Genomic DNA, 72,089 nt, shown 5'->3' on the forward strand with positions numbered 1-72,089 from the left:
ACGTCCTGTCCGTCGAGATGTTCGACAGCCTTCAAGTGACTTACGATCAGCTTCAACCTACCAAGCCCTTCTCAGGAGTGACCGACAGTTCCACCACGCCAATAGGGCAGGTCCGCCTCCCTGTCACCTTCGGACAGCGCGACAACTACCGCACCGAGCTCATCGACTTCGACGTCGCCCACATCCGTCTGCCATTCAATGCCATCCTCGGGTATCCGGCCCTGGCCAAGTTCATGGCAGTGACACACCACGGCTACAACGTCCTCAAGATGCCGGGGAGCGGCGGAATCATCACAGTCCCCTACGAAGAAAGAGATGCAGTGTGCTCCCTCGAGCGCGCCTTCCAAGCAGCATCAATCAAAGACCCCGACAGCAATGCAGTCCAGTACCCTCCTGAGGTCGCCCCAAGAAGAAGAAGAAGCAACTCCGCGCAGGGCCTCAGGAGAGCGGCGCCGCAAGTGGAGCCATGTAACACCCCGGATGTAACTTTCCATATTTGTAACTCCAACTCTTGCCATTTTCGGCTATGTGCTATGATATTCCCTCCGTGGTCGGGTTTTGTTTGTCGTTTTGCATTTTGTTCATGTCATGCATCTCATACCTTGTCATCATGTGCATTGCATTTGCATACGTGTTCGTCTCATGCATCCGAGCATTTTCCCCGTTGTCCGTTTTGCAATCCGGCGCTCCCATCTCCTCCGGTGCACCCCTCTTGTTTTCGTTTCATGAGCGGGTGTCAAACGTTCTCGGAATGGACCGAGGCTTGTCAAGTGGCCTTGGTATACTACCGGTAGACCACCGGTCAAGTTTCGTTCCATTTGGTGGTCGTTTGGTACTCTAACGGTTAACCGGGCATCCGCAAAGTCCATTTGTGTGTTGCAGCAAAAACCCCCTCTATAAACAGCCCAAAACCCACCAAACTCTCTTCCATGCTGTAGGTCGTTCGATCACAATCATGTGGGCGAAAACCGCACCTCATTTGGACTCTCCTAGCTCCCTCTACCTATATATTTGCACCCCTCCCGAGAGAATTCGCAGATGAAACCCTAAAAAATCTCCTCCGCGCCGCCGGACGCGTCTTCCTCAGCGCCGGACACGTCCGCCGCCGCCTCCTCGCCCAACCAGCCGCCGCCACGTCACCCGGGCCGCCGCCCGTACGCCCGCGTCGCCGCGGCGCGCCGAAGCCCGGGGCCGGCCCCCGCGGCCCACGGCGCCCCGCGCCTGCCTCCCCCCGCACGCGACCGCGCCGCCGCCTCCGCCCCGCGCCGCCGCCGCCCTGTTCGCCGCCGCCCCGCGCCGCGCTCGCCCCCGCCACTGGCCGCCGCCGCCGTGTCCACGTCGCCGTCGCCGGTCGCCTCCTCTCCTCCGGCCGCCGTCCTCCCCTCGTCGCCCCTCCTCCTCGTCCCCGCTGCCGTCTCCGGCGCCGCTCCGGCGAGCCGCCTCGGGAGCCCGAGCTCCTCGATCCAGATCCAGTCAAACTAGGTTGACCCCAAGACCCCGATTTTTTCCCAAGTCATTTTCGGTCACAGCTTGTGCCCATGTTCATAGCATCATAACTCTCTGCATATAGCTCCGTTTCACGCGTGTAATATGTCAAATTGTTCGTCTCATGATGCTCTACATTTTGTTCAATTGAACCATGTTCATTAGAGGCCATCTTGATGCTCAAATCTCTGGTGCAAGAGTGCTAGTTGCTGTTACCTGCTGGTTCTTAGCAGAACGTGGAGATTTGTTATTTTTGTATCATTTAATCTGTGCATCTTATGGGCATGAGCTCTACATGTGTTTTGTTGTATGCCATGCCATATTTCCAGGGGTGTATGTGATGTATTTTTGTGATCTCTGTGGTGACTAGCACAAGCATGCAAACTAGGCTCCGTAATGTTTCTGATTTCAGGGACTTAGTGATTTCTCTAAGTCCTTGTCTGCTGTTATTTTGTTGTCATGTAAACTTGATGCTACAGAGAGATCCATGCATATTTTGGAGATGTTCAGTAAGGATGTTTTGTAGCTATAGTTGTAATTGATCCATTACTGCAATTGTTGGCAATTATGGAGTGCCATAGCATGACTCAATCTTGCTCTACTTTTGCTATAAAATATTTCTGGCAGATTGTTTACGTGTTATTCAATTTTGCCAAGCTTGTTGTAGTTGATCCATACATGCTATGCTTTTGTTCTTGCCATGGATAGCTTCATAAACTTGCCATCTTCTCGCTCCCTTTTGCGTATGTTAGCCACCATATATGCTTAATGCCTGTTGCAGCTCCACCTCATTACACCATCCTTTCCTATAAGCTTAAATAGTCTTGATCTCGCGGGTGTGAGATTGCTGAGTCCTCGTGACTCACAGATTCTACCAAAACAGTTGCAGGTGCCGACGATGCCAGTGCAGATGATGGGATTGATCTCAAGTGGGAGTTCGACGAGGAACGTGGTCGTTACTATGTGTCTTTTCCTGATGATCAGTAGTGGAGCCCAGTTGGGACGATCGGGGATCTAGCATTTGGGGTTATCTTATTTTCATTTGGATCTTGACCGTAGTCGGTCTATGTGTGTATTTTGGATGATGTATGCATTATATTTATGTATTGCGTGAAGTGGCGATTGTAAGCCAACTCTTTATCCCATTCTTGTTCATTACATGGAATTGTGTGAAGATGACCCTTCTTGCGACAAAACCACAATGCGGTTATGCCTCTAAGTCGTGCCTCGACACGTAGGAGATATAGCCGCATCATGGGTGTTACAAGTTGGTATCAGAGCCATCCCCGACTTAGGAGCCCCTGCTTGATCGAATAGCTGGCGTCGTTGAGTCTAGAACAAAAATGTTTTGAGTCTTAGGATTATATATATCGGAGAGTAGGATTCTTTTTACTCCTCAGTCCCTTCGTCGCTCTGGTGAGGTCTCCTGGCGTAGAAGTTTTGACTCTTCTCTCCTCAAATTTCACTAAAAAAAAATTAGGATCACGCGGGTATCTTGGAATCGTTCCGATGGTTTTGTGAAGAGAACATTGTTCTTGGTGCCTCCTGACATTTAGGGGTTGTGGCAGTGTCCCGGGGAGTTGAGCTCCGAGGTGTTGTCGTCACAATTTTATCGTTGCAGTTCTGGAATACCTGAGTTTCGCCGACATCGAAATCTCTTTTATGCAGTTGTTGGTGAGATCACCTCGACGCCACCCAGTACTGGGGTGGGAGTTCGGGAGTATTGCCATAACTCGTATAACGGACGCTTTTCGAAGGTTGAGGTACACGATTTCCGAAGGTTTCTTGGTTATGTGTTGACGGATGGATACAGCTGGATCTAGGGATTGCTAGTTTGGGTGATATATTTTGTGTCCCCTGTATCCCTAACACCAGATTGCATAACCAGAAAGTTTCGAGAGTTTATAAGTGGGAATTCAAGTAGCCTTAGGATATCTTTCCGACAGACGCATGATATGAGATTGGGGTTCGACGTCTAGTGGTCCGCCTGTACACGATTGGTTTTACAGTGGTCTCGTAGTGTCTTAAAGAGTCCTTGGCTATGCCGACTCGGGGACGCTTCGTATGTCATGTGCACAGCCTTGTACATGATGGTGCTGTACGATCGAGCCCGTGTGGGCCCCACCACGAAAACTTCAGACGAAATCTCTATCATATGTTTGTTCCAGCTTATTCTGCAAGCCAATACTTTGTTTTGTTTTGAATTGTGGTATCCGAGTTGCTTCGAAGACATATGTTGATTCCATATCTTTTTCTAAGTGGTTTCTCAACTTATGGAAGTGTGATGATTTACTATGGAATTCATTCGTTCATCTTCGTTCGAATGTTTATTGTGAAGACTATATGTTGCAATTTCTATCCGTTGATTCTACTTATATATTTTTCTATCAAGATGCTAACGGATGTCACCCTCTTCAGGATGGCTCCGCCAACGCGTCAGAATCCGGATCGCAATGAAGGGAGTCAGGCGAACCCTCCGCCACACCTCCGCCTCCGGAGGCATGGCAAGCTATCATGGCAGCCACCAACGCCAATGCTCAGATGATTCTGCAACTCTTGCAAGAACGCACCCAAGGGCAAGGCAATCAAGGCAATCAAGGTCAAGGCAACAATCAGCCTCACTTCGCTACACTCAACCAGTTTCTCGCAAATCAGCCCAAGTCTTTCAGCTACTGTGCCGAGGCCACGGATGCCGATGATTGGCTCGTGGACATCAACAAGCATTTTGAATGTAGCAATGTCAGGCCTGAGGACTATGTCAAGTTCGCTTCTTTTCAGCTCAAGGACCAAGCTGCTGATTGGTTTCAGCAATACAAAGATTCCAGGGGAGGTCGCGTGATCACTTGGACTGACTTCTGTCGGGATTTCAAAGCGCACCACATTCCACAAAGTGTTGTTGAGAGCAAGCGTGAGGAGTTCCGCAATCTCAAGCAAGGCAACATGTCTGTGTATCAATTCAACATCCAGTTTCAGAAACTTGCTCGCTTCGCTAAACAAGACGTTCCTGATGAAAAGAGCATGATCTATCACTTCAGAGGTGGCCTTAGAGAGGATCTGCAGTTAGCTCTCGTTCTTGTTGAGCCTACTCAGTTTGATCAATTCTACAATATGGCACTGAAGCAAGAGGCTGCTCAGCTCAAGTGTGAGGCTTCTAAGAAGAGAGTCAGAGACGCAGTTCAGACTTCTTCTTCCTCACTTGTGGCTGCTAAGCAACAGAAGTTCTGGTTGCCTCCTCCTCCTTCATTTCGTCAGCCTTACCAGCAGAAGAACAAAGGTGGCCATGGTTCTTCCAACTCTTCCAACTCTGGCTATCAGAACAAGTCTCAGAATCAAGCCCCAAAGTCCAATGCTCCTTATCACCGTCCACTCTCAGAGGTGACTTGCAACAAGTGTCAGCAGAAAGGTCACTATGCTAACAAATGCTTCAACCAAAGGCGCCTTCCGCCTCCTCCTCCAGTCAGATCTTCCAGCAATGTAGTGGTCAAGCATAATTCAAAGTCTGCAAAGGTGAACATGATGAATGCAGCTCAAGCGGAGGAATCTACTGATGTGATAATGGGTAATCTTCCTGTTAATGATATTCCTGCAAAAGTTTTTTTTGATACTGGTGCATCGCTTTCTTTCATATCAAGACCTTTTATATCTAAGCATGAGTTGGTTTTTCAAGATTTGCCTAGACCGTTATCAGTTGTCTCTCCGGGTAAATTCATGAATGCAAGTTCCATGGTTCCGGATGTTTCCATCAAGATGGGAAACTATAAATTTTTGTCTTCTCCAGTTGTTCTTGGTGACTCGGATATTGATCTAATTCTCGGGATGGACTGGCTTTCTAAGCACAAGGCTCAACTTGATTGTGCTGCCAGAGAAATTCAATTGACACACTCTTCTGAGGATGTGATTATTTATGCCGCTCGTGATGAAACCATTCGGTTATTTTCTCTCAATGAGAAGGGTGAATTGGATGCCATCTCTCAAATTCCAGTCGTTTGTGAGTATCAAGATGTCTTTCCAGAAGAGCTTCCGGGTATGCCTCCTCACCGGCCAGTTGAGTTCGTTATCGATCTTGAGCCAGACACTTAACCCGTTTGCAAGAGTCCATACAAGCTTGGACCTAACGAGCTGAAGGAATTGAAGAAACAGCTAGATGAACAAGAGTGTATGGGTTTGATCAGACCGAGTTCATCTCCATGGGGTTGTGGTGTTCTTTTTGTAAAGAAGAAGGATCGCACAGATCGACTTTGTGTCGACTACCGTCAATTGAACAAGAAGACAATCAAGAACAAGTATCCACTTCCCAACATCAATGAGCTATTCGAGCAACTAAAAGGTGCTAAAGTATTCTCCAAGCTTGACCTTCGTATGGGTTATCATCAGATTCGCATTCATGAAGAAGATATTCCCAAGACAGCATTCAGAACAAGTTTTGGTTCTTATGAATATACTGTCGTGTCTTTCGGCCTTGTCAATGCTCCTCCAGTATTCTCTCGGATGATGAATTTCATCTTCAACCCCTATACCAATGAATTCGTTCTGGTGTATCTCGATGATATCTTGGTCTTCTCCAAAAATAAGAAGGATCATGCCAATCATTTGCGATTGGTGCTTGACAAGCTCAGAGAGTATCAATTCTATGCGAAGTTCTCAAAATGTGAGCTTTGGCTCGATGAAGTTCTTTTCCTTGGTCACATCATCTCTGCCAAGGGCATCGCTGTTAACCCCGAGAAGGTGTCCGCAATTGTGAATTGGGAACCTCCTCAGAATGTCAAGCAGCTCCGCAGTTTTCTTGGTGTTGCAAGTTATTGCCGAAGATTCGTTGAGAATTTCTCTAAGATTGCAAAGCCTCTTTCCAACCTCCTCCAGAAGCATGTGAAGTATGTCTGGTCTCCTGAGTGTGACGTTGCTTTCAACACTCTCAAAGAGAAACTAGTCACAGCTCCTGTCTTGACTCCTCCTGATGAATCCAAGCCATTTGAAGTTTTCTGTGATGCTTCTCTCCAAGGTCTCGGTGCTGTGTTAATGCAAGAGAAGAAAGTTGTGGCCTATACCTCTCGTCAGTTGAAGCCCAATGAGAAGAACTACCCCACTCACGATCTTGAGTTGGCGGCAGTTGTCCATGCATTAATAACGTGGAGACATCTCTTGTTGGGAAGACAAGTGGACATTTTCACCGATCACAAGAGTCTCAAATACATCTTCACTCAGCCCAACCTCAACCTCAGGCAGACTCGATGGGTCGAAATGATTCAAGAGTACAATCCGAGTATTGAATATACTCCAGGCAAAGCCAATGTCATTGCAGATGCTTTAAGCAGGAAGGCTTATTGCAACAGCCTAATTCTCAAGCCTTTCCAACTGGATTTTTGTGAAGCTTTCCGCAAGCTGAATCTCCAAGTTGTTCCTCAAGGCTTTCTTGCCGACCTCATAGTCTCTCCTACTTTGGAAGATCAAATTCGTGAGGCACAACTCCTGGATACCATGGTGAAGAAGGTGAAACGTGGTATCGACAAGGGCCTTTCCAAATACAAGTGCTATCGCATTGATGACAGAGACACTTTATTCTTTGAGGACCGGATTGTGGCTCCTAAAGGTGATCTAAGGAAAGTCATTATGAACGAAGCGCACAATTCTCTTCTTTCCATTCATCCTAGAAGTACGAAGATGTACCATGACCTCAAACAGTCGTATTGGTGGACTCGAATGAAGCGAGAAATTGCTCAGTTCGTGAATGAATGTGATGTCTGTCGAAGAGTGAAAGCAGAACACCAACGACCAGCTGATCTCCTCCAACCTCTTGCGATCCCAGAATGGAAGTTTGATCATATTGAAATGGACTTCGTGACTGGATTTCCAAAGTCCAAGCGCGGAAATGATGCTATCTTCGTTGTCATCGACAAGCTTTCTAAAGTGGCTCATTTCCTTCCAATCAAAGAACCCATCACAGCAGCTCAGTTGGCAGAGCTATACACCTCCAGAATTGTCTCCTTGCACGGCATTCCAAAATTGATTTCTTCTGATCGTGGAAGCATCTTCACCTCTAAGTTCTGGGACTCCTTCCAGAAGGCCATGGGCACAAACATTCGCTTCAGCACAGCTTTCCATCCTCAAACTAGTGGCCAAGTCGAGCGAGTCAATCAAATTCTTGAAGATATGCTCAGGGCTTGTGTCATTTCCTTTGGCATGAAATGGGAAGATTGTCTTCCATATGCCGAATTCTCCTACAACAATAGCTTCCAAGCAAGTTCGGGTAAGGCCCCATTCGAGATTCTCTATGGCAGAAAGTGTCGTACTCCTCTCAATTGGTCAGAGACTGGTGAACGCCAACTTCTTGGCAATGACTTAATCACAGAGGCTGAAGAAATGTGTAAAGTCATCCGTGATAATCTCAAAGCCGCGCAATCGCGTCAGAAGAGTTTCTATGATAGTAAGCACCGTGATGTGGCTTTCGAGATCGGAGACCATGTCTACCTCCGCGTCTCTCCAATGAAAGGCACTCGTCGCTTCGGTATCAAAGGGAAGCTTGCCCCTAGATACGTGGGCCCTTTCAAGATCATTGGCAAAAGAGGCGACCTCGCCTATCAACTTGAGCTTCCTTCCAACTTCGCGAACGTGCACGATGTGTTCCATGTGTCACAGCTCCGCAAGTGCTTCAAGACGCCTGAGCGCATTATCAACTTCGAAGAGATTGACCTCCAAGAAGATTTGTCTTATCATGAGCACCCCGTTGCTATTCTTGAAGAAACTGAGCGCAAGACTCGCAACAAGTCAATCAAATTAACTGAAAGTGAAGTGGTCGCACCATTCCGACCGGGAAGCCACCTGGGAACGCGAGGACCATCTCCGTTCCGAATATCTGGAGTTCCTTCAGTCCTAGATCTCGGGACGAGATCCTCTCGTAGTGGTGGAGTGTTGTAACACCCCGGATGTAACTTTCCATATTTGTAACTCCAACTCTTGCCATTTTCGGCTATGTGCTATGATATTCCCTCCGTGGTCGGGTTTTGTTTGTCGTTTTGCATTTTGTTCATATCATGCATCTCATACCTTGTCATCATGTGCATTGCATTTGCATACGTGTTCGTCTCATGCATCCGAGCATTTTCCCCGTTGTCCGTTTTGCAATCCGGCGCTCCCATCTCCTCCGGTGCACCCCTCTTGTTTTCATTTCGTGAGCGGGTGTCAAACGTTCTCAGAATGGACCGAGGCTTGTCAAGTGGCCTTGGTATACTACCGGTAGACCATCGGTCAAGTTTCGTTCCATTTGGAGGTCGTTTGGTACTCCAACGGTTAACCGGGCATCCGCAAAGTCCATTTGTGTGTTGCTGCAAAAACCCCCTCTCTAAACAGCCCAAAACCCATCAAACTCTCTTCCATGCTGTAGGTCGTTCGATCACGATCGTGTGGGCGAAAACCGCACCTCATTTGGACTCTCCTAGCTCCCTCTACTTATATATTTGCACCCCTCCCGAGAGAATTCGCAGATGAAACCCTAAAAAATCTCCTCCGCGCCGCCGGACGCGTCTTCCTCAGCGCCGGACACGTCCGCCGCCGCCTCCTCGGCCAACCAGCCGCCACCACGTCACCCGGGCCGCCGCCCGTACAGCCGCGCCGCCGCGGCCCGCCGAAGCCCGGGGCCGGCCCCCGCGGCCCACGGCGCCCCGCGCCTGCCTCCCCCCGCACGCGACCGCGCCGCCGCCTCCGCCCCGCGCCGCCGCCGCCCTGTTCGCCGCCGCCCCGCGCTCGCCCCCGCCACTGGCCGCCGCCGCCGCGTCCACGTCACCGTCGCCGGTCGCCTCCTCTCCTCCGGCCGCCGTCCTCCCCTCGTCGCCCCTCCTCCTCGTCCCTGCTGCCGTCTCCGGCGCCGCTCCGGCGAGCCGCCTCGGGAGCCCGAGCTCCTCGATCCAGATCCAGTCAAACTAGGTTGACCCCGAGACCCCGATTTTTTCCAGTCATTTTCTGTCACAGCTTGTGCCCATGTTCATAGCATCATAACTCTCTGCGTATAGCTCCGTTTCACGCGTGTAATATGTCAAATTGTTCGTCTCATGATGCTCTACAGTTTGTTCAATTGCACCATGTTCAGTAGAGGCCATCTTGATGCTCAAATCTCTGGTGCAAGAGTGCTAGTTGCTGTTATCTGCTGGTTCTTAGCAGAACGTGGAGATTTGTTATTTTTGTATCATTTAATCTGTGCATCTTATGGGCATGAGCTCTACATGTGTTTTGTTGTATGACATGCCATATTTTCAGGGGTGTATGCCATGTATTTTTGTGATCTCTGTGCTGACTAGCACAAGCATGCAAACTAGGCTCCGTAATGTTTCTGATTTCAGGGACATTGATTTCTCCAAGTCTTTGTCTGCTGTTATTTTGTTGCCATGTAAACTTGATGCTACAGAGAGATCCATGCATAGTTTGGTGATGTTCAGTAAGGATGTGTTGTAGATATTATTATAATTGATCCATTCCTGCCCCTGTTTGCAATTATGGTGTGCCATAGCATGACTCAATCTTGCTCTACGTTTGCTATAAAATATTTCTGGCAGATTGTTTACGTGTTATTCAATTTTGCCAAGCTTGTTGTAGTTGATCCATACATGCTATGCTTTTGTTCTTGCCATGGATAGCTTCATAAACTTGCCATCTTGCTGTAGGTATGCTTGTTTTGTCATGAATTGCTTTGTGGTGAGTGCATCAAGCTTACAAAGATTCCCTCATATTATTTTTTCTGCCATGCTCTGTTTTCTGCCAAGTCTGAAACATGTTAACGAACTTGCTATGTTTACGGGGTTGCCATCATATCTTCTAGTCCTTTTTGGCTTATGGTCAGTAAGGGACTTTTGTCATATGCTTTTAGTAGAATACTGTCATGCCTTGTTTTGCCATGTTAAGTTGCTGTAGCATGTTGATTTCGTGCTCCGAACATTGCTACCTGATGCTGTTTATGCCATGTCCAGTAATTTCACTAAGTCTGTGAACCTGTTATCTTTTGCCCTTTTGCCATGCTTGTTTGAACCTGTTATGTTGTGAACTAGCCGTAGCTCAGTGTTCATCTTTTGTCAAGCATATCCTGTAGATTACTGCTGTATGCTTGTTGCTATGTTGGAGTGCTGTAGCATTGTTACTTGTTGCATTCTAAGTGCTATCATGCTGTTAATCGCAGATTTGTGTCATTCTTGTTTTGCTTGCCATTTGCAAACCGTGCATCCGTTTCCGGTGATCTTTATATCGATTTCAACCGAAATCATCTCATCTTTCCAGTGGCATGCTTGGTTTTCCAAGTTACTGCCTTGTTCATCATTTTCCTCCCGGAGCACGCATATGCATCGCATACCATATCTTGCATATCATTCATGTTTTGCATCATGTTGCTTGTGCATTCCCCGTGATTGATTGTGGTTCCGTTGCTTGTGTTCTTGTTTTGGGTAGAGCCGGGAGACGAGTTTGTGAACGAGGAACCTGTTGAGTACGCTTACGAGGATCAAGCTTTCGACAACTCTAAGAACCTTGCAGGCAAGATGACCACCCCTCGAAATCACTTCTATCTTTGCTTTGCTAGTTGTTCGCTCTATTGACATGCTGCGCTACCTATCACACTCTTTATCATGCCTCCCATATTGCCATGTCAGCCTCTAACAATCCTTTCCTAGCAAACCGTTGTTTGGCTAAGTTACCGCTTTTGCTCAACCCTTCTTATAGCGTTGCTAGTTGCAGGTGAAGTTGAAGTTTGTTCCATGTTGGAACATGGATATGTTGGGATATCACAATATTCCTTATTTAATTAATGCATCTATATATTTTGGTAAAGGATGGAAGGCTCGGCCTTATGCCTGGTGATTTGTTCCACTCTTGCCGCCCTAGTTTCTGTCATACCGGTATTATGTTCCTTGAGTTTGCGTTCCTTACGCGGTCGGGTGATTTATGGGACCCCCTTGATAGTTCGCCTTGAATAAAACTCCTCCAGCAAGGCCCAACTTTGGTTTTACCATTTGCCACCTAAGCCTTTCCCCCCGGGTTTTCGCGAGCCCGAGGGTCATCTTTATTTAAACCCCCGGACCAGTGCTCCTTCGAGTGCTGGCCCAAACCGAGCGATGTCCGGCGCCCCCTGGGCAACCAGGGTCTATGCCAACCCGACGTCTGGCTCATCCGTTGTGCCTTGAGAACGAGATATGTGCAGCTCCTATCGGGATTTGTCGGCACATTCGGGCGGCTTTGCTGGTCTTGTTTTACCATTGTCGAAATGTCTTGTAAACCGGGATTCCGAGACTGATCGGGTTTTTTCGGGAGAAGGTTTATCCTTTGTTGACCGTGAGAGCTTATGATGGGCTAAGTTGGGACACCCCTGCAGGGTATTATCTTTCGAAAGCCGTGCCCGCGGTTATGAGGCAGATGGGAATTTGTTAATGTCCGGTTGTAGAGAACTTGTCACTTGACCCAATTAAAATACATCAACGGTGTGTGTAGCCGTGATGGTCTCTTCTCGGCGGAGTCCGGGAAGTGAACACGGTTTGAGTTATGAATGACGTAAGTAGGAGTTCAGGATCACTTCTTGTTCATTGCTAGATGACGACCGTTCCGTTGCTTCTCTTCTCGCTCCCTTTTGCGTATGTTAGCCACCATATATGCTTAATGCCTGTTGCAGCTCCACCTCATTACACCATCCTTTCCTATAAGCTTAAATAGTCTTGATCTCGCGGGTGTGAGATTGCTGAGTCCTCGTGACTCACAGATTCTACCAAAACAGTTGCAGGTGCCGACGATGCCAGTGCAGATGATGGGATCGATCTCAAGTGGGAGTTCGACGAGGAACGTGGTCGTTACTATGTGTCTTTTCCTGATGATCAGTAGTGGAGCCCAGTTGGGACGATCAGGGATCTAGCATTTGGGGTTATCTTATTTTCATTTGGATCTTGACCGTAGTCGGTCTATGTGTGTATTTTGGATGATGTATGCATTATATTTATGTATTGCGTGAAGTGGCGATTGTAAGCCAACTCTTTATCCCATTCTTGTTCATTACATGGGATTGTGTGAAGATGACCCTTCTTGCGACAAAACCACAATGTGGTTATGCCTCTAAGTCGTGCCTCGACACGTAGGAGATATAGCCGCATCGTGGGCGTTACAAGCCATGTCAGGATCGGCGCCCGCGCCTGGGGCGCCTCCCTGCCTCGCATAGGAAGGCGTGCCTGGCGCCCTCCTCGGGCGGGGCTCGGGGGCTCTCTTCTGGAGGACCTCCGACCTTGCCAACATCACGAGGGAGGCACTCGAGCACCATGCGGATGCGTGCTTCGCAACACGTTTCCCTCAGGAGGACACCGGACGAGGAGCGCCCGGCGCTCAGGAGTTCATTGCCAAGACCACTCAGGAACTGCAGGATGCAAGAGCCATGCGCGGCGACCGCCGCTCACCTGGCGCGGCTCCCCATCCAGGCGAGGATGGCGGGCTGCGTGTCTGTGCTACCTCTTGAGCACTGCGTTGGTTTTCCCTTGAAGAGGAAAGGGTGATGCAGCAAAGTAGCGTAAGTATTTCCCTCAGTTTTTGAGAACCAAGGTATCAATCCAGTAGGAGGCCACGCAGGAGTCCCTCGCACCTAAACAAACAAATAAATCCTCGCAACCAACGCGATAAGGGGTTTTCAATCCCTACACGGTCACTTACGAGAGTGAGATCTGATAGATATGATAAGATAATATTTTTGGTGTTTTTATGATAAAGATGCAAAGTAAAGAAAGTAAAATAAAAACGGCGCCAGAAATAGCTTGTTGTCGGGAGATTAATATGATGGAAAATAGACCCGGGGGCCATAGGTTTCACTAGTGGCTTCTCTCATGAGCATAAATATTACGGTGGGTGAACAAACTTACTGTTGAGCAATTGACAGAATTGAGCATAGTTATGAGAATATATAGGTATGATCATGTATATAGGCATCACGTTCGAGACAAGTAGACCGACTCCTGCCTGCATCTACTACTATTACTCCACACATCGACCGCTATCCAGCATGCATCTAGAGTATTAAGTTCATAAGAACAGAGTAACGCTTTAAGTAAGATGACATGATGTAGAGGGATAAACTCATGCAATATGATATAAACCCCATCTTGTTATCCTCGATGGCAACAATACAATACGTGCCTTGCTGCCCCTACTGTCACTGGGAAAGGACACCGCAAGATTGAACCCAAAGCTAAGCACTTTTCCCATTTCAAGAAAGATCAATCTAGTAGGCCAAACCAAACTGATAATTCGAAGAGACTTGCAAAGGTAACCAATCATACATAAAAGAATTCAGAGAAGATTCAAATATTGTTCATAGATAATCTTGATCAGAAACCCACAATTCATCGGTCTCAACAAACACACCACAAAAGAAGATTACATCGACTAGATCTCCACAAGAGAGGGGGTGAACATTGTATTGAGATCCAAAAAGAGAGAAGAAGCCATCTAGCTAATAACTATGGACCCGAAGGTCTGAGGTAAACTACTCACACATCATCGGAGAGGCTATGGTGTTGATGTAGAAGCCCTCCGTGATCGATGCCCCCTCCGGCGGAGCTCCGGAACAAGCCCCAAGATGGGATCTCACGGGTACAGAAGGTTGCAGCGGTGGAATCAGGTTTTTGGCTCCGTATCTGGTAGTGTGGGGGTACGTAGGTATATATAGGAGGAAGGAGTACGTCGGTGGAGCAATAGGGGGCCCACGAGGGTGGAGGGCGCGCCCGTTTGATATTCCCGAAGGTTTCATTCCGTTTGGACTCCGTTTGATATTCTTTTTCTGCGAAACTCTGAAATAGGCAAAAAAAAGTAATTCTGGGCTGGGCCTCTGGTTAATAGGTTAGTCCAAAAAATAACATAAAAGTGTATGATAAAGCCCAATAATGTCCAAAACAGAATATAATATAGCATGGAACAATAAAAAATTATAGATACATTGGAGACGTATCAAGCATCCCCAAGCTTAACTCCTGCTCGTCCTCGAGTAGGTAAATGATAAAAATAGAATTTTTGATGTGGAATGCTACTTGGCATAATTTCAATGTAATTCTTCTTAGTTGTGGTATGAATATTCAGATCCAAAAGATTCAAGACAAAATTTTAATATTGACATAAAAATAATAATACTTCAAGCATACTAACTAAGCAATTATGTCTTCTCAAAATAACATGGCCAAAGAAAGTTATCCCTACAAAATCATATAGTCTGGCTATGCTCTATCTTCCCCACACAAAATATTTAAATCATGCACAACCCAGATGACAAGCCAAGCAATTGTTTCATACTTTTGACGTTCTCAAACTTTTTCAATCTTCACGCAATACATGAGCGTGAGCCATGGACATAGCACTATATGTGGAATAGAATGGTGGTTGTGGAGAAGACAAAAAGGAGAAGATAGCCTCACATCAACTAGGCGTATCAACGGGCTATGGAGATGCCCATCAATAGATATCAATGTGAGTGAGTAGGGATTGCCATGCAACGGATGCACTAGAGCTATAAGTATATGAAAGCTCAACAAAAGAAACTAAGTGGGTGTGCATCCAACTCGCTTGCTCACGAAGACCTAGGGCATTTTGAGGAAGCCCATCATTGGAATATACAAGCCAAGTTCTATAATGAAAAATTCCCACTAGTATATGAAAGTGATATCATAGGAGACTCTCTATCATGAAGATAATGGTGCTACTTTGAAGCACAAGTGTGGTAAAAGGATAGTAACATTGTCCCTTCTCTCTTTTTCTCTCATTTTTTATTTGAGCCTTTTCTTTTTTTATGGCCTCTTTTTTTTCGTCCGGAGTCTCATCCCGACTTGTGGGGGAATCATAGTCTCCATCATCCTTTCCTCACTTGGGACAATGCTCTAAAAATGATGATCATCACACTTTTATTTATTTAGAACTCAACAATTACAACTCAATACTTAGAACAAAATATGACTCTACGTGAATGCCTCCGGCGGTGTACCGGGATATGCAATGAATCAAGAGTGACATGTATGAAAGAATTATGAACGGTGGCTTTGCCACAAATACGATGTCAACTACATGATCATGCAAAGCAATATGACAATGATGGAGCGTGTCATAGTAAACGGAACAGTGGTAAGTTGCATGCCAATATATCTTGGAATGGCTATGGAAATGCCATGATGGGTAGGTATGGTGGCTGTTTTGAGGAAGGTATATGGTGGGTGTATGATACCGGCGAAAAGTGCGTGGTATTAGAGAGGCTAGCAATGGTGGAAGGAAGAAAAGTGCGTATAATCCATGGACTCAACATTAGTCATAAAGAACTCATATACTTATTGCAAAAATCTACAAGTTATCAAAGCAAAGTATTACGCGCATGCTCCTAGGGGGATAGATTGGTAGGAAAAGACCATCGCTCGTCCCCGACCGCCACTCATAAGGAAGACAATCAATAAATAAATCATGCTCCTACTTCATCACATAACGGTTCACCATACGTGCATGCTACGGGAGTCACAAACTTTAACACAAGTATTTCTCAAATTCAAAACTACTCAACTAGCATGACTCTAATATCACCATCTTCATATCTCAAAACAATTATCAAGCATCAAACTTCTCATAGTATTCAACACACTCATAAGAATTTTTCTTTTTTCTTTACTAATCTTGAATGCCTATTATTGTTAAAGCAAACTACCATGCTGTTTTGTAGGACTCTCAAAATAATCTAAGTGAAGCACGAGAGAACAATAGTTTCTATAAAACAAATCCACCACCGTGCGATAAAAGATATAAGTGAAGCACTAGAGCAAAAACTATATAACTCAAGAGATATAAGTAAAGCACATGGAGTATTCTAATAATTTCCGAATCATGTGTGTCTCTCTAAAAAGGTGTGTACAGCAAAGATGATTGTGGTTAACTAAAAAGCAAAGACTCAAATCATACAAGACGCTCCAAGCAAAACACATATCATGTGGTGAATAAAAATATAGCTCGAAGTGAAGTTACCGATGGAAGTAGACGAAAGAGGGGATGCCTTCCGGGGCATCCCCAAGCTTTGGCTTTTAGGTGTCCTTAGATTATCTTGGGGTGCCATGTAAATCCCCAAGATTATGCTCTTGCCACTCCTTGTTCCATAATCCATCAAATCTTTTACCCAAAACTTGAAAACTTCACAACACAAAACGTAACAGAAAATCTCGTGAGCTGTGTTAACGAAAGAAAACAAAAGACCACTTAAAGGTACTGTAATGAACTCATTATTTATTTATATTGGTGTTAAACCTACTGTATTCCAACTTCTCTATGGTTTATAAACTCTTTTACTAGCCATAGATTCATCAAAATAAGCAAACAACACACGAAAAACAGAATCTGTCAAAAACAGAACAGTCTGTAGTAATCTGTAACTAACGCAAACTTCTGGAACTCCAAAAATTCAGCCAAAATATGACGACCTAGAAAATTTGTTTATTGATCAGAAGAAATTGGAATCAATATTTTATCACGTTCTGGTGATTTTTAACAATTATTTTCGTGAACAGAAAGTTTCTGGAATTTACAGCAAGATCAAATAAGTATCATCCAAGAAGATCCTATAGGTTTAACTTGGCACAAACACCAATTAAAACATAAAAAGACATCTAACCAGAGGCTAGATCAAAGATTTTTACCTAAATAGAATCAAAAATCAAAAAACTAAAAATAAAATTGGGTTGCCTCCCAACAAGCGCTATCGTTTAACGCCCCTAGCTAGGCATAAAGGCAAGGATAGATCTAGGTATTGCCATCTTTAGTAGACAATCCATAAGTGTCTCTCATAATAGATTAATATGGTAATTTTATTTTCTTTCTAGGTAAGTGTTCCATGCCTTTCCTTAACGGAAATTGGAATTTAATATTCCCTTCCTTCATATCAATAATTGCACCAATCGTTCTAAGGAAAGGTCTACCAAGAATAATAGGACATAAAGGATTGCAATCTATATCAAGAACAATAAAATCTACGGGCACATAGTTCCTATTTGCAACAATAAGAACATCATTAATTCTTCCCATAGGTTTCTTAATAGTGGAATCCGCAAGGTGCAAGTTTAGAGAGCAATCATCAAAATCACGGAAACCTAGCAAATCGCACAAAGTCTTTGGAATCGTGGAAACACTAGCACCCAAATCACACAAAGCATAGCATTCATGATCTTTAATTTTAATTTTAATAGTAGGTTCCCATTCATCATAAAGTTTTCTAGGGATAGAAACTTCCAACACAAGTTTTTCTTCATAAGATTGCATCAAAGCATCAACGATATGTTTGGTAAAGGCTTTATTTTGACTATAAGCATGAGGAGAATTTAGCACGGATTGCAACAAAGAAATACAATCTATCAAAGAGCAATTATCATAATTAAATTCCTTGAAATCCAAAATAGTGGGTTCATTAATATCTAATGTTTTGATCTCTTCAATCCCACTTTTATCACTTTTAGCATCAAGATCTAAAAGCTCCGAATTTCTGGAATGCCTTCTAGGTAAAGGTGGATCATATTCAGTCCCATCATTATCAAGATTCATATTGAAAAAAAGATTTAATAGGGGACACATCAATAACTTTTAGATCTTCATCCTTATTTTCATAGAAACTAGAAGAACACGCTTTCACAAAGCAATCTTTCTTAGCACGCTGATACATCTCCAACGTATCTATAATTTTTTATTGCTCCATGTTATATTATCTTCTGTTTTGGACATTATTGGGCTTTATTATTCACTTCTATATTATTTTTGGGACTAACCTATTAACCGGAGGCCCAACCCAGAATTGTTGTTTTTTACCTATTTTAGAGTTTCGCAGAAAAAGAATATCAAACGGAGTCCAAATGGAATGAAACCTTCGGGAACGTGATTTTCGGAACGGACATGATCCAGAGGACTTGGACCCTATGTCAAGAAAGCAAACAGGAAGCCACGAGGTAGGGGGGCGCGCCGACCCCCCCAGGAGCACCCTCCACCCTCGTGGGCCCCATGTTGCTCCACCGACGTACTCCTTCCTCCTATATATACCTACGTACCCCCAAACGATCAGATACAGAGCCAAAAACCTAATTCCACCGCCGCAACTTTCTGTACCCACGAGATCCCATCTTGGGGCCTGTTCCGGAGCTCCGCCGGAGGGGGCATCGATCACGGAGGGCTTCTACATCAACACCATAGCCTCTCCGATGAAGTGTGAGTAGTTTACCTCAGACCTTCGGGTCCATAGTTATTAGCTAGATGGCTTCCTCTCTCTTTTTGGATCTCAATACAATGTTCTCCCCCTCTCTTGTGGAGATCTATTCGATGTAATCTTCTTTTGCGGTGTGTTTGTTGAGACCGATGAATTGTGGGTTTATGATCAAGTTTATCTATGAACAATATTTGAATCTTCTGAATTCTTTTATGTATGATTGGTTATCTTTGCAAGTCTCTTCGAATTATCAGTTTGGTTTGGCCTACTAGATTGATCTTTCTTGCAATGGGAGAAGTGCTTAGCTTTGGGTTCAATTTTGCGGTGTCCTTTCCCAGTGACAGTAGGGGCAGCAAGGCACGTATTGTATTGTTGCCATTGAGGATAACAAGATGGGTTTTTTATCATATTGCATGAATTTATCCCTCTACATCAGGTCATCTTGCTTAAAGCGTTACTCTGTTCTTATGAACTTAATACTCTAGATGCATGCTGGATAGCGGTCGATGTGTGGAGTAATAGTAGTAGATGCAGGCAGGAGTCGGTCTACTTGTCTCGGACGTGATGCCTATATACATGATCATACCTAGATATTCTCATAACTATGCTCAATTCTGTCAATTGCTCAACAATAATTTGTTCACCCACCATAAAATACTTATGCTCTTGAGAGAAGCCACTAGTGAAACCTATGGCCCCGGGTCTATTTTTCATCATATTAATCTTCCAACACTTAGTTATTTCCGTTGCCTTTTACTTTACTTTGCATCTTTATCACAAAAATACCAAAAATATTATCTTATCATATCTATCAGATCTCACTCTCGTAAGTGACCGTGTAGGGATTGACAACCCCTTATCGCGTTGGTTGCGAGGATTTATTAATTTGTGTAGGTGCGAGGGACTCGCGCGTAGCCTCCTACTGGATTGATACCTTGGTTCTAGAAAACTGAGGGGAATACTTATGCTACTTTGCTGCATCACCCTTTCCTCTTCAAGGGAAAACCAACGTAGTGCTCCAGAGGTAGCAAGAAGGATTTCTGGCGCCGTTGCCGGGGAGTCTATGCAAAAGTCAACGTACCAAGTACCCATCACAAACCCTTATCTCCCGCATTACATTATTTGCCATTTGCCTCTCGTTTTCCTCTCCCCCACTTCACCCTTGCCGTTTTATTCGCCCTCTCTTTTTCGTTCGCCTCTTTTTCGCTTGCTTATCGTTTGCTCGTGTGTTGGATTGCTTGTTTGTCACGATGGCTCAAGATAATACCAAATTATGTGACTTTACCAATACCAACAATAATGATTTCCTTAGCACTCCGATTGCTCCTCTTACCGATACTGAATCTGGTGAAATCAATGTTGCTTTGTTGAATCTTGTCATGAAAGATCAATTCGCCGGCCTTCCTAGTGAAGATGCCGCTACTCATCTAAATAGCTTCGTTGATTTGTGTGATATGCAAAAGAAGAAAGATGTTGACAATGATATTGTTAAATTGAAGCTATTTCCTTTTTCGCTTAGAGATCGTGCTAAAGCTTGGTTTTCGTCTTTGCCTAAAAATAGTATTGATTCTTGGAATAAGTGCAAAGATGCTTTTATCTCTAAGTATTTTCCTCCCGCTAAGTTTATCTCTCTTAGAAATGATATTATGAATTTTAAGCAACTTGATCATGAACATGTTGCACAAGCTTGGGAGAGGATGAAATTAATGATACGTAATTACCCTACTCATGGTTTGAATTTGTGGATGATTATACAAACTTTTTATGCCGGATTGAATTTTGCTTCTAGAAATCTTTTAGATTCGGCCGCGGGAGGCACTTTTATGGAAATCACTTTAGGGGAAGCTACTAAACTCCTAGATAATATTATGGTTAATTATTCTCAATGGCACACCGAAAGATCTACTAATAAAAAAGTGCATGCGATAGAAGAAATTAATGTTTTGAGTGGAAAGATGGATGAGCTTATGAAATTATTTGCTATTAAAAGTGTTTCTTCTGATCCTAATGATATGCCTTTGTCTACTTTGATTGAGAATAATAATGAATCTTTGGATGTGAATTTTGTTGGTAGGAATAATTTGGTAACAACGCATATAGAGGAAACTTTAATCCTAGGCCTTATCCTAGTAATTCCTCTAATAATTATGGTAATTCCTACAACAATTCTTATGGAAATTTTAATAAGATGTCCTCTGAATTTGAGACTAGTGTTAAAGAATTTATGAATTCGCAAAAGAATTTCAATGCTTTGCTTGAAGAGAAATTGCTTAAAGTTGATGAATTGGCTAGGAACGTTGATAGAATTTCTCTTGATGTTGATTCTTTGAAACTGAGATCTATTCCTCCTAAGCATGATATCAATGAGTCTCTCAAAGCCATGAGAATTTCCATCGATGAGTGCAAAGAAAGAACCGCTAGGATGCGTGCTAAGAAAGATTGCTTTATGAAAGCGTGTTCTTCAAAGTTCTATGAAAATAAAGATGAGGATCTAAAAGTTATTGATGTGTCCCCTATTAAATCTTTGTTTTGCAATATGAATCTTGATAAGGATGGGACTGAATATGATCCACCTTTACCTAGAAGGCGTTCCAAAAATTCGGAGTTTTTAGATCTTGATGCTAAAATTTATAAAAGTGGGATTGAAGAAATCAAAACATTAGATATTAATGAACCCACTATTTTTGATTTCAAGGAATTTAATTATGATAATTGCTTTTTGATAGATTGTATCTCCTTGTTGCAATCCGTGCTAAATTCTCCTCATGCTTATAGTCAAAATAAAGCCTTTACCAAACATATCGTTGATGCTTTGATGCAATCTTATGAAGAAAAGCTTGAGTTGGAAGTTTCTATCCCTAGAAAACTTTATGATGAGTGGGAACCTACTATTAAAATTAAGATTAAAGATCATGAATGCTATGCTTTGTGTGATTTGGGTGCTAGTGTTTCCACGATTCCAAAAACTTTGTGCGATTTGCTAGGTTTCCGTGATTTGGATGATTGCTCTTTAAACTTGCACCTTGCGGATTCCACTGTTAAGAAACCTATGGGAAGAATTAATGATGTTCTTATTTTTGCAAATAGGAACTATGTGCCCGTAGATTTTATTGTTCTTGATATAGATTGCAATCCTTCATGTCCTATTATTCTTGGTAGACCTTTCCTTAGAACGATTGGTGCAATTATTGATATGAAGGAAGGGAATATTAGATTCCAATTTCCATTAAAAAAAAGGCATGGAACACTTCCCTAGAAAGAAAATAAAATTACCATATGAATCTATTATGAGAGCCACTTATGGATTGCCTACCAAAGATGGCAATACCTAGATCTATCCTTGCTTTTATGCCTAGCTGGGGGTGTTAAACGATAGAGCTTGTTGGGAGGCAACCCAATTTTATTTTTAGTTTTTAGTTTTTTGCTTCTGATTAGGAATAAATATTTGTTCTAGCCTCTGGTTAGATGTGTTTTTATGTTTTAATTAGTGTTTGTGCCAAGTTAAACCTATAGGATCTTCTTGGATGATAGTTATTTGATCTTGCTGTAATTTCCAGAAACTTTCTGTTCACACAAATAATTGTTAAAAATCACCAGAACGTGATAAAATATTGATTCCAATTGCTGCTGATCAATAAAGAAATTGTCTAGGTCTTCCTATTTTGTATGATTTTTTGGAGTTCCAGAAGTTTGCGTTAGTTACAGATTACTACAGACTGTTCTGTTTTTGACAGATTCTGTTTTTCGTGTGTTGTTTGCTTATTTTGATGAATCTATGGCTAGTAAAAGAGTTTATAAACCATAGAGAAGTTGGAATACAGTAGGTTTAACACCAATATAAATAAAGAATGAGTTCATTACAGTACCATGAAGTGGTCTTTTGTTTTCTTTCGCCAACGGAGCTCACGAGATTTTCTGCTGAGTTTTGTGTTGTGAAGTTTTCAAGTTTTGGGTGAAAGATTTGATGGATTATGGAACAAGGAGTGGCAAGCGTCTAAGCTTGGGGATGCCCATGGCACCCCCAAGATAATCTAAGGACACCAAAAAGCCAAAGCTTGGGGATGCCCCGGAAGGCATCCCCTCTTTCGTCTACTTCCATCGGTAACTTTACTTGGAGCTATATTTTTATTCACCACATGATATGTGTTTTGCTTGGAGCGTCTTGTATGATTTGAGTCGTTACTTTTAGTTTACCACAATCATCCTTGCTGTACACACCTTTTGAGAGAGACACACATGATTCGGAAATTATTAGAATACTCTATGTGCTTCACTTATATCATTTGAGTTATATAGTTTTTGCTCTAGTACTTCACTTATATCTTTTAGAGCACGGTGGAGGATTTGTTTTATAGAAACTATTGATCTCTCATGCTTCACTTAGATTATTTTGAGAGTCTTAAATAGCATGGTAATTTGCTTAAATAATCCTAATATGCTAGGTATTCAAGATTAGTAAAAACTTTCTTATGAGTGTGTTGAATACTAAGAGAAGTTTGATGCTTGATGATTGTTTTGAGACATGGAGGTAGTGATATTAAAGTTGTGCTAGTTGAGTAGTTGTGAATTTGAGAAATACTTGTGTTGAAGTTTGCAAGTCCCGTAGCATGCACATATGGTAAACGTTATGTAACAAATTTGAAACATGAGGTGTTCTTTAATTGTCTTCCTTATGAGTGGCGGTCGGGGACGAGCGATGGTCTTTTCCTACCAATCTATCCCCCTTGGAGCATGCGCGTAGTGCTTGGTTTTTGATGACTTGTAGATTTTTTCAATAAGTATGTGAGTTCTTTATGACTAATGTTGAGTCCATGGATTATACGCACTCTCATCCTTCCATCATTGCTAGCCTCTTCGGTACCGTGCATTGCCCTTCCTCACATTGAGAGTTGGTGCAAACTTCGCCGGTGCATCCAAACCCCGTGATATGATACGCTCTTTCACACATAAACCTCCTTATATCTTCCTCAAAACAGCCACCATACCTACCTATTATGACATTTCCATAGCCATTCCGAGATATATTGCCATGCAACTTTCCACCATTCCGTTTATCATGACACGTTCATCATTGTCATATTGCTTTGCATGATCATGTAGTTGACATAGTATTTGTGGCAAAGCCACCATTCATAATTCTTTCATACATGTCACTCTTGGTTGATTGCATATCCCGGTACACCTCCGGAGGCATTCATATAGAGTCATACTTTGTTCTAGTATCGAGTTGTAATCATTGAGTTGTAAATAAATAGAAGTGTGATGATCATCATTTTCTAGAGCATTGTCCCAAGTGAGGAATAAAAAAAGTGAGAGAAAGGCCATAAAAAAGGAAGAAGGCCCAAAAAAATGAGAGAAACAGAGAGAAGGGACAATGTTACTATCCTTTTACCACACTTGTGCTTTAAAGTAGCACCATAATCTTCATGATAGAGAGTCTCTTGTTTTGTCACTTTCATATACTAGTGGGAATTTTTCATTATAGAACTTGGCTTGTATATTCCAACAATGGGCCTCCTCAAGTGCCCTAGGTCTTCGTGAGCAACCAAGTTCGATGCACACCCACTTAGTTTCTTTTGTTGAACTTTCATATATTTGTAGCTCTAGTGCATCCGTTGCATGGCAATCCCTACTCCTTGCATTAACATCAATCGATGGGCATCTCCATAGCTCATTGATTAGCCTCGTTGATGTGAGACTTTCTCCTTTTTTGTCTTCTCCACATAACCCCCATCATCATATTCTATTCCACCCATAGTGCTATATCCATGGCTCACGCTCATGTATTGCGTGAAGGTTGAAAAAGTTTCAGATTACTAAAGTATGAAACAATTGCTTGGCTTGTCATCGGGGTTGTGCATGATGAGAGCATTCTTGTGTGACGAAAATGGAGCATGACTAAACTATATGATTTTGTAGGGATGAACTTTCTTTGGCCATGTTATTTTGAGAGGACATAATTGCTTAGTTAGTATGCTTGATATTATTTTTATGTCAATATTGAACTTTTATCTTGAATCTTTCGGATCTGAATATTCATACCACAATTAAGAAGAATTACATTGAAATTATGCCAAGTAGCATTCCACATCAAAAATTCTGTTTTTATCATTTACCTACTCGAGGACGAGCAGGAATTAAGCTTGGGGATGCTTGATACGTCTCCAACGTATCTATAATTTTTGATTGCTCCATGCTATATTATCGTCTATTTTGGACATTATTGGGCTTTGTTATTCACTTTTATATTATTTTTGGGACTAACCTATTAACCGGAGGCCCAGCCAGAATTGCTGTTTTTTGCCTATTTCAGAGTTTTGCAGAAAAATAATATCAAACGGAGTCCAAACGGAATGAAACCTTCGGGAACGTGATTTTCGGAACGAACATGATCCAGAGGACTTGGACCCTACGTCAACAAATCAAATAGGAAGCCACGAGGTAGGGGGTGCGCCTACCCCCCAGGCGGGCCCTCCACCCTCATGGACCCCACGTTGCTCCACCGACGTACTCCTTCCTCCTATATATACCTACGTACCCCCAAACGATCAGATACGGAGCCAAATACCTAATTCCACCGCCGCAACCTTCTGTACCCACGAGATCCCATCTTGGGGCCTGTTCCGGAGCTCCGCCGGAGGGGGCATCGATCACGGAGGGCTTCTACATCAACACCATAGCCTCTCCGATGAAGTGTGAGTAGTTTACCTCAGACCTTCGGGGTCCATAGTTATTAGCTAGATGGCTTCCTCTCTCTTTTTGGATCTCAATACAATGTTCTCCCCCTCTCTTGTGGAGATCTATTCGATGTAATCTTCTTTTGCAGTGTGTTTGTTGAGACCGATGAATTGTGGGTTTATGATCAAGTTTATCTATGAACAATATTTGAATCTTCTGAATTCTTTTATGTATGACTGGTTATCTTTGCAAGTCTCTTCGAATTATCAGTTTGGTTTGGCCTACTAGATTGATCTTTCTTGCAATGGGAGAAGTGCTTAACTTTGGGTTCAATCTTGCGGTGTCCTTTCCCAGTGACAGTAGGGGCAGCAAGGCACATATTGTATTGTTGCCATCGAGGATAACAAGATGGTTTTTTTTTATCATATTGCATGAATTTATCCCTCTACATCATGTCATCTTGCTTAAAGCATTACTCTGTTCTTATGAACTTAATACTCTAGATGCATGCTGGATAGCGGTCGATGTGTGGAGTAGTAGTAGTAGATGCAAGCAGGAGTCGTTCTACTTGTCTCGGACGTGATGCCTATATACATGATCATACCTAGATATTCTCATAACTATGCTCAGTTCTGTCAATTGCTCAACAGTAATTTGTTCACCCACCGTAAAATACTTATGCTCTTGAGAGAAGCCACTAGTGAAACCTATGCCCCCCCGGGTCTATTTTCCATCATATTAATCTTCCAACACTTAGTTATTTCCGTTGCCTTTTACTTTACTTTGCATCTTTATCACAAAAATACCAAAAATATTATCTTATCATATCTATCAGATCTCACTCTCGTAAGTGACCGTGTAGGGATTGACAACCCCTTATCGCGTTGGTTGCGAGGATTTATTTGTTTGTGTAGGTGCGAGGGACTCGTGCGTAGCCTCCTACTGGATTGATACCTTGGTTCTCAAAAACTGAGGGAAATACTTACGCAACTTTGCTGCATCACCCTTTCATCTTCAAGGGAAAACCAATGCAGTGCTCAAGAGGTAGCACAAGGATCCTAGCGGTTCTTTCTTTGCACTCATCAATGGAAATTCTCATGGCTTTGAGAGACTCATTGATATAATGCTTAGGTGGAATATATCTAAGTTTTAAAGAATCAACATCAAGGGAAATTCTATCAACGTTCCTAGCCAATTCATCAACTTTAAGCAATTTTTCTTCAAGCAAAGCATTGAAATTCTTTTGCGAATTCATAAATTCCTTAACACTAGTCTCACATTCAGAAGGCATCTTATTAAAGTTTCCATAAGAATTGTTGTAGGAGTTACCATAATTATTAGAGGAATTACTAGGATAAGGCCTAGGATTAAAGTTTCCTCTATATGCGTTGTTACCAAAATTATTCCTACCAACAAAATTCACATCCATAGATTCATTATTATTCTCAATCAAAGTAGACAAAGGCATATCATTAGGATCAGAAGGGAAGAAAAGATGGTCACTCCTTTTAGGAACATGGCGAGCCTTACTTACGACTGTTGCACTTCACTCGCTGCTCGTTCATTCACTTGCTCATGAACTCGCTACTTCGCCAGAAGTGACTAGTCGCGTTATGTAAGCCCACTTAGCTCAGAGGTTAGAGCATCGCATTTGTAATGCGAGGGTCATCGGTTCAAATCCGATAGTCGGCTTTTTTTTTCTCTATCGATGTTCTACGAACAAGAATCTCTTTTTTTCCAAATTAAATGGAGAATCCAGGATCTTTTATGTTTTTTACCTTACAATTTTGCTAGATACAAACACTCTTAGTAGCAAATAATTTCATAAGTTCATCCATCTTTCCACTCAAACCATTAATTTCTTCTATCGCATGCACTTTTTTATTAGTAGATCTTTCAGTGTGCCATTGAGAATAATTAACCATAATATTATCTAGGAGTTTAGGAGCTTCTCCTAAAGTGATTTCCATAAAAGTGCCTTCCGCGGCCGAATCTAAAAGATTTCTTGAAGCAAAATTCAATCCGGCATAAAAAAATTGTATAATCATCCACAAGTTCAAACCATGCATAGGGCAATTACGTATCATTAATTTCATCCTCTCCCAAGCTTGTGCAACATGTTCATGATCAAGTTGCTTAAAATTCATAATATCGTTTCTAAGAGAGATAACCTTAGCGGGAGGAAAATACTTAGAGATAAAAGCATCTTTGCACTTATTCCAAGAATCAATACTATTTTTAGGCAAAGACGAAAACCAAGCTTTAGCACGATCTCTAAGCGAAAAAGGAAATAGCTTCAATTTAACAATATCATTGTCCACATCTTTCTTCTTTTTCATATCACACAAATCAAGGAAGCTATTTAGATGGGTAGCGGCATATTCACTAGGAAGGCTAGCGAATTGATCTTTCATGACAAGATTCAACAAAGCAGCATTGATTTCACAAGATTCAGTATAGGTAAGAGGAGCAATCGAAGTGCTAAGGAAATCATTGTTGTTGGTATTGGTAAAGTCACACAATTTGGTATTATCTTGAGCCATCGTGACAAGCAAGCAATCCAACATACGAGCAAACAAGAAGCAAGCGAAAAAGAGGCGAACGAAAAAGAGAGGGCGAAATAAAATGGCAAGGGTGAAGTGGGGGAGAGGAAAACGAGAGGCAAATGGCAAATAATGTAATGCGGGAGATAAGGGTTTGTGATGGGTACTTGGTATGTTGACTTTTGCATAGACTCCCTGGCAACGGCGCCAGAAATCCTTCTTGCTACCTCTTGAGCACTGCGTTGGTTTTCCCATGAAGAGGAAAGGGTGATGCAACAAAGTAGCGTAAGTATTTCCCTCAGTTTTTGAGAACCAAGGTATCAATCCAGTAGGAGGCCACGCACGAGTCCCTCGCACCTACACAAACAAATAAATCCTCGCAACCAACACGATAAGGGGTTGTCAATCCCTACGCGGTCACTTACGAGAGTGAGATCTGATATATATATGATAAGATAATATTTTTTGAATTTTTTATGATAAAGATGCAAAGTAAAGAAAGTAAAATAAAAATGGCGCCAGAAATAGCTTGTTGTCGGAAGATTAATATGATGGAAAATAGACTCGGGGGGCATAGGTTTCACTAGTGGCTTCTCTCATGAGTATAAATATTACGGTGAGTGAACAAATTACTGTTGAGCAATTGACAGAATTGAGCATAGTTATGAGAATATCTAGGTATGATCATGTATATAGGCATCACGTCCGAGACAAGTAGACCGACTCCTGCCTGCATCTACTACTATTACTCCACACATCGACCGCTACCCAGCATGCATCTAGAGTATTAAGTTCATAAGAACAGAGTAACGCTTTAAGTAAGAAGACATGATGTAGAGGGATAAACTCATGCAATATGATATAAACCCCATCTTGTTATCCTCGATGGAAAAAATACAATACGTGCCTTGTTGCCCCTACTGTCACTGGGAAAGGACACCGCAAGATTGAACCCAAAGCTAAGCACTTCTCCCATTACAAGAAAGATCAATCTAGTAGGCCAAACCAAACTGATAATTCGAAGAGACTTGCAAAGATAACCAATCATACATAAAAGAATTCAGAGAAGATTCAAATATTGTTCATAGATAAACTCGATCATAAACCCACAATTCATCGGTCTCAACAAACACACCGCAAAAGAAGATTACATCGAATAGATCTCCACAAGAGAGGGGGAGAACATTGTATTGAGATCCAAAAAGAGAGAAGAAGCCATCTAGCTAATAACTATGGACCCGAAGGTCTGAGGTAAACTACTCACACATCGTCGGAGAGGCTATGGTGTTGATGTAGAAGCCCTCCGTGATCGATGCCCCCTCCGGCGGAGCTCCGAAACAGGCCCCAAGATGGGATCTCACGGGTACAGAAGGTTGCGGCGGTGGAATTAGGTTTTTGGCTCCGTATCTGGTAGTTTGGGGGTATGTAGGTATATATAGGAGGAAGGAGTACGTCGGTGGAGCAACAGGGGGCCCACGAGGGTGGAGGGCCCGCCCTGGGGGGGGGGGGGTAGGCGCGCCCCCTACCTCGTGCCCTCCTGGTTGATGTCTTGACGTAGGGTCCAAGTCCTCTGGATCACGTTCGTTCCGAAAATGACGTTCCCGAAGGTTTCATTCCGTTTGGACTCCGTTTGATATTCTTTTTCTGCGAAACTCTGAAATAGGCAAAAAAACAGCAATTCTGGGCTGGGCCTCCGATTAATAGGTTAGTCCCAAAAATAACATAAAAGTGTATGATGAAGCCCAATAATGTCCAAAGCAGAATATAATATAGCATGGAACAATAAAAAATTATAGATACATTGGAGACGTATCAGTCTGGCCTTCGCGCGTGGGGTGCTGCGAGGGCCCACCTCACAACTATGTTCGCGTGCCTTTTCGCATGCCGAGCGTGGCGTCCGCCTTCCAGCGCAACCTCGCGGAGCATCCTTGCGGCTCAGGAGGTCAGGCACCACGCAGTCGTGGCGAAGATCGAGACGGTCTTCAAGGAACCGCATGGACCCCCAGAGCCTCCCAAGGCTCAGGGTCCCGGTGGCTCGTGAGGAGCGACCCCTTCACCACGCGTCTTCAGCTGCCTCAACATTCCTTCAACAACAGAACCAGGTGACATTTTCCAAGTTTATTTAGCTGGGAGCGCCCCTCGGGCTGCATCATTCCCATGCCGCGTGGGTCCGTCCCTGTGGCATGTATCCCTTTACATCTTTAGCTTACTCTGTTGGGGGCGCCCCTCGGGCTGCATCATCCCCAAGCCGCTCGGGTCCAGCCCAGTGGCATGTATCATTCTTGCATTTACCTAAGCTAGCTCGCCTTCCATGCATAATCTATCTATGGTTATCGCCTACTTGATTGCCACCCACCATGGGAGCCGCGCGCCGATCGTCTTTCTTCAGGGCCCTTCGCATAAGAAGGCTAGGCATGGCGTCTGTGCTCGGGCCCGTCCCTGCAGCGTCGATAAATCCAATGGCTGAGCTTTGTCTGGCGGGCCGGCCCCGCTCACGTCACCTCCTGGGGTCGTTGGTGCTTGGCCTTCTCAGGCGATAACCTCAGGAGATTCGTTCGGCGCAGGTTGTCTAACCATCTCGCAGGACCACCACAGCCATCAAGAATCAAGACCAGGTGCACCCAGGTGGGTTGTGCCCACCTCAGTGGCCTCCCGCACCCCCTCTTTACCCTATAAATTCTCAAATATTCCGAAAACCCTTGGGGTTAACCTAGATTAGAAGTTCCGCCGCCGCAAGGCTTTGTAGCCACCGAAAACCAATCTAGACCCCGTTCTGGCACCCAGCCGGAGGGGGGAATCATCATCGGTGGCCATCTTCATCATCCCGGCGGCCACCACGATGAGGAGGGAGTAGTCCACCCTCGGGGCTGAGGGTTTGTACCAATAGCTATGTGTTTAATCTCTCTCTCTCTCTCTTCTTCTCTCGTGTTCTTGAGATGTCATGATCTTGATGTATCGCGGGCTTTGTTAATATAATCAGATCATATGGTGTTTTCCCTTCTCCATCTTGTTGTGAATTGAGTTTTCACTTTGAGATTTCGTTTTATCAGATTGAATACTTTTATGGATTTGAGAGCACTTGATATATGTCTTGCATATGAATACTCATGGTGACAATGGGGTATTGTATTGATTCACTTGATATATGTTTTGGCACTCAACTCGCGGATTCCCGAGGTGACATTGGGGTAATCTACGGATAGGGGTTGATGCATGTTCTTGTCTTTGTTTCTCCGATAGAAATCTTGGGGCACTCTTTGAGGTTCTTTGTGTTGGATTGCGTATTATGAATCTGAAATTATTTGGTGTTATTTTGGTACGAATCTTGGATAGATCGATCAGAAAGAATAGCTTCGAGGTGGTTTCTGTTGGAGATCGTAGCAGAAATTAAAATTTTCTACGCATCACCAAGATCAATCTATGGAGTTTACTAGCAATGAGAGGGGAGGAGTGCATCTACATACCCTTGTAGATCGCGAGCGGAAGCGTTCAAGAGAACGGGGTTGATGGAGTCGTACTCGCCGTGATCCAAATCACCGATGATCCAAGCGCCGAACTGACGGCACCTCCGCGTTCAACACACGTACGGAGCAGTGACGTCTCCCACGCCTTGATTCGCTTCTGCTGAGGACAAATTCAACAAGCTACTTCTCAAACCAAGTCTGGGTGGGCTTTTGGGAAAGGTTGAGGAAGAAGGCTCCAACAGCGGCACGACGGCGTGGTGGTGGTGGAGTGACAGTTCTCCGGCAGGGCTTCGCCAAGCACACGCGGAGGAGGAGAGGTGTTGGGGAGGGGAGGGGCTGCGCCTTGGATGTGGTGCTGCAGCCCTCCCCTCACCCCTCTATTTATAGGAGAAGGGGGAAGGGGGCCGGCCCCTCTAAATGGGATCTAGAGGGGGGCGGCGGCCAAGGGGGAGGTGGCTTGCCCCCCAAGCACGGGGGGCGCCCCCCTTTAGGGTTTCCCCCAAACCCTAGGCGCATGGGCCCTAGGGGGGTTGGCGCCCAGCCCACTAAGGGCTGGTTCCCTTCCACCTACAGCCCATAAGGCCCTCCGGGGCAGGTGGACCCTCTCGGTGGACCCCCGGAACCCCTCCGGTGGTCCTGGTACAATACCGGTATACCCTCGAATATTTCCGGTGACCGTATGGTGACTTCCCATATATAAATCTTTAGCTCCAGACCATTCCGGAACTCCTCGTGACGTCCGGGATCTCATCCGGGACTCCGAACAACATTCGGTAATCACATACAAACCTTCCTTATAACCCTAGCGTCATCGAACCTTAAGTGTGTAGACCCTACGGGTTCGGGAATCATGCAGACATGACCGAGACACCTCTCTAGCCAATAACCAACAACGGGATCTGGATACCCATGTTGGCTCCCACATGTTCCATGATGATCTCATCGGATGAACCACGATGTCGAGGATTCAAGCAATCCCGTATACAATTCCCTTTGTCAATCGGTACGTTACTTGCCCGAGATTCGATCATCGGTATCCCAATACCTCGTTCAATCTCGTTACCGGCAAGTCACTTTACTTGTTCCGTAATGCATGATCCCGTGACTAACTACTTAGTCACATTGAGCTCATTATGATCATGCAATACCGAGTGGGCCCAGAGATACCTCTCCGTCATACGGAGTGACAAATCCCAGTCTCGATCCGAGCCAACCCAACAGACACTTTCGGAGATACCTGTAGTGCACCTTTATAGCCACCCAGTTACGTTGTGACATTTGGTACACCCAAAGCATTCCTACGGTATCCGGGAGTTGCACGATCTCATGGTCTAAGGAAATGATACTTGACATTAGAAAAGCTTTAGCAAACGAACTACAAGATCTAGTGCTATGCTTAGGATTGGGTCTTGTCCATCACATCATTCTCCTAATGATGTGATCCCATTATCAATGACATCCAATGTGCATGGTCAGGAAACCGTAACCATCGATCAACGAGCTAGTCAACTAGAGGCTCACTAGGGACATGTTATGGTCTATGTATTCACATATGTATTACGATTTCCGGATAACACAATTAAAGCATGAACAATAGACAATTATCATGAACAAGGAAATATAATAATAACCATTTTATTATTGCCTCTAGGGCATATTTCCAACAGTCTCCCACTTGCACTAGAGTCAATAATCTAGTTACATTGTGATGAATCGTACACCCATAGAGTTCTGGTGTTGATCATGTTTCGCTCGTGGAAGAGGTTTAGTCAACGGATCTGCGACATTCAAATCCGTATGCACTTTACAAATATCTATGTCTCCATTTTGAACATTTTCACGAATGGAGTTGAAGCGACGCTTGATGTGCCTGGTCTTCTTGTGAAACCTGGGCTCCTTGGCAAGGGCAATAGCTCCAGTGTTGTCACAGAAGAGAGTCATCGGCCCCGATGCATTGGGAATAACTCCTAGGTCGGCAATGAACTCCTTCATCCAGATTGCTTCGTGTGCTGCCTCCGAGGCTGCCATGTACTCCGCTTCACATGTAGACCCTGCCACGACGCTTTGCTTGCAACTGCACCAGCTGACTGCCCCACCATTCAAAATATACACGTATCCAGTTTGTGACTAAGAGTCATCCAGATCTGTGTCGAAGCTGGCATCGACGTAACCCTTTACGATGAGCTCTTCGTCACCTCCATAAATGAGAAACATATCCTTAGTCCTTTTCAGGTACTTCAGGATGTTCTTGACCGCTGTCCAGTGTTCCATGCCGGGATTACTTTGGTACCTTCCTACCAAACTTACGGCAAGGTTTACATCAGGTCTGGTACACAGCATGGCATACATAATAGACCCTATGGCCGAGGCATAGGGGACGACACTCATCTTTTCTCTATCTTCTGCCGTGGTCGGGCATTGAGCCGTGCTCAATCTCACACCTTGCAATACAGGCAAGAACCCCTTCTTGGACTGATCCATATTGAACTTCTTCAATATCTTGTCAAGGTATGTGCTTTGTGAAAGACCTATGAGGCGTCTCGATCTATCTCTATAGATCTTGATGCCTAATATGTAAGCAGCTTCTCCAAGGTCCTTCATTGAAAAACACTTATTCAAGTAGGCCTTTATACTTTCCAAGAATTCTATATCATTTCCCATCAATAGTATGTCATCCACATATAATATGAGAAATGCTACAGAGCTCCCACTCACTTTCTTGTAAACACAGGCTTCTCCATAAGTCCGTGTAAACCCAAACGCTTTGATCATCTCACCAAAGCGAATGTTCCAACTCCGAGATGCCTGCACCAGCCCATAGATTGAGCGCTGGAGCTTGCATACTTTGTCAGCATTCTTAGGATCGACAAAACCTTCCGGCTGCATCATATACAATTCTTCCTTAAGGAAGCCGTTAAGGAATGCCGTTTTGACGTCCATTTGCCATATTTCATAATCGTAGAATGCGGCAATTGCTAACATGATTCGGACGGACTTCAGCTTCGCTACGGGTGAGAAGGTCTCATCGTAGTCAACTCCTTGAACTTGTCGATAACCCTTAGTGACAAGTCGAGCTTTATAGATGGTAACATTTCCATCCGCGTCCGTCTTCTTCTTAAAGATCCATTTATTTTCTATCGCTCGCCGATCATCGGGCAAGTCTGTCAAAGTCCACACTTTGTTTTCATACATGGATCCTATCTCGGATTGCATGGCTTCAAGCCATTTGTTGGAATCTGGACCCGCCATTGCTTCTTCATAGTTCGAAGGTTCACCGTTGTCCAACAACATGATTTCCAGGACAGGGTTGCCGTACCACTCTGGTGCGGAACGTGTCCTTGTGGACCTACGAAGTCCAGTGGTAACTTGATCATGATCGTCATCATTAACTTCCTCTCTATTCGGTGCAGGCACCACAGAAACATTTTCTTGTGCTGCGCTACTTTCTGGTTCGAGAGGGGTCATCTCATCAAGTTCCACTTTCCTCCCACTTACTTCTTTCGAGAGAAACTCTTTCTCCAGAAAGGACCCGTTCTTGGCAACAAAGATCTTGCCTTCGGATCTGAGGTAGAAGGTATACCCAATGGTTTCCTTAGGGTATCCTATGAAGACGCATTTTTCCGACTTGGGTTCGAGCTTTTCAGGTTGAAGTTTCTTGACATAAGCATCGCATCCCCAAACTTTAAGAAACGACAGCTTGGGTTTCTTTCCAAACCATAATTCATACGGTGTCGTCTCAACGGATTTCGACGGAGCCCTATCTAAAGTGAATGCGGCAGTCTCTAAAGCATAACCCCAGAATGATAGCGGTAAATCGGTAAGAGACATCATAGATCGCACCATATCCAATAGAGTGCGATTACGACGTTCGGACACACCATTACGCTGAGGTGTTCCAGGCGGCGTGAGTTGTGAAACAATTCCACATTTCCTTAAGTGTGTGCCAAATTCGTGACTCAAATATTCCCCTCCACGATCTGATCGTAAGAACTTTATTTTCCTGTCACGTTGATTCTCAACCTCACTCTGAAATTCCATGAACTTTTCAAAGGTCTCAGACTTGTGTTTCATTAAGTAGACATACCCATATCTACTCAAGTCATCAGTGAGGGTGAGAACATAACGATAGCCACCGCGAGCCTCAACGCTCATTGGACCGCACACATCAGTATGTATGATTTCCAATAAGTTGGTTGGTCGCTCCACTGTTCCGGAGAACGGAGTCTTGGTCATTTTGCCCATGAGGCATGGTTCGCACGTGTCAAATGATTCATAATCAAGAGACTCCAAAAGTCCATCTGCATGGAGTTTCTTCATGCGTTTGACACCAATGTGACCAAGGCGGCAGTGCCACAAGTATGTGGGACTATCATTATCAACCTTACATTTCTTGGCATTCACACTATGAATATGTGTAACATCACGTTCAAGATTAATTTAGAATAAACCATTGACCAGCGGGGCATGACCATAAAACATATCTCTCATATAAATAGAACAACCATTATTCTCGGATTTAAATGAGTAGCCATCTCGCATTAAACGAGATCCAGATACAATGGTCTTGCTCAAAGCTGGCACTAAATAACAATTATTGAGGTTTAAAACTAGTCCCGTAGGTAAATGTAGAGGTAGCATGCCGACGGCGATCACATCGACCTTGGAACCATTCTCGACGCGCATCGTCACCTCGTCCTTCGCCAGTCTCCGCTTATTCCGCAGCTCCTGCTTTGAGTTACAAATATGAGCAACCGCACCGGTATCAAATACCCAGGAGCTACTATGAGCGCTGGTTAGGCACACATCTATAACATGTATATCACATATACCTTTGGTATTGCCGGCCTTCTTATCCGCGAAGTACTTGGGGCAGTTCCGCTTCCAGTGACCGTTTCCCTTGCAATAAAAGCACTCAGCCTCAGGCTTGGGTCCATTCTTTGTCTTCTTCCCGGCAGCTTGCTTACCGGGCGCGACAACTCCCTTGCCGTCTTTCTTGAAGTTCTTCTTACCCTTGCCTTTCTTGAACTTAGTGGTTTTATTCACCATCAACACTTGATGTTCCTTTTTGATCTCCACCTCCGCTGATTTCAGCATTGAATATACCTCAGGAATGGTCTTTTCCATCCCCTGCATATTGAAGTTCATCACAAAGCTCTTGTAGCTAGGTGGGAGCGACTGAAGGATTCTGTCAACGACCGCGTCATCTGGGAGATTAACTCCCAGCTGAGACAAGCGGTTGTGCAACCCAGACATTTTGAGTATGTGTTCGCTGACGGAACTATTCTCCTCCATCTTACAACTGTAGAACTTGTCGGAGACTTCATATCTCTCGACCCGGGCATGAGCTTGGAAAACCATTTTCAGCTCTTGGAACATCTCATATGCTCCGTGCTGCTCAAAACGCTTTTGGAGCCCCGGTTCTAAGCTGTAAAGCATGCCGCACTGAACCAGGGAGTAATCATCACTACGTGACTGCCAGGCGTTCAGAACGTCTTGAGTTGATGGGAAAACAGGTGCATCACCTAGCGGTGCTTCAAGGACATATGCTTTCTTGGCAGCTATGAGGATAATCCTCAGGTTACGGACCCAGTCCGTGTAGTTGCTACCATCGTCTTTCAGCTTGGTTTTCTCTAGGAACGCGTTGAAGTTGAGGGCAACATTAGCGTGGGCCATTTGATCTACAAGACATATTGTAAAGGTTTTTAGACTAAGTTCATGATAATGAAGTTCATCTAATCAAATTATTAATGAACTCCCACTCAGTCAGACATCCCTCTAGTCATCTAAGTGATACATGATCCGAGTCAACTAGGCCGTGTCCGATCATCACGTGAGACGGACTAGTCATCATCGGTGAACATCTTCATGTTGATCGTATCTGCTATACGACTCATGTTCGACCTTTCGGTCTCTTGTGTTCCGAGGCCTTGTCTGTACATGCTAGGCTCGTCAAGTCAACCTAAGTGTATTGCGTGTGTAAATCTGGCTTACACCCGTTGTATGCGAACGTTAGAACCTATCACACCCGATCATCACGTGGTGCTTCGGAACAACGAACCTTCGCAACGGTGCACAGTTAGGGGAACACTTTCTTGAAATTTTAGCGAGGGATCATCTTATTTATGCTACCGTCGTTCTAAGCAAATAAGATGTAAAACATGATAAACATCACATGCAGTCAAATAGTGACATGATATGGCCAATATCATTTTGCTCCTTTTGATCTCCATCTTCGGGGCGCCATGTTCATCATCGTCACCGGCATGACACCATGATCTCCATCATCGTGTCTTCATGAAGTTGTCTCGCCAACTATTACTTCTACTACTATGGCTAACGGTTAGCAATAAAGTAAAGTAATTACATGACGTTCTAGTTGACACGCAGGTCATAAATAAATTAAGACAACTCCTATGGCTCCTGCCGGTTGTCATACTCATCGACATGCAAGTCGTGATTCCTATTACAAGAACATGATCAATCTCATACATCACATATATCATTAGTCACATCCTTCTGGCCATATCACATCACATGACACTTGCTGCAAAACAAGTTAGACATCCTCTAATTGTTGTTGCAAACTTTTACGTGGCTGCTATAGGTTTCTAGCAAGAACGATTCTTACCTATGCCAAAACCACAACGTGATATGCCAATTTCTATTTACCCTTCATAAGGACCCTTTTCATCGAATCCGATCCGACTAAAGTGGAAGAGACAGACACCCGCTAGCCACCTTATGCACCTAGTGCATGTCAGTCGATGGAACCTGTCTCACGTAAGCATACGTGTAAGGTCGGTCCGGGCCGCTTCATCCCACGATGCCGCCGAACCAAGATAAGACTAGTAACGGCAAGTAAATTGACAAAATCAACGCCCACAACAACTTGTGTTCTACTCGGGCATAGAAACTTCGCATAGACCTAGCTCATGATGCCACTGTTGGAGATCGTAGCAGAAATTAAAATTTTCTACGCATCACCAAGATCAATCTATGGAGTTTACTAGCAACGAGAGGGGAGGAGTGCATCTACATACCCTTGTAGATCGCGAGCGGAAGCGTTCAAGAGAACGGGGTTGATGGAGTCGTACTCGCCGTGATCCAAATCACCGATGATCCAAGCGCCGAACGGACGGCACCTCCGTGTTCAACACACGTACGGAGCGATGACGTCTCCCACGCCTTGATCCAGCAAGGAGGAGGGAAAGGTTGAGGAAGAAGGCTCCAACAGCAGCACGACGGCGTGGTGGTGGTGGAGTGACAGTTCTCCGGCAGGGCTTCGCCAAGCACACGCGGAGGAGGAGAGGTGTTGGGGAGGGGAGGGGCTGCGCCTTGGATGTGGTGCTGCAGCCCTCCCCTCACCCCTCTATTTATAGGGAGAAGGGGGAAGGGGGCCGGCCCCTCTAAATGGGATCTAGAGGGGGGGGCGGCGGCCAAGGGGGAGGTGGCTTGCCCCCCAAGCAAGGGGGAGGCGCCCCCCTTTAGGGTTTCCCCCAAACCCTAGGCGCATGGGCCCTAGGGGGTTGGCGCCCAGCCCACTAAGGGCTGGTTCCCTTCCACCTACAGCCCATAAGGCCCTCCGGGGCAGGTGGACCCTCCCGGTGGACCCCTAGAACCCCTCTGGTGGTCCCGGTACAATACCGGTATACCCCCGAATATTTCCGGTGACCGTATGGTGACTTCCCATATATAAATCTTTACTTCCGGACCATTCCGGAACTCCTCGTGACGTTCGGGATCTCATCCGGGACTCCGAACAACATTCGGTAATCACATACAAACCTTCCTTATAACCCTAGCGTCATCGAACCTTAAGTGTGTAGACCCTACGGGTTCGGGAATCATGCAGACATGACCGAGACACCTCTCTAGCCAATAACCAACAGCGGGATCTGGATACCCATGTTGGCTCCCACATGTTCCACGATGATCTCATCAGATGAACCACGATGTCGAGGATTCAAGCAATCCCGTATACAATTCCCTTTGTCAATCGGTACGTTACTTGTCCGAGATTCTGTCGTCGGTATCCCAATACCTCGTTCAATCTCGTTACCGGCAAGTCACTTTACTCGTTCCGTAATGCATGATCTCGTGACTAACTACTTAGTCACATTGAGCTCATTATGATGATGCAATACCGAGTGGGCCCAGAGATACCTCTCCGTCATACGGAGTGACAAATCCCAGTCTCGATCCGAGCCAACCCAACAGACACTTTCAGAGATACCTATAGTGCACCTTTATAGCCACCCAGTTACGTTGTGACATTTGGTACACCCAAAGCCTTCCTACGGTATCCGGGAGTTGCACGATCTCATGGTCTAAGGAAATGATACTTGACATTAGAAAAGCTTTAGCAAACGAACTACACGATCTAGTGCTATGCTTAGGATTGGGTCTTGTCCATCACATCATTCTCCTAATGATGTGATCCCGTTATCAATGACATCCAATGTCCATGGTCAGGAAACCGTCATCATCTATTGATCAACGAGCTAGTCAACTAGAGGCTCACTAGGGACATGTTATGGTCTATGTATTCACATATGTATTACGATTTCTGGATAACACAATTAAAGCATGAACAATAGACAATTATCATGAACAAGGAAATATAATAATAACCATTTTATTATTGCCTCTAGGGCATATTTCCAACAGTTTCATACCCTACAAATAATGTCTTCTTATGTTCTCCGCTAGATAGGAACTTTGGAGTGATTCTTCATCGCACTTTGAGGGGTGGTTATATGATCCAATTATATTAGCACTGTTGAGAGATTGCACTAGCGAAAGTACGGACCCTAGGCCTCATTTTAATGCATTGCAATACCGTTTGTGCTCCGTTTTATCAATTGCTACCTTGCTGTTTTTTATTGTTCCTATTACAAAAATCAATATCTACTATCATTAATACACTTGTATCACGATCTCTTCGCCGAACTAGTGCACCTATACAAATTACCATTGTATTTGGTGTGTTGGGGACACAAGAGACTTTTTATTATTTGGTTGCAGGGTTGTTTGGAGAGACCATCTTCATCCTACGCCTCCCGCGGATTGATAAACCTTAGGTCATCCACTTGAGGGAAAATTGCTACTGTCCTACCAAACTCTGTGCTTGGAGGCCCAACACGTGTCTACAAGAATATAGTTGCGTAGTATACATCGAGCTCTTTTCTGGCGCCGTTGCCGGGGAGGTGAGTGCATGAAGGTATATCTTTAGATCTTGCAATTGAATCTTTTAGTTTCTTGTTTATCACTAGTTTGGTTTATAATATAAAACTGCAAAAAAATGGAATTGAGGTTGCATCATATTATTGATCATCCTTATAATATCTTTCTTGACAATGATGGTTCGGAAAATTGTGCTCAATTGTTAGAAGAAAAGTCAATAAAAGGTTTGGCACAAAATATTTGAATGATGAGCATGGTTGCAATGTTGCTAGTATGAATTATTTGAATATCCAAAATGCTAATGATGATTGCACAAGTCATGGAAAAATGTTTCTTATAAGCATGTCAATTTTTGTGGAGTGCATAAAGTTTGTGAAGACGTGCCCTATAGGGAAGATAGATTTTGCAAGAAGCATAAACATGCTAGAACCAATTCTTTGCTCAAAGTGATAGATGAATTTGCTACCAGATTATGTTCTCTTTGACCTATTACTTGTGAACTTTGCAATAAGGTTGGTCATGTTAATTTCCAATGCAAACTCTTTCATGATCGAGTTGTCTCCAAATATTGCAATAACTTAATCACCCTAGAACTTTATAATGAACTAGTTGTTTTGAAGTATTCATTCTCAGGGACGACATTGAAACTAAACTAAAAAATATCTATATGTTTTGCATGGTAAATTGCAACGAGAATGCTTATATCGCCAACTATAGAAATATGGGAAAACCAACAGATATAAAAGGAATACTAATGAAAGGGTAAAGATTTCCACTTTCCCTCCCATTATCTCTCATGATGAAACAGGTGACGAGGAGATCTCTATTCAACCGATCTCATCAATAAGAAGCTTGAAAAAATTAATTAGACCCACACATGATGAGGTGAAGAAGAAGAAAAGAAGAAGAAAGAATATAGGTAAGAAGGTATCTCTCCCAAATAATGTCGCTCCTATTATTGCTGTGCCTCATGAAAATGAATCAAAAATAATTGTGGAGGATGATGCGCTTGATGATGATATTGCTTCTATGTCTTATGGCACAATGTCCGAGAGCACTATTGATAATGATTTTGTTATGCCTATTGCTTGTTGTGATAATTATGATTGGGAAGATAATGATACTTCTTACAATCTTGGAAATCTTTTTGGCACCAACTTGGGAAAATATGATGATAGCAATTGGTATACCGTTGGTGCTATTCATACTTTTAATGATGAGAGTGATTATGCTAATTATATGCCAAGCAACAAGCTTGGGGATGCTATGTTTGATGATAATGACATGTTTGAGAATTTATTTGCTGCAATTAACGTTTGTCCCAAGCTTGGGGATCCTATGTTTAATGAAGATGATCTTTTTAGTCCCCTTACTTTGAATGATCAAATTTGCTATGACAATTGCATGCCTCCCTCTCATGGTGGTTATTGTGATGATACTTATGTTATAAAAAGTAGTGATAATTATTGTCATAATTTTGAATATCCTTTTACTGAACATTACTCTTTTAATGTGGGAACAATTTATAGTATTCGAGTTTCCTATGATACTCCCACTATTATGAATGAGAATAAAATTGCTTATATGGAGAGTAATAAATTTTCTATGCTTTTGGATCATGAAAATAATGCTTTGTGTGATGGTTATATTGGTGAATCTATTCATGATGCTACTGAAAATTATTATGAGAGAGGAACTTATGATTCATGATGCTCTCTTTATGTTTCAATTCTTATCCTTTATGCGGGCATCATTGAAATCATCATGCCTAGCTAAAAGGCATTAAAGATAAAAGCGCCTGTTGGGAGACAACCCAACACTTTTACCTATTGTTTTTGTGTGCTCACATGATTATGCTACTGTAGTAATCACGTTTTATTGGTTTTGTTTCAATAAAGTGCCAGGTAAAGCCTTTGGGATAGTGTGGATGATAGTTGACTTGAATCTGTGCAAAAACAGAAACTTTTGCGTCTAGTGCAGAAATTCTTATATTTTACTGGAACATGGAAAAATTCTGAAATTTTTACAGGTGATAGATATACAAATTCCCTACGTTGTCCTAATTTTTAAGAATTTTTGGAGTAGCAGAAATATGGTTGGAGTACAGATTACTATAGACTGTTATGTTTTTGACATTTCAATGCATAGTTTGCTTCTTTTCTAGTTTCTATGGCTTATATTGCTCGATATAAATTGTGGAAATGATATGCTACAGCAGGCATTGTGTGGAAACAACTATGAATCTTGTATTTGACAGTACCAAAGTGAAATGGTTTGCTCTTTATCATACTAACCTATCTCACGAAGTTCCGTTAAGTTTTGTGTGACTAAAGCTTTAAAGTTTTGGGTGAGATGTCGATATGAGGAGAATAAGGAGTTACAAGACCCTAAGCTTGGGTATTCCCAAGGCATCCCAAGGTAATATTCAAGGAAGATCCAAGCAACTAAGCTTGGGGATGCCCCGGAAGGCATCCCCTCTTTCGTCTCCAACATTATCGGTAACCTCACTTGGAGCTATGTTTTCATTCGTCACATGATATCTGTTTTGCTTGGAGTGTCATTTTATTTTGTTAGAATTTGCTTGCTGTTATTTAGAATAATGTTTTTCATCTTTTATTTCAATAAAAAATTCAAGTATAGCCTTTGCCATGCTTATCTTGCAAGTATATGAATTGCTGTTTCAGAACAGAAAATTTATCGATGTTTTAAAAATTCCCTAGAAAAGTCAGAATGTGATAAAATGCTGAAACTTTTTGCAAAATATGCTCTGATAAATTTTCTACAGTGTGGTAAATTTTCATAATCTTTGGAGTTTATGAAGTATTGATACTCTTGCATTGTTTACAGACTGTACTATTTTGGCAGATTGCTGTTATGTTTGCATTGTTTGCATATGTTTGCTTCTTTAATGATTCTATTTGAGGATAGGAGTACTAAATATGCAGAGGCATTTAGTATGCAATGTTGAATAATAACTTTAGTGATTTGCTACAGTAGAGAATGATAAGATTTTTGCATTGGTTTATACTAACTTATCTCACGAGTTCTTGTTGAGTTTGGTGTGGATGAAGCTTTTGAGATTTAGGAAAACCGTGATATGAGAGGAATTAAGGAGACACAAAAACTCAAGCTTGGGGATGCCCAAGGCATCCCAAGATAATATTTCAAGAAGTCTCAAGCATCTAAGCTTGGGGATGCCCCGGTAGGCATGCATCCCACCTTTCTTCATCAACAATTATCGGTTAGTATCGGTGGAGCCTAAGTTTTTGCTTCTTCACATGATGTGTGCTATTCTTAGAATGTCATTTTTTTTGTTTTTGCTTGATGTTTTAATAAAACATTTAGATCTGAAAGTTTTTGAGTAAGAGAGAGTCCTCAAATAGCTACCTATTTACTTAACTACTCGCTTGATCTTCACTTATATCTTTTTGGAGTAGTTTGTCATTCGCTCTAGTGCTTCACTTATATCTTTTTGAGCACGGTGTGCTTTAATATTTTGAAGAAATTCTCTATTGCTTCACTTAAATTAATTTGAGAGAAAGAAATATTATGCTCATGATCTTCACTTATATTTGTTTGAGCTTATCAAAAGCAACACATGAAAATTAGTTCCAAAGTGATAGATATCCAAGAAGGATAAAATAAAAACTTTCATGAAGATCATTGGACAAAATAAAATTGATTCCTCATAATAGTTTTGAGATATGATGATGTGATATGTGAGTCATGTTGATGAGTAATTATGCTTTAGTAAGAATATTGGTGTTAAGGTTTGTGATTCCCTATGCAAGCACTAAAGTCAACAGCTGTGCAATGAAATTACATCCTACTTGTGGTGCATTATTCGGTGTTAATTATGCTCAATGCTCGCTTATGAGACTATTCGTTTCTTGGTTGGTCGCTTCTCAATCTTTTGCTAGTCTTCATTTTGCACTAAGTATGATCACTACTTTTGCATCCAAAGTCCTTTAAACCAGTTTTGCCACATGAGTCCACCATACCTACCTATATGCGGTATTCTTTTGCTGTTCTAAGCAAATTTGTATGTGCCATCTCTAATTTTCAAAAAAAAAATCTCTTTTGTGTGCTCGTACCGCTCACGAGGCGGTGAGGGGTGGCCGATATTTTCCATGCTAGATGTGTTATTCTCACAATGAGTGTTTATTCACGTGTCATTGCATGAGAGTAAGGCAAAGGTATTAGGGATGCCCAGTCCCGAAATGAAAAATGAATTTACTATATGTTGTCAAATAATAAATTCCTTGGAAAGTGTTGGTATGGAAGGCACCCGTGGATACGGTTGGTCATGGAAAGTGAAAGTATGGTGGAAAAAGGAATAAACTTTATTTTCTGTTTGGGAACCGCCTATGATATATCTAGCATGGAAAGTGTTGGGAGCTCTAAGTCATTTTAGTTGGTGGGAAAAGTATGCCTCTCAAAATGTTTTTATCTCTGAATTTTTGCTTTGAGCTCTGGCACCTCTACAAATCCCTATTTCCCTCTGCGAAGGGCCTTTCTTTTACTTTATGCAATTTCTGTTTTTAATTTGAGTCTCCATCTTCTCTTATAAAGCACCAACTAGGGGCACTATGATCATACTTGAGCATTGGGTGTAGCTAATATGCGAGTGTGTTTCATGAATGGATCAATGATTGAGCATGATGGCTCGGGATAACTTATTGTAGCGTTGATATTTTGAAAGACATGGCTGCTTGTTGGCATGCTTGAGTATTTAAGTCCTAATGTCAAAACTAGACTATTGCTTTGAACCATATAAAAGTCCAAATGTCCATGCTATAAAGAAAAGAATATGAGATGACATGTTAGGCAGCATTCCACATCAAAAATTCTGTTTTTATCATTTACCTACTCGAGGACGAGCAGGAATAAAGCTTGGGGATGCTGATACGTCTCCAACGTATCTATAATGTTTGATTGTTCCATGTTGTTATATTATCATTCTTGGATGTTTTACAATCATTTTATAGCTACTTTATATCATTTTTTGGGACTAACCTATTGCCCAGTGCCCAGTGCCAGTTGCTGTTTTTTACATCACAGGAAATCAATATCAAATGGAGTCCAAACACCGCGAAACTTTTTGTGGATTTTTTATGGACCAGAAGACTACCAGTGGGCCAGAGAAGCACCTAGGTGGTGCCCCGAGGGAGGCACAACCCCCAAGGGCATGCCTGGCGGCCCAGGTGGGTTGTTCCCACCTCGGTGGCCTCCCGCACCCCCTCTTTACCCTATAAATTCCCAAATATTCCAAAAACCCTCGGGGTTAACCTAGATCAGAAGTTCCGCCACTGCAAGGCTCTGTAGCCACCAAAAACCAATCTAGACTCCGTTCCGGCACCCTGCCGGAGGGGGGAATCATCACCGATGGACATCTCCATCATCCCGGTGGCCACCATGATGAGGAGGGAGTAGTCCACCCTCGGGGCTGAGGATTTGTACCAGTAGCTATGTGTTTAATCTCTCTCTCTCTCTCTCGTGTTCTTGAGATGTCACGATCTTGATGTATCGTGAGCTTTGTTAATATAGTCGGATCATATGGTGTTTTCCCTTCTCCATCTTGTTGTGAATTGAGTTTTCCCTTTGAGATTTTGTTTTATCGGATTGAATACTTTTATGGATTTGAGAGCACTTGATATATGTCTTGCATATGAATACTCATGGTGACAATGGGGTGTCGTATTGATTCACTTGATATATGTTTTGGAACTCAACTCACGGATTCCCGAGGTGACATTGCGGTAATCTACGCATAGGGGTTGATGCACGTTCTTGTCTTTGTTTCTCTTGTAGAAATCTTGGGGCACTCTTTGAGGTTCTTTGTGTTGGATTGAGTATTATGAATCTGAAATTATTTGGTGTTATTTTAGTACTAACTCTTGGATAGATCGATCGGAAAGAATATCTTCAAGGTGGTTTCATACCCTACAAATAATTTCTTCTTATGTTTTCTGCTAGATAGGAACTTTGGAGTGATTCTTCATCGCACTTTGAGGGGTGGTTATATGATCCAGTTATATTAGCACTGTTGAGATATTGCACTAGCGAAAGTATGAACCCTAGGCCTCATTTTAAAGCATTGCAATACCGTTTGTGCTCCGTTTTATCAATTGCTACCTTGCTGTTTTCTATTGTTCCTATTACAAAAATCAATACCTACTATCATTACTACACTTGTATCACCTTGAAGAAGAAACCAGGCAACAAGCTGAGCCAGTAGTCATGCCTCTAGTTATAGGCCAAGAAACAGATGTGATGGATATCTTTCTGAACCAAAATGACGAAGAGAATGTCGTTCCCGGGCAGCAAGACCCTGAAGAAGTGGTTGAGAAAGATATTGAAGTAGAGAAGGCTGTTTCTTCGCCTCTGAAGGATATGCAAGTTGAGCCCTACGGATTCATCAAGGACGATGATAAGGTTGAGGGAGAGCAAGTTTCTTCCCGAGGAAATAACACCCCGGTCTCCTCATCTGGTGCCCCCTCCCAGATGGAGGTTCATCACGCTCCTGGTTCTTTGGCTTCACAGCTAGAACAGGAAGAAAAGAAAGATGAAGAGACCATAGCTCACGAACAAGAAGTACCAGCAGTTGCACCACAAGTTTTGCCTCAGCAAACCGAAGGAGAAGCTGTAGTGACCCAAGTGACTGAAGAAGTTGTCATGCCTCCTACTATTAAGAGTTCACTAAAAGAAATGGCCCTAGTGCCTGAGAATAAGAAAGCCGCTGAAGGAGTTCCAGCGAAGGAAATTGAAGTTCAGACGAGTGCCCTGATGCCATCAGCTCCAGAGAAAGCAAAAGGCCTCTTGCTCCATTAAAGTCAATCGATGAGAATGTGCCAGTTTCTCATGATGTTCAGTCGATGGAAATTAGTGATGAAGAAAATCGAAAAAATCCCCAGGAATCATTTCCGCTATTTCCAGCTGAGTAAGACCCCAATGGCCTTGCATTTAATGAATAACTTCATTTCTCGAAGCTAGAATTCTTTGGGGTCAGCCCTTACGAAGGAGAAAAAACTTCTCTGCCACCAAGGTTCTGGACTGGGGAACAAGCTGTCTATTATGCTTGGATCTTGTTTGGCAAGAACAGGATTTTCAATCACAAGATATTAAATTTCGCTGAGCTCGAGGAAATGCTCTGTTTCCTCCCTGCAATCGAAAATATTGAACATGCCCTCCTGAAAGGATTCATGCGCTTCAATCATGTCTGGAACAGAGAGATTATCCTTCAATTTTATGCCACACTATATATCTCAGGAGAACTTGGAAATACCTCATCCTGGACTCTTGAATGGATGACTGGCAGAGAAAGGATCAAATGTTCGACACACTTTTTGGCCATGATAAATCTTCCACAATATGAGTTTGAGAAGGATAGAGAGCACATGCTGCATTACTGGGAAGTGTCCAAAGCACAACTCCAGATTTTGATGGATCCCACCATGGTTGGTGACGAATGCATTGATGTTGATCCAAAGAAGTTGGGCTATGACAACAAAGTGCTATTCACATTCTGTGCAATACTCTCACGCCAACGAATAGACCGAATTCCATCAAAGGCATTGTGGGAAATGCACTTCTGGCCATGTCTCAAGGAATTAAGTTTGATATTACTGGCATTTTCTTTCGAAACCTCGCATGTGTAGCTTACAACCCTCAATCACTGAAACCTTGTGCTCCATGGATCATGTTCGCGATCGAGCAGCTCACCAATCAGAAATTCTTCTAGACTTATATTCCGAAGATATTCGTGTCACCAGTTCACGATACTCTGTGCATTGTGAAGGATTTTGGAAAAGGGAAGGAACCTGTTGATACTGCTGTAAATGCATCTGTGTCTGAAAATGCACCAAAGATCAAGAAAGCTAGGGTTGTAATCCATCATGAGGAAAATCCATCTCTTTATGATACTTGCATTCGCACATAGCAGACACTGGAAAGCCACATTAAGCTGGATAGAAAGGAAAAGCTAGAGTTAATAATTTAGCTGAAGTTGCTTCATAATTATACTCGCCAAATTCTTCTGCATTCCTGATGATGACAACGGTGTAGATGCCGTTGCCATCGACACGGTGAAAGTTAAGGTGGTGTGGGATATGCTGGAGAGCTTCGACTTTGATAAGAACGAAAATGCTCGAGAAATCACTGCCATGAAGGCAAGCATGTTCAACTCGGAGCAAGCTAGCAAAGCCGGTGACGGTTGCTGCCACTCCCCTCTAGTTCCAAAGCTCGAGAGGCATCTTTTCATGGGATAGGGTGACAACATGGCAGAAGGAGAAGGAGAACACGTTATCCCCTGCATTGTGAGGCAGGATCCAAACCGTGCGATCCCCCACAGCAAGCGGACTAGCACGCATGGCAGCAACCTGCTCTGACTTACGCTGGAATACGACAAATACAGTGCCCACAACACAACCGGCAAACTGGACAACTGTGATGTTGAGGCACTGGCGGAACACACGCTTGAGCCAAGGAAGAAAAGCAGCCTTAGGAAGAGTGACGGGGGCGCCGGTGGTTCTCGGCCCCCTCTCAGCAGAGGAGCGCTCTGTCAAGGGGGGCTCAACTGTCCTTGGCCAGAGCGAGGGCATGGCTGATAGGGCGTTTCGGGCTCTGCTCCACCCGCAACTCGCCTCTATTGAGGACTGCCTCAACATGCTCAAGATCTCTGTCAAGCCCAAGCTCGCTGAAGGGGCCGTCTTCTCTCTTCCCATGGTGGCGCAGCTCGCCCACGAGGATGAGGTTCGCATGTGCCTTCACTCTCCGCTTCTGACGGCAGGGGTGCGCAAGCCGTGCGTCTCCATCTCCTTCGATCCTCAAGAGATGTGTTTCTCCTTCAAGCTGGAGCTGGGCAACTGCCGGGTCACCTCAGGGGCAATCCTAATGCGCCCGGTGGCTATTGATGATGGCTACTTCCCCTGCTTTAACTACCTTGCGGAGGCGGCGGCGTGGGAGAGCTGCCGTTCACTCCTCTTCAAATTTTGGCCAAAGATGGTGGATGGGTGTTGGTGCAATATCTGCCTACCTTGCCTACCTTGTTTTTTTGGAGATTATTGACACAAACAGGTATGGACTAATTTGTTTGCTAGCTAGTGTATATAGAGAGAAAAAATCCATGCACAACCGAAGATAATGTTGTCTCTGGTGCTAAGTTCGAGGAGCTTTACCAAAGTACATCTGTATTACAGAGAAGAACGATCTATATTTGATGAAGTTTTATAGTCGAGGAGATTGATGTGAAGGAATCGACCCCTCGAAAGTTTAGTGCTGAAGCAAAGCTTTTAATTCGGTATTGTCGTCCGAAGAAATTGACTGGAACGATGGAAGTCGAAGACAAAGAAGACGTAGTATTCATTTCGTTGTTCTTCTTTCATTCAATTGAGTCATAGGACCTCCATACTATTAAGAGGTGTATAGGTTCTGAATGCTTAGATCCGCTGTGATGCTTAGCCAAAACCTATGAAAGTTGCGAGAGAAATCTCTTTGTGTTACGAGCACATACTTGTCAGCAAGAGACTGTGATATTCTTCGTTGCAAAAGATTTGTCTCAGACCGAGGAGTTAGCGTTACTTTCTCTGCAAGCAATGTTACCCTTGTGCTCAAATCCAACCGTTGGACTCGTGTCGTTCGGCCATTGGCTGATCCCAATGTCTAATTTGGTCATTTCCCATCTGGGAAGGCTGCGGCTATAAATAGCCACCCCGCTCCAACATTGTCCGTTGGTGATCTGCTTGAGATTTATGAGCAGATTGATTTGAGCAACCCCTCTCTGAGTGATTTGAGTTTCAGATCCACCGAGAGAAAATCAAGAGCCCAAACTTAGACAGTGGTTTAGCATCGCAGTAGTTCTGAGTGAGAGTTCTTGTACCTATTACTCTTGAGAGCTGCGCACTCTCTAGACGGATAGGTTTTAGATCGAGTGTTGAAGAGTTGTTGTCTTCACTAAGCTAGATCTTCAACAACCAAGAGTGATTGTGGTTCGCGAAGGTCGACCGAAGGTTTGGAGATTGCCGACAAGGATCTACCACGAGTGAAATCAACCTGAGTCTGATCAGCTCTCCGTTGAAGGAGAATACGGTGAAGAGAATTTATCTTCCGTGTTAATTCACAACCCCTCCAACCAGACGTAGCCCTTTATTAGAAGGGTGAACTAGTCTACCAAATCTTTCTATCGCCATTGAGCACCACTGGTTATATTTTCTTCATTGCATTACCTTCGGCAGTCATTATGTGTGCTCTGTGATGATAGATGTCTAATATGTTACCCTCTGCTGCTTATCTTTCAATTTATCTCTCGCAGAGTTCATTGTCATTCATAGCCTGTATTGTTGTCCTACATAATTATCCATCTCAGCTCTACTCCGGTTTTCAATCATGTTTTTAGTTCTATTGGCATGTTGTATTACCATCATCATTAAGGCCATTGTATCCTATGCTCGAATCATTATCGCATCTTACCTTGAAGGTTTTGTTCCTCAGTAGCGAGCTTATTGCACCCGTATCTACCGATCTTTAATTCCGCTGCTGTGATTGGGATCAGTTTTAGTAATTTCAAAAGAAATTTTGAATCTCCCATTCACCCCCTCTGGTCGATATACTCTCGGCCCTAACAATGGGGGCCTTTGCCCTCGCACAATGTCGTTGCTGCCTGTGGTGGACAAAAAATACCCGCCCAAGCCCAATGAGCTTGTCAGCTTGCTGCTTGTTGGTGGGCCCTTGCTTTCCCTTGCAGGGGGGACATCTTCTCTGCTGACAGCAAGTTCCCAGCCCATGACCACCTAAGGGCCCAACAAGTGCTCTGATAACCCACAAGTATAGGGGATCGCAACAGTTTTCGAGGGTAGAGTATTCAACCCAAATTTATTGATTCGACATAAGGGGAGCCAAAGAGTATTCTCGAGTATTAGCAGCCGAGTTCTCATTTCAATCACACCTGAAAGACTTAATATCTGCAGCAACATATTTAGTAGCAAAGTAGTATGGAAGTAACGGTAACAGTGACAAAAGTAACAGTAGCACTTTGTAGCAATTGTAACAGTGGCAATGGAAATGTAACAAAGCAAAGATCAATATGAAACGAGCTCGTAGGCAATGGATCCATGATGGATAATTATGTTGGGTGGCATTCATCTGGCAATAGTTATAACATAGGGTGACACAGAACTAAGCTCCAATTCATCAATATAATGTAGGCATGTATTCCGAATATAGTCATACGTGCTTATGGAAAAGAACTTGCATGACATATTTTATCCTACCCTCCCGTGGCAGCGGGGTTGATACGTCCATTCTACATCATGTTTTCTTACTGTTATTTATAATGTTTATATCCATAATAATGCTTTTTGGAGTAATTCTAATGCTTTTTCTCTCATAATTTGCATGGAACACACCAAGAGGGAGAATTCCAGCAGCTGGAAATCTGGACCTGGAAATGCTATGTCAGGCCACCTATTATGCACAACTCCAAATAAGCTGAAACTTCACGGAGATTTTTTATGGATTATTTCAGAAATACTGGAGCCAATAAACACCATAGGGGGGCACCAGGTGGGCACAACCCACCTGGCGCGCCCTAGTGGGTTGTGGCCTCCTCGGCCCACCTCCGGTGCCCATCTTCTGGTACATAAGTCATTTTGACCTAGAAAAATAATAAGGAGAAGGCTTTCGGGACGGAGTGCCGCCGTCTCGGGGCAGAACTTGGGTAGGAGCACTTTTGCCCTCCGGCGGAGCGATTCTGCCGGGGGAACTTCCCTCCCGAAGGGGGAAATCATCGTCATCATCATCACCAACAACTCTCTCATCTTGGGGAGGGCAATCTCCATCAACATCTTCAACAGTACCATCTCATCTCAAACCCTTGTTCATCTCTTGTATTCATTCTTGTTACCAGAACTATAGATGGGTGCTTGTGGGTGACTAGTAGTGTTGATTACATCTTGTAGTTGATTACTATATGGTTTATTTGGTGGAAGATTATATGTTCAGATCCATTATGCTATTTAATACTCCTCTGATCATGAACATGTTTATCATTTGTGAGTAGTTACTTTTGTTCTTGAGGTCACGGGAGAAATCATGTTGCAAGTAATCATGTGAACTTGATATGTGTTCGATATTTTGATGGTATGTATGTTGTGATTCCCTTAGTGGTTTCATGTGAACGTCGACTACATGACACTTCACCATATTTGGGCCTAAGGGAATGCATTGTGGAGTAGCAATAAGATGATGGGTTGCGAGAGTGACAGAAGCTTAAACCCCAGTTTATGCGCTATTCCGTAAGGGACCAATTGGATCCTAGAGTTTAATGCTATGGTTAGAATTTATTCTTAATACTTTTCTCGTAGTTGCGGATGCTTGCGGGAGGGTTAATCATAATTAAGAGGTTTGTTCAAGTAAGAACAACACCTAAGCACTGGTCCACCCACATATCAAATTATCAAAGTAGCGAACACAAATCAAACCAACATGATGAAAGTGACTAGATGAAATTCCTGTGTACCCTCAAGAACGCTTTGCTTATCATAAGAGACCGTTTTGGCCTGTCCTTTGCCTCAAAAGGATTGGGCTACCTTTCTGCATACTTGTTACTATTATCGTTACTTTCTCGTTACAAATTACCTTGCTATCAAACTACTCGCTACTTACAATTTCAGCACTTGCAGACATTACCTTACTGAAAACTACTTGTCATTTCCTTCTGCTCCTCGTTGGGTTCGACACTCTTACTTATTGAAAAGAGCTACAATTGATCCCCTATACTTGTGGGTCATTAGGGATATTTTCTGGCGTCGTTTCCGGGGAGTGAAGCGCCTTTGGTAAGTGGAATTTGGTAAGGAAACATTTATATAGCATGCTGAAATTTATTGTCACTTGTTACTATGGAAAACAATCCTTTGAGGGGTTTGTTCGGGGTATCTTCACCTCGTCCGGAACCACAATTATCTACCCCTCAACCTACTGCACCTACTGAAAATATTGAATATGAAATTCCTTCGGGTATGATAGAACAACTGCTAGCTAATCCTTACGCAGGAGATGGAACTGAACATCCTGATATGCACTTGATATATGTGGAACAAATTTGTGGATTGTTTCAGCTTGCAGGTTTACCCAGGGATCAAGTGATGAAAAAGGTTTTCCCTTTATCTTTTAAGGGAAAATCATTGGCATGGTATAGGCTATGCGATGATATTGGATCATGGAATTGGAATCGTTTGAAATTGGAGTTCCACCAAAAAAATCTATCATATGCATCTAGTTCATCGTGATCGGAATTATATATATATAATTTTTGTTTTGGCCTCGTGAAGGAGAAAGTATCGCTCTATCTTGGGGGAGGCTTAAGCCAATGTTATGTTCATGCCCCAATCATGAGCTCTCAAGAGAAATTATTATCCAGAATTTTTATGCTCGGCTTTCTCATAATGATCAAACCATGCTTGATATTTCTTGTGCTGGTTCATTCATGAAGAAGACTATTGAATTCCGGTGGGATCTTTTGGAAAGAATTAAACACAACTCTGAAGATTGGGAACTTGACGAAGGTAAAGAGTCAGGTATTAAACTTAAGTATGATTGTATTAAATCTTTTATGGATACCAATGCTTTTCAAAAGTTTAGCACTAAATATGGACTTGACTCTGAGATAGTAGCCTCCTTTTGTGAATCATTTGCTACTCATGTTGAACTCCCTAAAGAGAAGTGGTTTAAATATCACCCACCTATTAAAGATGAAATTAAAGAACCAGTACCAGTTAAAGAAGAAACTATACTTTATAATGTTGATCCAGTTGTTCCTTCTATTTATATTGAGAAACCACCTTTTCCTGTTAGGATAAAGGAACATGCTAAAATTTCAACTATGGTTAGCAAAAGATATATTAGAACACCTTAACCTGATGAACAAATTAAAGTAGAACCTAGCATAGCTATGGTTAAAGATCTCTTAGAAGAAGATATTGATGGGCATGTTATTTACTTCTGTGGAGAAGCTGCTAGAATTGCTAAACCCGATAGAAAAGATAAACATAGACCTGTTGTTGGCATGCCTGTTATTTCAGTTAAAATAGGAGATCACTGTTATCATGGTTTATGTGACATGGGTGCTAGTGTGAGTGCTATTCCTTACACTTTATATGAAGAAATTATGAAAGACATAGCACCTGCTGAGATAGAAGAAATAGATGTTACTATTAAACTTGCTAATAGAGACACAATATCACCAATTGGGATTGTTAGAGATGTTGAAGTCTTGTGTGGGAAAATAAAATACCCTACTGATTTTCTTGTTCTTGGTTCCCCACAAGATGACTTCTGTCCCATTATTTTTGGTAGACCTTTCTTGAACACAATTAATGCTAAGATAGATTGTAAGAAACAAACTGTCGGTGTTAGCTTTGGTGATAAGTCTCAGGAGTTTAATTTTTCCAAGTTTAGTAGAAATCTTCATGAAAAAGAATTGCCTATTAAGGATGAATTAATTGGTCTTGCTTCTATTGATGTGCCACCTATTGATCCTTTAGAACAATATTTGCTAGACCATGAAAATGACTTTCATATGCATGAGAGAAATGAAATAGATAAAATTTTCTTTGAACAATGTCCTCTGCTTAAACACAATTTGCCTATTGAAACTCTAGGAGGTCCTCCTCCACCTAAGGGTGATCTTGTGTTTGAATTAAAACAATTTCCAGACACTTTGAAATATGCTTATCTTGATGAAAAGAAAATATATCTTGTTATTATCAGTGCTAACCTTTCAGAACGTGAAGAAGAAAGATTATTGAAAGTTCTAAGGAAGCACTGGGCTGCTATTGGATATACTCTTGATGATTTAAAGGGCATTAGTCCCACTCTATGTCAGCACAAAAATAATATGGAACCTGATGCTAAACCAGTTGTTGATCACCAACGTCGGTTAAATCCGAAGATGAAAGAGGTGGTAAGAACGGAAATATTAAAACTTCTGGAAGCACGTATAATCTATCCTATTGCTGATAGTAGATGGCTAAGTCTTGTTCATTGTGTCCCTAAGAAAGGAGGTATAACTGTGGTTCCTAATGATAAGAACGAACTTATTCCACAAAGAATTGTTATAGGCTATAGAATGGTAATTGATTTTAGAAAATTAAACAAAGCAACTAGAAAAGATCATTACCCTCTGCCTTTTATTGATCAAATGCTTGAAATATTATCTAAGCACACACACTTTTGCTTCCTTGATGGATATTCTGTCTTTTCACAAATACATGTATCTCAACCTGATCAGGAAAAGACCACTTTTACTTGTCCTTTTGGAACCTATGCTTATAGACGTATGCCTTTTGGTTTATGTAATGCACCTGCTACCTTTCAAAGGTGCATGATGGCTATATTCTCTGATTTTTTTGAAACGATTGTTGAGGTTTTCATGGATGACTTCCCTGTGTATGGGAAGTCTTTTGATGATTGTTTAAGCAATCTTGATCGAGTTTTGCAGAGATGTGAACAAACAAATCTTGTCTTGAATTGGGAGAAGTGCCACTTTATGGTGAATGAAGGCATTGTCTTGGGTAATAAAATTTCTGAAAAGGGTATTGAAGTGGATCAAGCCAAGGTTGATGCAATTGAGAAAATGCCATGTCCTAAGGACATCAAAGGTATTCGTAGTTTCCTAGGTCATGCTGGTTTCTATAGGAGATTTATCAAAGACTTCTCTAAAATTTCTAGGCCCCTTACTAATCTCTTGCAAAAGGATGTCCCTTTTGTTTTTGATGATGATTGTCTTGAAGCCTTTGAAACACTCAAGAAAGCCTTAATTACTGCACCTATTATTCAACCACCTGATTGGAACTTGCCTTTTGAAATTATGTGTGATGCTAGTGATTATGCTGTTGGTGTTGTTCTAGGACAAAGAGTTGATAAGAAATTGAATGTTATTCATTATGCTAGTAAGACTCTAGACAGTGCTCAAAGAAATTACGCTACTACTGAAAAAGAATTCTTAGCAGTGGTGTTTGCTTGTGATAAATTTAGACCTTATATTGTTGATTCCAAAGTAACTATTCACACAGACCATGCTGCTATTAAATATCTTATGGAAAAGAAAGATGCTAAACCTAGACTTATTCGTTGGGTTCTCTTGTTACAAGAATTTGATTTACATATCATTGATAGAAAAGGAGCTGAGAACCCAGTAGCTGACAACTTGTCTAGGCTTGAAAATGTGCTTGATGACCCACTACCTATTGATGATAGCTTTCCTGATGAGCAGTTAGCTACAATAAATGTTGCTAGTAGTACTCCTTTGTATGCTGACTATGCTAATTACATTGTTGCTAAATATTTTCCACCTAGCTTTACTTACCAACAAAAGAAAAAAAATTCTTCTATGATTTAAGACACTACTTTTGGGATGACCCACATCTTTATAAAGGAGTAGATGATATTATTAGACTTGTGTACCTGAGCATGAACAGGGACAAATCCTACGGAAATGTCACTCCGAAGCTTATGGAAGGCATCATGCTGGAGATAGAACTGCTCATAAGGTATTGCAGTCTGGATTTTATTGGCCTACTCTCTTCAAGGATGCCCGTAAGTATGTCTCATCTTGTGATGAATGTCAAAGAATAGGTAATATCGGTAAGCGTCAAGAAATGCCTATGAATTATTCACTTGTTGTTGAACCATTTGATATTTGGGGATTTGATTACATGGGACCTTTTCCTTCCTCTAATGGGTATACACATATTTTGGTTGCTGTTGATTATGTTACTAAATGTGTAGAAGCTATTCCAAGCAGTAGTGCTGATCACAACACCTCTATTAAAATGCTTAAGGAAGTTATTTTCCCAAGGTTTGGAGTCCCTAGATATTTAATGACTGATGGTGGTTCACACTTTATTCATGGTGCTTTCCGTAAAATGCTTGCCAAGTATGATGTTAACCATAGAATTGCATCACCCTATCATCCTCAATCTAGTGGTCAAGTTGAACTTAGCAATAGAGAAATAAAGTTAATTTTGCAAAAGACTGTCAATAGGTCCAGGAAGAATTGGTCTAAGAAATTAGATGATGCACTTTGGGCTTATAGGACAACATACAAAATTCCTATGGGTATGTCTCCTTATAAGATGGTTTATGGAAAAGCTTGTCATTTACCTCTTGAGTTAGAACATAAAGCATGTTGGGCAGTTAAAGAACTCAATTATGACTTCAAACTTGCTCGTGAAAAGAGGTTATTTGATATTAGCTCATTAGATGAATGGAGAACCCAAGCATATGAAAATGCAAAGTTATTCAGAAAAAAGTTAAAAGATGGCTTGGCAAAAGAATCCAAAAGCATGAGTTTAAAGTCGGAGAATATGTTCTTTTGTACAACTCTCATTTTAGATTTTTTGCAGGAAAGCTGCTCTCAAAATGGGAAGGCTCATATGTCATCGAGGAGGTTTACCGGTCTGGAGCCATCAAAATAAATAATTCAGAAGGTACTAATCCGAAGGTTGTCAATGGACAACGAATAAAGCATTATATCTCAGGTACGCCTATTAATGTTGAAAGTAATATTATCCAAACTTTGACACCGGAAGAACACATAAAAGAGTCCTTCCGGAACACTCCTTAATCGTGAAAATAAGGAGGTACGTGATACGGTAAGTAAACGGACTCTGAAAAATCCGCAAAAATATTTTTTGTCAGTTTTGGAATATTTTAGAATTTTGGAAATAAAGAAACTCCCAGGAAGCGTCCCCTAGTGAGCACAAGACACCAGGGCGCGCCAGGCTTGCCTGGCGCGCCCAGGTGGGTCGTGCCCACCTGGGACACCTTCTGTACTCCGTTTTTCTTCTGTGTACTTGTCCTCCAAGATAAAAAAAATCTATATATACTTCCCAAACCTGTTAACCACCGTATCGCGGAGAAATCATCTGTTCTCTTTTTCCTTGCTGTTTTTTGCCAGATCCCATCTACCATGGCCTCTTGAAGCTCCCCCAAGGACAAGTTCTTCAAGAACGTCATCAACCCATATCTGCGGGAGGTGGTGCAGCACCTTCAGGTCATCCAGATGCATGAGGGGTTGCTTCATCTCTGCGATGTGCCATGTCCCAAGGGGACGGGAACCGTGGAGGACAGGCTTGAAGCTGTGGAGCAAGATGTCTTTTTGTGCAAGGGGATGGTGGAGCATGGACTCAATGCCAATCACCTTATGATCACGGACCTCTCCCATGATCTCAAGGTGGAGGGAAAGCCCATGAAGGACATCATCTTCACCCTCAACGAGCAAATCAACTTTCTCCAAAGCTAGATCTACGACCTTCAGAACCAAGTCTTTGAATACGAGGCGAGGTTTAAAGGTATGAGTTTGGCTGCTAGTTGTAGGACCCGTGAGACTCACTCTTCCTCTTATGATGGTGGACCACTGCCATGGAAATCCGAGGACAAGACTTCTTCTTCATCACCACCACCATCTTCTTCACCACCAAAGGAGAACTGAGTATCGGGTATGGGCACTCCCCTTGGCTTCCGCCAAGCTTGGGGGAGGTGCCCCGGTATCGTATCATCCCACTATATTTATTCTTTTATTTATCTTAGTTCAATCTTTTGCTTTAGATGAAATAAAGTTTAGTTCGATCCTTTCTTCTTTGAGAGTTTGCTTAGTGACCTATCATTGTAATCGTGTGCAAACTATATAATAAAGTTAGTTTGAGTTTTTTGCTTTCTTTACTTTCATGTTGCAAATAAAGAAAAGAATAAGAAAGAATGAAAAAGAGAAAGGAAAGAAAAATAAATAAAGGAAATAAATCAATAAGATTATATACTAATCCTATGGTAGGTGATAGCACCACATAAGGAAAAGTATAAGTAGAAAATTTTATTAGAGAATGACAAACATAGCATTAATCAATGATGCAACTCATGAAAGAATTAAGAAGGGCGGAGAAGATTCACATATAAATATACTATCCTTGAAATCTTTTGTGATTGTTATCCCTCATCAAAATATTATATGCCAAAATTGTTGACATTGGACAAGGAAGACAACTTAATGGTTTATGTTTGTTTATATTCACATAGAAGTCATATTGTGTGATGCCCGGATAATTAAGCTACAGTAATTCTCTGCTAATGATGCCACGTCACTTCGATTACTATTGCTAATCTCGCGTTAGTTCGAAACCGATTCAAATTCAAATTGAAAATCAAGCAAACAATAAAAGTTTTCAAATATTAAAACTAAAATGTTCGGAGTGAACCAAATATTGCGTAGGTAATTATGATGGAGAAACCACACCTTTATAAAATGTTTAAGTACTATAAGATGAATAAAGCAGCAGTAAAAACAATTATTTAAATACCTTTTGTAATTAATAAAATGTCAAACTAATTTATTTGAGGACTAGGCTTTTTGTGACTATGGGCTAAGTTGAAATACTAATTTAGATGTTGCGTGTATATTTTAATAATAGGAAACAAAACTAAAACAGAAAAAGTAGACGAAATATAAAAGGAAAATAGTAAAACGATAAGAAAGGAAAAGAAAGCCCTCCCCTGGGGCCAACCAGCCCAGCTGGCCACTCCAGTCGGCCCGGCTGGACCGGCCCACCCCACCTCACCTACTAACCCCCCTGGGGACACCGAACCCTAACCCACGAACACCACTCCCCCCTCCCGCACGATTCCTCCCGGTCTCCTCCTCGCTTCCCCATTTCTGGATCTGGATCGGGTCACTGCCCCGACCCCGCTGACTCACCCCTGCGCCCCATCATCATCGCCGCCCGTCGCCGGAGCCCTTCCCCCGCAGGCGCCTCGCCGTCCCAGCCGCCTTCGCTGCTGCTCCTCACGGCCACGGCGAGCACGCCCGCGCTCGAGGACTGCCGCCTCCGCCCCGCAGCTTCTTCGCCGTCCTTGCACCGCGCCTACAGCACCACCGGCCACCGCCGTCATCGTCGCGCCTAGCCCCGCTGAAGCTCGCCACCACCTCGCATGCCGCGACTTCCTGCTCGCCCCGTGCTGAGTCCGTCGACCCCGCGCCGCGCCTCCCCAAGCCGGCCGCTCTGCCTCGTGCCTGCCGCCCGTCCGGCCGCAGGACCTCGCCGACAGGGTTCCTCCGGCCTCCCCGAGCTCTCCTCTGCAACGATGTGAGCATCCGGCTCCCCTTGGCCTCTTCCCTCTCTTCCACGTCCCCCGTAGACGCTTGACCGACGAGGCCGTGCCTCTGCCACTGCTCGCCGCCGACATGGTGGTCGATTTCGACCGTCCCCGTGCCTACGGTTTGTACCAGTGAGTGCGCGGCGAGGCCCTCGACCGGTCCGTGCCAACCGCCGCTTGAACGGTCGCCGGAGGCGAGCGCACGACCGTCGCCATTGCGCTCCGCCTTGCCGTCGTTTCCCTGCTGATGTGGAACATCCTTAACCCCAAATCACCCCCCTGTGCGCCACTGACCTATGGGCCCACTAGCTAATTAGATTAGTTCATAGCTAAATAAGTCTGTTAAATAACGGTTCAGTTAAAATATGACACCGACAGTGGGGCCCCACCTAGCTAATTAATTTAACTAACTAATTTAGATTAACATTAGAGTATGACAGATGGACCCCCACCGGTCAGACTTGACTAGTCAGTGTTGACCTAGTCAACAGCTGACTGGACCCTCTGGCCCACATGTCAGCCTCCGCTGATAGGCTGGTTGACCAAGTCAACTGGGCCCACTGTCAGCCTTTGTGCTGAACAACTGGGTACAATCCTGGGTACCCGTAGCATTTTATTCATTTATTTCGAATTAATATTTAATCCAGTAAATTCTAGAAAATTGTTTAAATCTTTGAAAAATAATATAAAATAAACAGTTTATCAGATGAAAATACTTTGTACATGAAAGTTGCTCAGAACGACGAGACGTATCCGAATACGCAGTCCGTTCGTTCACCACATGTCCCTAGCATAGCGAACGTGCAACAATCCACCTGCGTTTCATCTGTCCGAAAACGTCAAACACCGGGAATACTTTCCCGGATGTTTCCCCCCTTCGCCGGCATCGCCTAGTACCAAGTTAGGGCATACCTAGCACCGTGTATTGCCTCGTTATGTTTTGTGATGCATTGTTTGCTCCGTATTTACTATTTCTTCCACCCCTTTTCTTCTCCGGTAGACCCCGAGACCGGCGCTGATGCCACTGAGTACGACTACGTCACTGACGACCCTTCTTCCTGTGCAACAGAGCTTCCAGGCAAGCCCCCCCCTTGATCACCAGATATCGCCTATTCCTTCTCTCTACTGCTTGCATTAGAGTAGTGTAGCATGTTACTGCTTTCGGTTAATCCTATTCTGCTGCATAGCCTGTCATTGTTGCTACAATTGTTGATACCTTTACCTACTATCCTAATGCTTAGTATAGAATGCTAGTGTTCCATCAGTAGCCCTACACTCTTGTCCATCTGCCATGCTATACTACTGGGCCGTGATCACTTCGGGAGGTGATCAAGGGCATATGTTGTATACTTTATACTGTTACATTACTTATGATACTCTTCAGAGACGGGGGCTGAAGGGGCAGGTGGCTCCATCCCGGTAGAGGTGGGCCTGGGTTCCCGACGGCCCCCGACTGTTACTTTGTGGAGGAGCGACAGGGCAGGTTGAGACCACCTAGGAGAGAGGTGGGCCTGGCCCTGGTCGGCGTTCGCGGATACTTCAATTAACACGCTTAACGAGATCTTGGTATTTGATCTGAGTCTGGCCACTGGCCTATACGCACTAACCAACTACGCGGGGACAGTTATGGACACTCGACGTCGTGGTATCAGCCGAAGCCTTCTTGACATCAGCGACTGAGCGGCGCGCGCCGGATTGGACCATAAGCCTGCGCTTGTATTAAGGGGGCTAGGTCTGCTTCCGGCCACGTTCGCAACGTGCAGGTGTGCAATGGGCGATGGACCCAGACCCCTGTGCGCATAGGATTTAGACCGGCGTGCTGACCTCTCTGTTGAGCCTAAGTAGGGCTGCGACGTGTTGATCTTTCGAGGCCGAGCATGACCTAGGAAAGTGTGTCCGGCCAAAGGGGATCGAGCGTGTTGGGTTATTTGGTGCACCCCTGCAGGGAAGTTTATCTATTCGAATAGCCGTGATCTTCGGTGACAGGACGACCCGGAGTTGTACCTTGACCTTATGACAACTATAACCGGATAGTTAATAAAACACACCCTTCCAAGTGCCAGATATAACCCGGTGATCGCTCTCACACAGGGCGATGAGGAGAGGATCGTCGGGTAGGATTATGCTATGCGATGGTACTTGGTGAACTTACCATCTACTCTCTTCTACATGCTGCAAGATGGAGGTGGCCAGAAGCGTAGTCTTCGACAGGATTAGCTATCCCCCTCTTATTCTGGCATTATGCAGTTCAGTCCACCGATATTGCCCCTCTACACATATACTCATGCATATGTAGTGCAGATCCTTGCTTGCGAGTACTTTGGATGAGTACTCACGGTTGCTTTGCTTCCCCTTTTCCCCCTTTCCTTTCTTTCTGGTTGTCGCAACCAGATGCTGGAGCCCAGGAGCCAGACACCACCGTCGACGACCACTCCTACTACACCGGAGGTGCCTACTACTACGTACAGGCCGCTCATGACGACCAGGAGTAGTTTAGGAGGATCCCAGGCAGGAGGCCTGCGCCTCTTTTGATCTGTATCCTAGTTTGTGCTAGCCTTATTAAGGCAAACTTGTTTAACTTATGTCTGTACTCAGATATTGTTGCTTCCGCTGACTCGTCTATGATCGAGCACTTGTATTCGAGCCCTCGAGGCCCCTGGCTTGTATTATGATGCTTGTATGACCTATTTTATTTTTAGAGTTGTGTTGTGATATCTTCCCGTGAGTCCCTGATCTTGATCGTACACGTTTGCGTGTATGATAGTGTACGATTGAATCGGGGGCGTCACAAGTTGGTATCAGAGCCGACTACCTGTAGGAATCCCCTTCCAAACTCCTTGGCCGAAGTCGAGTCTAGTCATTTCAAAACTTTTACTAACATGGCTGTGTGTCTTACGGGCCCATGTTGCCATTGGGTGGTAGTAGGATCTTTTATTCCTCGACCTATACTCTGGGACTCTGACATCTCTTCTATTCGGGTTAAACGATTTTACTAATTCTGACTCTAGGTTCTCGATAATACTTTCTCCCGGAGAGCCCCTTCAGTCCAGATGATCGCCTACAGCTCCAGAAGATTTGGAAGATACTCTCCAGTGTTCACTCGAGACCTTGTTCCCGTTGCTTTTGCAATTCCCTACAACCGTTATCCCTATGGAGAATTACAGGCACCTGTTCGTCTTACTTTTGTTCCCAGTTGCTCTTGTTATTACCAGATGCATCGAAATATTCTCCAACTTTTTAAGAATCCTTGAGCTTACTGCCTTGCAGTTCTTTGCCACCTGAATACCCCCTACGGATAAATCCTCTCACTTGCCGAGTATCCGCTCATCCCAGTTGTTCATGTTTTTCACAAAAGTCTTCGAAATACTATGCGATCCTCCGAAAATCCTTGGCAGCTTTATTGCTCTGCAATACTTGTCTGCTTGCATTATGATGCTTCCCATATGTCTGGCAATATTCATTAGTCTCCTTTGACACCGTCATTTTGATCCTATTGATTCAACATGAGTGCGAATGCACGCAATCATCGGTTGATCCTTTTAAATTATCTTTCCGGCTCAGATGTCATTTTGAACATGAGCTGGTTATCGACCAATCAAATTGCCGTTGATTGTACCCCTAAGTCTATTCAACTTATCCATTCTTATTCAGACCGTTGGCTTCTGATCCCTTGATTTGGAAATGGTAATTCCTTTGCATTTGAGATTTGAATTAGTCAGTTGTTTCTATAATCCAATGCCTTTGCATTGTTACTTCCTCTGCTTGTGTGCCGATACTCACATCAGCTCCATTTGGCCTGACAGATCCTTTGTTGGATTTTATCCGACAACATCCTCCATATTCAATAACCTTGTGAGCTTTTGCTCGGATACATAATGCCTTTGGTAAATTGTATCCTCTGCTTTCTAAACCATGCTCTACCTTCGAGCTTTTATTAATTACTCTGAAGTTTGTGGCATATGTTCCTAAGATGCCCCGATGGGTTGAACCAATGCCTTCCCTAATCTGTGTGAACCCGAAAGATTTCACGGGTCATACTTAGCTGGTATTGCACCAGGTAAAACTTTCAGCAACTAATGTCATTTTTGAAACATGAGAAGTGAATGGAAGGTTATGCATTGAAGAAGTGGGAGTCGACCTTGAACTTTGTGTTCATGCCCATGGACACGATGTAGATCTTATCATTAAAGCTTCTCTTAAATTAATTATTCCTTGGGTATAAGTTGATCTTATATATGGGATCTGGCCTTTTGCAATCATGGTTCCGACCATGTTCTCCTTTAAATACCATTTCTCATGCAAGTTAAACCACTTGTCCTCTATAGACCAATGCAACCATCCAACCTCTATTATGATCTACCTTCGAGTATTACCCCGTGGTATCTCGATAATATCATAGAACCATATTACTTCTTATGAGTTCTTCAAGTATTATTTCTCACCGATTCCAATTATCCCCCGGGTTCTGAGATAATAGTCACTCGAGAACACCGATAAGTGAATCGATTCCGCACTCCGATTCAATAACTCTAAGTAATTTCTGTTGCTTATGAGTTTAATAACTCTTCAAGTCATTCCTAGCCTGATTGGCTATATCATTATCGTGCAACTTTTTAACTGTGCTACCTGGTTCTTCTTCCCGGAGCACAATTTTTGACGATGAGCTAAGCTTACGTCGACTTTCCTCGTCATATCATTTCGCCTTGAACAACAATCTTGATTTCGAGTTTGTGATGTACCCGTGGTTCCAATAACCTTTCGCTTCATCATTCCTTTGACTTGATGACATCGCCGATCGATTACACCTTCATAAAATCTCTCGACAAATGTATCGTGATCATCATCAACATTCTGAGGTCTTCCAAGATATCTATCGAATTCTTGATGAGAAATAGCATCCTTTGCCCTCGATGATTTGGGTTATCATCGACAACATTATTGCATTCCCTCCAACACAAAACTTGTTCCTGTTTTGTGTTGTACCTTGAGTTCCTTGCTATCCAACTTATGTTATGGTCTACCGCGGAGTATTACCATCTTTGATGTCAAGAATGTTGTGAGGATTTCTCCACCTCTTAAGAATTCTTGCTATAATGATACTTCTCACCATGACCATTCTTTCTTGGTCCTCGTGTTGATTCCAACCGGGGTACCAACAAGTGCACGGTGTTGTTTGTATTATGCACTTCTAGCAACCCTATTGCTTTGAAGTTAATGATCGATAATTCATTCTTAGCCTATCGGTTGCTGAACCACCATTCTAACGTTGATCATGCTACTATAAGCCCACATTTTAGGTGCACCTTTCAACCAATGTTTAATTGTGTATGTTTTCCTCGAGCATACATCATTATACCATTTGATCTGACAAATGTTATCTCCTTGTTCACATAATTGTGGAAATCCATCTTTTGTTAATCTCGATGAATTACCGCTGATTCCATCAGCCACGTTCTCATCCTCTCATTGGTTTACTGATGAACTCTTGTTTCGGAACTCGCTTCCATAGTTCATTTCTCGAGAATTTTACAATGTCATCTCGTCAATTTGTATTACACCTTTTCCTCTCAGGCATCCTGAGGCTGAGGTATTTTGACACCGATCAGATCTGAATCTCGGTCAGATATGATGGTTGGAACATTTTCCAAGAGTCACAACATTGGTCTTTATATGACCCGGTAAGGTGATGTCATGCCTAGCACACCTGGCCGGAGGACCTATTGTTATAGTTTCCATCTTAGCAAGGTTAACCATTCTTCCATGAGAAAATTGTGAGACTTATTCTATAAGTTGTTCCTGATGAATCCTTTGTATATCCAAGTCCGACCTTTGCTTGAAGACCATGTCAATGCTATCTCAAAGCATGTCTGTGGTACTCCGATTTTCAACAAGAACATTTGAAACCCAATGCTAAATGTTTCTTGCTCAATTATCCAAACACCGTTGTATGGGTAATGTCATGAAGTTTCTCTCCCCTTACCTAAAGGGTTTTCTACATTATATCTTGTCACAGATATCAGGCTCTGCTTGTCCTTGGGAAGGATATGCCCCTGAAATATGTGTTTGAACACATTTTTCCTTTCCATTGTTCTGTTTAATCTGATAATCATATTTTCCTTTCCATTGTTTGGTTTAACCTTTCTTGTGATCTATATGATCTAAGCAGTAATAACTCACTGCTTATGTAAACACCTTGATGTACACCTCTGTCAGTAAGACCCTGTTACTATTGTTGATGACATTCCGGTAACCACTGATGGACGAGAACTTTGCCTATTGGTCCGCCTCGTCTTATCGAGCAGGAGAATGGTTCTCTTCATCCCTCGCCCTTGGTACCGATGTTGTTGCCGACATAATGAATAGTCTCTTCTCTGACATGCCTTGCTATCATGATCGTGCAAGATGACAACGCCCTTCCTACTTTTGGCCCACATGGTGGGACCATAACCCACAGTTCCACAGGATCAAAACCTGAATCTTCTGTACACCCCCCTGATCCCAAGGTTGTTCCTTGCGCGTGGCCTCGTATGTAAATTCACGAGCCACTTCTGAGAGATCATCAATTCTGGTATCAAACACGATACTTGTTCGCATTGCTTTGAACCCCTTTCATGCCCTGTTTCGGGCATCGAACTATAGCCTGCCCGCTCGAAACTTCCATTTTGCACCTTCTAACTTTGCTCTCGATGATTTCATAAGTTTCAATTCGAGAGTTACTTTCTGCCACCTTTCCTATTGTTATCTACCAGATAAGCAACATTGTAGCGGTCCATTTTTCCGAAGTTACCCCTTGTCGTACGTACGGTGAAGATCCTGAAGAAAGGATGCCGACTTCATTATGATGACCTGAAGCAGAGAAATGAAGACATCAATGTATTGGACCAGCCTCTTTGAGAAGAACAAGGCAAAATGAGAAGACCTGCTAGATTCGTTACCAAACCTTCCCACCTTACACTACCTCTTAAATCTCGGGACGAGATTTCTTGTAGTGGAGGAGAATTGTGACGCCCGGATAATTAAGCTACAGTAATTCTCTGCTAATGATGCCAAGTCACTTCGATTACTGTTGCTAATCCCGCGTTAGTTCGAAACCCATTCAAATTCAAATTGAAAATCAAGCAAACAATAAAAGTTTTCAAATATTAAAACTAAAATGTTCGGAGTGAACCAAATATTGCGGTAGGTAATTATGATGGAGAAACCACACCTTTATAAAATGTTTAAGTACTATAAGATGAATAAAACAGCAGTAAAAACAATTATTTAAATACCTTTTGTAATTAATAAAATGTCAAACTAATTTATTTGAGGACTAGGCTTTTTGTGACTATGGGCTAAGTTGAAATACTAATTTAGATGCTGCGTGTATATTTTAATAATAGGAAACAAAACTAAAACAGAAAAAGTAGAAGAAATATAAAAGGAAAATAGTAAAACAATAAGAAAGGAAAAGAAAGCCCTCCCCCGGGGCCAACCAGCCCAGCTGGCCACTCCAGTCGGCCCGGCTGGACCGGCCCACCCCACCTCACCTACTAACCCCCTGGGGACACCGAACCCTAGCCCACGAACACCACTCCCCCCTCCCGCATGATTCCTCCCGGTCTCCTCCTCGCTTCCCCATTTCTGGATCTGGATCGGGTCACTGCCCCGACCCCGCTCACTCGCCCCTGCGCCCCATCATCATCGCCGCCCGTCGCCGGAGCCCTTCCCCGCAGGCGCCTCGCCGTCCCGGCCGCGTTGGCCGCTGCTCCTCGCGGCCTCGGCGAGCACGCCCGCGCTCGAGGACTGCCGCCCCCGCCCCGTAGCATCTTCGCCGTCCTCGCACCACGCCTGCAGCACCACCGGCCACCGCCGTCATCGCCGCGCCCGGCCCCGCTGAAGCTCGCCACCACCTCGCATGCCACGACTTCCTCCTCGCCCCGTGCTGAGTCCGTCGACCCCGTGCCGCGCCTCTCCAAGCCCGCTGCTCTGCCTCGCGCCTGCCGCCCCGTCCGGCCGCCGGACCTTGCCGACAGGGTTCCTCCGGCCTCCCTGAGCTCTCCTCTGCAACGATGTGAGCATCCGGCTCCCCCCTGGCCTCTTCCCTCTCTTCCAGGTCCCCCGTAGACGCTTGACCGACGAGACCGTGCCTCTGCCGCTGCTCGCCGCTGACATGATGGTTGATTTCGACCGTCCCCGTGCCTACGGTTTGTTCCAGTGAGTGCGCGGCGAGGCCCTCGACCGGTCCATGCCAATCGTCACTCAAACGGTCGCTGGAGGCGAGCGCACGACCGTCGCCATTGCGCTCCGCCTCGCCGTCGTTTCCCTGCTGATGTGGAACATCCTTAACCCCAAATCACCCCCCTGTGCGCCACTGACCTATGGGCCCACTAGCTAATTAGATTAGTTCATAGCTAAATAAGTCTGTTAAATAACGGTTCAGTTAAAATATGACACCGACAGTGGGGCCCCACCTAGCTAATTAATTTAACTAACTAATTTAGATTAACATCAGAGTATGACAGATGGACCTCCACCGGCCAGACTTGACTAGTCAGCGTTCACCTAGTCAACTGCTGACAGGACCTTCTGGCCCACATGTCAGCTTGTGCTGATAGGCTGGTTGACCAAGTCAACTGGGCCCACTGTCAGCCTTTGTGCTGAACAACTGGGTACAATCCTGGGTACCCGTAGCATTTTATTCATTTATTTCGAATTAATATTTAATCCAGTAAATTCTAGAAAATTGTTTAAATCTTTGAATAATAATATAAAATAAATAGTTTATCAGATGAAAATACTTTGTACATGAAAGTTGCTCAGAACGACGAGACGTATCCGAATACGCGGTCCGTTCGTTCAGCACATGTCCCTAGCATAGCGAACGTGCAACAATCCACCTCCGGTTCATCTGTCCGAAAACGTCAAACACCGGGAATACTTTCCCGGATGTTTCCCCCCTTCGCCGACATCGCCTAGTACCGAGTTAGGGCATACCTAGCACCGCGTATTGCCTCGTTATGTTTTGTGATGCTTTGTTTGCTCCGTATTTACTGTTTCTTTCACCCCTCTTCTTCTCCGGTAGATGCCGAGACCGGCGCTGATGCCACTGAGTACGACTACGTCACTGACGACCCTTCTTCCTGTGCAACGGAGCTTCCAGGCAAGCCCCCCCTAGATCACCAGATATCGCCTATTCCTTCTCTCTACTGCTTGCATTAGAGTAGTGTAGCATGTTACTGCTTTCGGTTAATCCTATTCTACTGCATAGCCTGTCATTGTTGCTAAAATTGTTGATACCTTTACCTACTATCCTAATGCTTAGTATAGGATGCTAGTGTTCCATCAGTGGCCCTACACTCTTGTCCGTCTGCCATGCTATACTACTGGGCCGTGATCACTTCGGGAGGTGCTCACGGGCATATGTTGTATACTTTATACTGTTGCACTACTTATGATACTGTTTGGAGATGGGGGCTGAAGGGGCAGGTGGCTCCATCCCGGTAGAGGTGGGCCTGGGTTCCCGACGGCCCCCGACTGTTACTTTGTGGCGGAGCGACAGGGCAGGTTGAGACCACCTAGGAGAGAGGTGGGCCTGGCCCTGGTCGGCGTTCGCGGATACTTCAATTAACACGCTTAACGAGATCTTGGTATTTGATCTAAGTCTGGCCACTGGCCTATACGCACTAACCAACTACGCGGGAACAGTTATGGACACTCGACGTCGTGGTATCAGCCGAAGCCTTCTTGACGTCAGCGACTGAGCGGCGCACGCCGGATTGGACCATAAGCCTGCGCTTGTATTAAGGGGGCTAGATCTGCTTCCGGCCGCGTTCGCACGTGCAAGTGTGCAATGGGCGATGGACCCAGACCCCTGCGCGCATAGGATTTAGACCGGCGTGCTGACCTCTCTGTTGAGCCTAGGTAGGGCTGCGACGTGTTGATCTTCCGAGGCCGGGCATGACCCAGGAAAGTGTGTCCGGCCAAAGGGGATCGAGCGTGTTGGGTTATGTGGTGCACCCCTGCAGGGAAGTTTATCTATTCGAATAGCCGTGTTCTTCGGTAACAGGACGACCCGGAGTTGTACCTTGACCATATGACAACTAGAACCGGATACTTAATAAAACACACCCTTCCAAGTGCCAGATATAACCCGGTGATCGCTCTCACACAGGGCGACGAGGAGAGGATCGCCGGGTAGGATTATGTTATGCGATGATAATTGGTGAACTTACCATCTACTCTCTTCTACATGCTGCAAGATGGAGGTGGCCAGAAGCGTAGTCTTCGACAAGACTAGCTATCCCCCTCTTATTCTGGCATTCTGCAGTTTAGTCCACCGATATTGCCCCTCTACACATATACTCATGCATATGTAGTGTAGATCCTTGCTTGCGAGTACTTTGGATGAGTACTCACGGTTGCTTTGCTTCCCCTTTTCCCCTGTTCCTTTCTTTCTGGTTGTCGCAACCAGATGCTGGAGCCCAGGAGCCAGACGCCACCGTCAACGACGACTCCTACTACACCGGAGGTGCCTACTACTACATACAGGCCACTGACGACGACCAGGAGTAGTTTAGGAGGATCCTAGGCAGCAGGCCTGCGCCTCTTTCGATCTATATCCCAGTTTGTGCTAGCCTTATTAAGGCAAACTTGTTTAACTTATGTCTGTACTCAGATATTGTTGCTTCCGCTGACTCATCTATGATCGAGCACTTGTATTCGAGCCCTCGAGGCCCCTGGCTTGTATTATGATGCTTGTATGACTTATTTTATTTTTAGAGTTGTGTTGTGATATCTTCCCGTGAGTCCCTGATCTTGATCGTACATGTTTGCGTGTATGATTAGTGTATGATTGAATCGGGGGCGTCACATATTGTCATAGATCCTTTAACATGTGATGCTTGCCCCCTATCTTTGCTAGCCAAAAATTCCGCACTAAGTAGAGATACTACTTGTGCATCCAAAATCCCTTAAACCCAAATCTTATCTTCAAGTGTCCACCATACCTATCTAGGGATTGAGCAAGATCCCTAAAGTAAGTTGTCATCGGTGCAATAAGGCAATAAAAATTGCTTCTAAATGTGTGAGATCATTTAGTGTAAGAGAAAATTGAGCGTTGTACGAACTTGGATGACAAAGAATAAAAGCGACAGACTGCATAATAAAGGTTGTCATCTTAAGGGGCAATACAATGTGACATTCTCTTGCACTAAGGGATTGAGCATACAAACAAATAAGCGCATGGCAACCTCCGCTTCCCTCTGCGAAGGGCCTATCTTTTACTTTTATGAATTTACTTTTATGCAAAGAGTCAAAGTTTTCCTTCTATTCCTTTTATTTTTCTCCTTTGGCAAGCATCATGTGGTGAGGAAAGATCTAGGCACATATGTACAGTTGAATATAGAT

The 72,089-nt window shown here is 43.5% G+C and overlaps 1 non-coding gene across 1 annotated transcript; it reads left to right on the forward strand.

Annotated features, from left to right (window-relative positions):
* The first annotated feature begins 26,988 nt into the window (after positions 1-26,988).
* Positions 26,989-27,061, forward strand: TRNAT-UGU (transfer RNA threonine (anticodon UGU)). The gene has a single exon. It is a non-coding gene; the product is annotated as a tRNA-Thr (tRNA).
* The last annotated feature ends 45,028 nt before the right edge of the window (positions 27,062-72,089 follow it).

Source organism: Aegilops tauschii, chromosome 3 (genome assembly GCF_002575655.3).
Source record: "Aegilops tauschii subsp. strangulata cultivar AL8/78 chromosome 3, Aet v6.0, whole genome shotgun sequence".
In the NCBI taxonomy this organism is placed as follows: Eukaryota; Viridiplantae; Streptophyta; class Magnoliopsida; order Poales; family Poaceae; genus Aegilops; species Aegilops tauschii.